Source organism: Mangifera indica, chromosome 10 (assembly GCF_011075055.1).
Source record: "Mangifera indica cultivar Alphonso chromosome 10, CATAS_Mindica_2.1, whole genome shotgun sequence".
Taxonomy (NCBI): Eukaryota; Viridiplantae; Streptophyta; class Magnoliopsida; order Sapindales; family Anacardiaceae; genus Mangifera; species Mangifera indica.
In genome coordinates, this window is record NC_058146.1 from 2,910,143 (window position 1) to 2,962,545 (window position 52,403).

Here is a 52,403-nt window from a genome sequence, read left to right on the forward strand (position 1 = left end):
CGATCATAGGTAAGTATTTAGTGTTTCTATAGTTAAAGGGTAGAAACTTGAGAAAACATCAAACCTTGGGTGGGAAATAGTCGTTTGGCCTTTAAATAATTGTGGCCTCTTTTTGCTTCCGCAGTTCCACTGAACAAAATTTTCCACTCAATTATTTGGATTTTGGCCTGAGACAAGTGGTTGATGGCTGGAGGCGTCGGCCGTGGAAGATTATAGGAGGGAAGAAAAAACTAAAAATAATATAATTATAATTATTAAAGATAATTCGGTAAATTAAACTTTGTTTGAATCTGATCAACCAAATGGTGAAGGTATATATGCAATAATTTATACCAAAACCAAATAAAATTTACCCATAAAAGTGCATGATAGATGGTAAATGGCAGAAAATCGTCATTTAAAAGTTTATACAAATCAAATCAAATCGAATCGAATATCCATTTATTTGACTTTAATAAACACTGATTTAAATTAAGTTTGATGAACCAAAATTAAGAGTGATTTAAATTCAATTCGAGTTAAAAATTATTCAGTTTGAGTTTGATTTAAATTTATAATTCGAATCTATGGCTAAAATTTATAATTCAAAATCGTAACTCATTAACAAAATAATATTATTTTATTAAATAATAAATAAAATAATATTATTTTAATAAATAATTTGAATAAAGTTACGAGTTAAATTTAAATTAAATCAAACTATTATTCATATTATGAGTCTAACTAAATTGATCTCTCTTTTAACTTGAATAAATTTTAAATAAGACAATCTTGCGAGGTTATATAAAATACGGTTAAGATTATAGTAATACAGAATTTGACATAAATTTCATGGTTGTCAATTCAATAATCCAATGAATTTGGACAAAAAATTAATTAGTTTAGACGCCAATCATGTGGTTTGATCAAATAATTAGACACGCACGTTTTTTTAATTTATCATTTAAAAACGATGTCGGTGATGTGACTTGTTTGTGATGGTCACTTGAATCAACGGTTGGGATTTTTTTATTTTTTAAAAACAGAATTTATTAACAATTTCTTAACGAATATAATCTCGCAGATATTTATCAGATACGGACTGACCTATGATTATACAGTACACTTACGTGACGTGAACAAACATCCTAACCCCGGAATTCGAATCCAAACACATATACGAACAAGACCCGAACTCAAAGGACGAACGTCTTCTTCAACATCATCGTGTCTGTCTCATGTTATCTTAAATCATTGACGAACTCAATCTCTTTCCTCTTCGTTGTTGTCCACGCTCTTGATGGAAGTTCAATCTTCCATCACGAGCACTTCGAACACTAATTTTGTCGCCTCAAGGAGACAGCCCTAATTCCCCAATTTGAAAACCCGGAAGCCCGAATTAAGAGTGAAAGAAAGGAGGAAAAGGACGTTCTAGATGTTTTCTAGGTGGCGGTTTGCCAAAACAGTGGAGGAGATGGCGTCGAATTGGGCCCTGAAGAGGCTTTGCAAATTCTTTTTGAAGAAGAAACTGGGAAAATTTATTTCAGGGGATATTGATCTTGACCAGCTTGATGTTCAGCTTAGTGATGGCTCAATTAAGCTCAATGATCTCGCGCTTAATGTTGATTTTCTTAATAAGAAGGTGAGGCTTCTTTGGTTTGTTTAACCTAAGTGTGTTATGTATAACGTCTCTGGTAGCTTTCAAAAAAAGCGTTGAATTATGTAATATTGATCCTGGTGGGATACGAATTTAATGTGAAACATTAGGTTTAGTTCTTAATTGTGGTTAAATTACTGCCTTGAAAGGTTGATTGCTGAAAAATTATTTTTTTCTTATGTTTATATTAGTTTTATTTATTTACTTTTTTTTTTCTTCTTTATGCTTTCAGTTTGGTGCTGTGAATCCGTTAATAATAAAAGAAGGGTCTATCGGCTTGTTGGTAGTTAAAATGCCCTGGAATGATAAAGGTTGTCAGGTTGAGGTTGATGAACTTGAGATAGTGCTTGCTCCCTGTCCGGATAAATATGAATTTGGGGCTGGAGATGAAAGTTGTAGTACTAGTCAAGATGGTAGTCATATTATGCATTGGGATTCGGGAAAGTTTGGGCATGATATGCGGGAGAATATTTCCAAACCTTCTTCTGGCGATGTTCATGAAGGTGTTAAGATAATCGCCAAGATGGTTAAGTGGTTTCTTACAAGCTTCAATGTTAGGATAAAGAATTTGATTGTTGCATATGATCCGTGTTTAGAGAGGGATGAAAACATGGTAGGGTCCAATGCTACTTTGGTTTTTCGAATATCAGAAATAGAATGTGGAACTTGTATTGCTGAAGATGCCAGCTTGAATAGTGATTCAAATGCTGAGAACTTTCTTGGAATTAGTCATCTTATAAACTTTGTAAAATTTCAAGGAGCAGTTCTTGAACTTCTTTGTATGGACAATGTTGAACAACAAACAGGTTCTTCAAGTACATCAGGCATGGCCTTTACTGATGTAGTTTCTTATTCTTCAAGAACACCTATCATGACATGGAAAAGAGGTGGATTTTCAGGGAATATAAAATTGAGTATACCATGGAAGAATGGTTCATTAGACATTCGCAAGGTGGATGTAGATGTTTCTATTGATCCCATAGAATTAAAATTTCAGCCAAGCACAATTAAATGGTTCTTAGTTTCATGGGAAACCTATAAGAAGTTTGATAAGGACTGGAGCTCTCATATGAGTCACAAGTCATCAGACTCAGTCTACTTTAATGCAAGTTCTCATTTCTGCTCATCACAAAGCATTTCTTCTCTTGTTGCCGCTGATAAGATGATACCGAATCATGGTATCTATTCCACCAATTCATCCTCTTTGAATGGACAAGATTCTGTTACTGAAACTATTCTACCTGGCTCACGTCTTATACTGGATTGGGTGCCTCATCCTGTCAACAAAATCCAGAAAGATGGTATTGGAGAAGTTGATTTAGGGGCAAGGTTGGTATTTCTCTCTGTACTAATAACATTATACTGAAGTTGATTTGAGAGGAAGTAACTTGTGATACTGCTATAAGAGACATCTATAGTTTGATTAGTTAGTTTGTAATGTTGCAGATTTTGTACCATACAAAAGTATTACAGATTCTGTATCATTCCATATCTAACTAAATCATTTATCCAAATACGATTTCCAATAATCCTAAGCACTACACTTTGTAAATGGAAATCAAGCTTCCATAGCTGTTAAGTTCTATGTGCATATTCATTTATCCATTATGCATTACTTGTTTACCATACATTTTGGTCTCAATTAATGCTAATACTTCTACTATGTTTGTGCTCTGGCTTTGTGCAGTGTGAACCAATTTTTTGAATGCTTTGATGGAATGAGAAATTCTCAATCAGCTTTAGGAGGCAGTGGGATGTGGAACTGGACTTGCTCTGTGTTCACTGCTATAACTGCTGCATCAAATCTTGCTTCTGGGACTTTGCAGATTCCTTCTGGTATGTATTTTTTTTTTCCATTTTTCTATTATTAAAGGTCTGATAAATGTATGCGTGACAGTTTCTTTCTCTAATTTGTATATACATTTGCTGTGTGATAAACTTGTCAATTTTCTCTAAGATGTATGAAACTATAATTTATTCCCTTATATTTATGTACAGAACAACAGCATGTCCAAACCAATCTTAAAGCAGTTTTTGCTGGAATTTCTTTTGCATTCTCCTTTTATGATGAAGATGAGAAGCATTCATATGGTGCAAAAGGTGATCAGATAAATGTTGAGTCACAGATTCATTATCTGGGTGCAGAATGCAAAGACATTTCTCTTGTTGTGCAGGTAATAATAGTGCTTTCGGTATTCTCTCCCATTATATATTTCATAGTGTTTCCCTTACACATGATGGGTTTTGCTCTTTTCCTTCTATGCTTACATTAAACTTAAATAAGTTAACAGGTTTGTCCTCAAGAAACAAGGTTTGATGGAACAGTGAAGAAAATAGAGGTTGCCGACTACTTAAGGGAGGATATCAAATATATTGACAGTCAAACTGTTTCAGTTCAACATCTGCAAACCGAAGTTCTAGGTGCTCTACCTACATTTGCCCCATATGCCAAAGTTAATGATATGGATGAATCTATTGGGATGATTGCTGCGGACTTTCTATTTGGGAATAAAGATGTAGTTAAAGTCTCATTGCTTAGGACTTCAGGTATCACTCATTGCCAATGCACTACGAGTACAAACCCATCACATGCCAGTTTAGTGGGTTCAACATTATTTTCGTTGAAATTGCCTCCTTTCATTTTTTGGGTGAACTTCCATTTGATAAATGTTTTATGGGATCTTTATAGCGAAGTTGTTAGCTCTATTGAGATGAGTAACAGAAAGGATAGGTTGTATGAGGTGGTTGATGAGAAACATAGGTCTTCTCATGGGGATGTGAAAGAAGGCTCTTGTCCTCCTGTCACTACCCTGTCTTCAACAGAAAGTTTTCGCGGGAATATATCAGTCCTTGATGCTAGGGTAATACTGTGCTTTCCTTTCAATGGCGGCAAAGAGATTGGAGGCTACTGTTCCTGGAATCAGTTTATTGCTCTTGATTTTTCTTTGCCATCAACTTTTAACAAGGGATTAGTTCAATACCCTAGTGCAAATTCAGGGGGGACCTCTCAGAAAAGATTTTCTTCAACAGCCATACGTTCTTTGAACTTGAATATTGGCAATCTTGATATTTACATGGTTAGTTGTAGCTGTAAAGACAATGTTGGATTTAACTCCTCCAGTACCCTGAGGACAAAAATGATTGCTCAGAACATTTTATCTGTCTGCAAGGGAACCAGGTGCCTTTCTGTCATCAGCATGGTTTGGCAAGATGGTCCAGTGACTGGTCATTGGATAGCAGAGAGAGCCAAGTTCTTAGCTACTTTTGAGCAACACAGGAGCAGAAATAAATTCAGGGGAAATGGTTGCGAGTTTGCAACTGTAAATACTCTGAAAGATCTGGAAGATGTATATTCTCAAACCCGACAAGAGATAGTCTTGAGCTCTACCTTTTTCTTGCATGTTAGTGTATCTCCAGTTACTATCAATCTTGACAGATCTCAATACAGTGGCTTACATGAGCTCTTAAACCAGATAATTAGTGGGTTATCATGTGTGGCCCATGACAAAATTGGTAGCACTGAAGAATCTTCTGCTTGCCAAACATCAGTAGATGTGGAGTGTGATTCTGTAGAATTTTTTATTAGACCAGATATTAAGGATAATGTAAAAGGCTCTGTTCAAAGTGAACTTCCTGGATCTTGGAATTCTTTAAAACTGAGAATTCAGAAGTTCAATATGCTTTCAGTTTCAAATATTGGAGGCATTAAGGATGCTAGTTTTTTTTGGTTGGCCCATAGTGAAGGTTCGTTGTGGGGTTCTGTGACTGGAGTGCCAAGTCAAGATCTTCTTCTAATCTCATGTAATGATTCTTCAATGAAGCGTGGTGATGGAGGAGGTTCAAATGCACTATCTTCTAGGTTAGCTGGTTCTGATATTATATACTTGCTAGACGCAGAGGCCTCCCGGGGCTTTACATCTGTTACTGTCAGAGGCAGCACAATTGTGGCAGTTGGTGGTCGCTTAGATTGGTTGGATGCAATAATTTCATTTTTTAGTTTGCCGTCTCTTGAAATTGAAGAAGCAGGTGAAAATAGTTTGCAAAAGGAGGATTTAACTGCTCCTTCCAAAGCTTCTTTTGTTCTTAATCTGATTGATGTAGGTTTGAGTTATGAGCCCTACTTTGTAAATTTGATGGTTGACAGTAAAGCTCTTGATTCTAAGTCGTGTTCTACAAAATTTAATGAAGAACCAAACATCCAATATGTTGCTTGTTTGTTAGCTGCTTCATCATTTGTTCTTTCGAACACAACTGTGGTGAATTCCATGGATAATGACTACAGAATTAGAGTGCAAGATCTAGGTCTTCTCCTTTGTGAAGTGTCAGAACCTGAGAAACTTGGTGGCACTTACAGTACACAGTATCTTCACGAGATTGGTTATGTTAAAGTTGCCCAAGAAGCCCTCCTTGAAGCAGTTTTAAGAACTAACAGCCACAACAGCCTTCTCTGGGAGTTGGAATGTTCAAAATCTCACATTAAGGTGGATACTTGCCATGACACCACTTCTGGTCTGATACAGTTAGCTGCTCAACTTCAACAACTTTTTGCCCCTGATATGGAGGAGTCTTTTGTACATTTGCAAAATCGGTACAATGGCGTGCAACAGGCAAAAGAGGGAAATGATTTCACCGATGAGAATAGGATATTAAATAGTGATTGTGCACTGCCGACTTCTCAAATGAATATTTTATCTGCAGATGCAAAAACTAAATCTGGTTTGGCAGGTTTGATGGATGAGATATCTGAAGATGCATTTGATTTAAATGGGAATCAGACCTGCCAATTTGATTGTACTGGGTCACAATTTCCTATAATACTTGATGACGCTCTCCTTGGAGAGGTGCATAGCTTAAGTGTTGAAACACCAGAGAACATCTCCTCTGATCTGCCTATTAATGGATCAACTTTAGGATTAGAAAGTGGTCAAACCTCTTCTCTGCAAACTGGTCACGTCCCTGAATTTATAGAAAGTTACTGTTTGGTTGACTTATGCTCCCTGTCAGAATTATCTTTAGGCAGACAGTCATCACCTCAGAATTTCAAATGCAGACCCAGAAATGTGAGGGATGAAGATCTTGGGAAAGGAAATTGTGGTTGGTATGATGATTCCCATTTTAGAATTGTGGAAAATCACTTGTCAGAAGCAAGTGTGCAAACTACTGTGAAGCAAAGTTTAGAAGGCAAGCTTTCAGCTTTTGAATCTGCAGGATCTGATGATTTTGGGAAGGCCTTGGGACGTGTGCTTTTTAAGAACATTAATATCTCATGGAGACTTTATGCCGGTTCTGACTGGCATGAATCTAGAAAAAAAGGCGAGGACACCACAAGTACGCTTGGAAGGGATATGACTGTATGTTTAGAGCTTATGTTGTCTGGGATGCAATTTCAATATGACATTTTCCCAGTTGGTGGAATGTCTGTGTCAAAACTTTCTCTTTCAATCCAAGATTTCCATCTGTATGACAAGAGCAAAGATGCACCTTGGAAGCTGGTAATGTTGAATTCATTGTGTTACTTTAGATTGAGCTATTGGCCTTTTCTATTTTTTATGAAAAAAATCTTAAAAGTTTTCCTCCTTGATTTGGAAGGTGTTGGGATATTATGAATCAAAAGATCATCCTCGAGAATTTGCTTCAAAAGCATTCAGGCTGGACTTAGAAGCTGTCAGGCCGAATCCTCTAACTCCACTTGAAGAGTACAGGTTTATTTGCTGCTTTAGCTGTAATTCATATAGGAAGTCTTTTTAAGTGACGACAATTATTTGACTGGAAAATTTATTTTTAGAATTCTCTTTACTTTAACTAATGTATACTTGTTCTGGAAAAAAGAAGTGAAAAGGGAACTTAGAATTTTACATTATATTGTATGTTTTATTGCATATTTTCTCAATCACAAGTTGATTCTGACGCTTTGGGCAATATCATGCAAATTAGGACCTAGCTAATTGGGTCAGTGGGTGCTTAAGTTGGAAAGCCCTAGTTAGGCTGAATGGAACAGTGGGAACTTTAAAAAATGAGCAGTCTGTCATCTATCAGGTGGTTTTCTACATAATATTATGATGAAATATAGTGATTTCCAATTTTTAAGTTCAGTAATGAACTCTAGTTCTTTTGATTCATCTTTATCTTTCTCTAGTCATTCTTTGTGAGTAAATATGAAAATTTTGTAAAGGTCCAGTGTCTGTATAAAGTGCGTACTAATTTAATACGTATACATGTTACAATTGCTATTTCCTTTGAAAGAAGAATTGCTTTTTACGTTTTGCACCATAATTACTTTGTGAGTAAAGATGAAAATCTATGTTTTTCCTACAGGACATAATTACTTTACTGTTCTCTTATCCTCTTCTGTATGCCCCATATGTGTGACTAACTGACTATTACTCTCCTTAAATTCCTGTGGGATTTTGAAGTCCTATCACTGATGAATCACGTAGATATATATGTTTTCTTTTCTTTTCCCTTCTTAAAGAGATTATCTGATGCTGAATCTGTGACGTATCCTTTCAGATTGCGCGTTGCTATCCTTCCAATGTTGTTGCATCTTCATCAACGCCAGCTTGATTTTCTCATTGATTTTTTTCAAGCAAAAAGTGGATCGATTGAGAAGTCCGCAGCTTGTCATAAGGATTCATGTGATTCAAGTTTGTTGGCCACAAAGAGGAGAAATCTTGCTGGGCAGACAATTGTAGATGAAGCATTGCTTCCTTATTTTCAGGCAAGTGGTGTTGAACTCATTTGTTTTACATGTCATAATTTATTCCAGGTATTCTGCAGTTTTATTGGCCTTTGAGGTCATGACTAGTGTCTAGGTTTTGATTACAGACAATCTGAATGTTGATTCTCTCTCTATTTATTTTTTTCAGAAATTTGATATATGGCCTATACTAGTTAGAGTTGATTACAGTCCTTGCCGGGTGGATCTAGCAGCACTAAGTGGTGGAAAGTATGTAGAACTTGTGAATCTTGTACCCTGGAAGGTAATTTTTCACTCTCTTTATCTTACCTGTTATGTGGTTTGGTTATTGTCTTTTTGTGTTTCAAGAGATGCTTTCTTAGATATGTTAACAAGTTTTGTTATATTGTGCTTATATAAATTCTGGTGCAGGGGGTTGAGCTGCAGCTTAAGCATGTTCACGCAGTTGGCATCTACGGTTGGGGAAGTGTGTGTGAGACAATTCTAGGGGAGTGGTTGGAAGAAATATCCCAAAATCAGGTTTAGTTATATTTATGTTGCCTTTCATAATTTTAAGATTTTATTTTGCCCCTGCATATTTTATATAATTAATTAATCTTTCTTTTCCATTGTAGATTCATAAATTGTTGCGAGGTCTGCCCCCTGTTCGGTCATTGGTTGCTGTTGGTTCTGGTGCTGCAAAACTGGTTTCATTGCCTGTTGAGAACTACAGGAAAGATAAGAGGGTACTCAAAGGAATACAAAGAGGTGACTGCTTATGAAAGCTCATTCATTTAAATTTTTCAATAGGTTTTTAATTTTTTTTTTAATTCATATGCCCAATATGCGCCATCGATAACAGCAGACTAATTTTATTTTCAGGTACTATTGCATTTCTTAGAAGTATATCACTTGAAGCTGTAGGACTGGGGGTTCATTTGGCAGCTGGGGCTCATGACATTTTGCTTCAAGCTGAATGTATTCTTACAAACATTCCTCCTTCTGTATCATTGCCTGCACAGGACAAGACAAAGACAAATGTAAGATGTAATCAGCCAAAAGATGCCCACCAAGGAATCCAGCAGGTGAATGTTTCAATTGGCTTTGAGACTTAGATTGTTGTTTTGTTCTAACACACTTCAAATGGTATTGAGGAATTCATTGTATGATGTTTGATGAAGATGAAACAAATTGGTTACTTGTTTCATGATATTGTTATGATTGTAGGTAGTGCACAATAAACTGCAGCATTATAATAGGTTTTCCTTTTAGGTTTTCAAGATGCTAATTTCGGTAATCTATTATTGAATCTAATAAAGGAAAAAGTGTTAATTTTTTTTTTTATATTTGATAGGCCTATGAGAGTTTCAGCGATGGCCTGGGGAGATCTGCTTCTGCTTTAATTCAACAACCATTGAAAAAGTACCAGCGAGGAGCCAGTGCTGGATCTGCTTTGGCAACTGCTGTACGGGGAGTTCCTGCGGCTGCTCTAGCTCCAGCTTCTGCTTGTGCAGGTGCTGTACACTATGCTCTTCTTGGCCTCAGGAATAGGTACATTTCTTATTTTACTTTCAATTTAGATCATTATTTGCAGCTATAATAACATACAAACTTGGAATTGAAAAATAATCTTTCTTAATCATTTTTGTATTGCAGCCTTGATCCTGAGCACAAAAAGGAATCGATGGAAAAATATTTGGGTCCTACTCAGCCAAGGGAACAGAATTGATGGTGCATTCGATAATCAGGATAACATCAATCTCATCGCTCTACAATTCTTTGCACCCTCTGTGTGATCTTAATGTTGTGTTATCCATCGCATGCCTGATCAAACATCTCCCAATTTCCCATCAGCTAATGGTAATTATTGGAGAGATTTCTGTCCAAGTGTGGTAGACTCTCCATTAAGCACGTAAGTTGATCCTCTTAGAAATTTTGCTATTTATAGGCTTCTGAAGAGTAAACTATGTTTCTGCTCTCTACCCTATGAAGCGAAAGTGACTTTAGTGGTAACCTGATAACCAAGGCTTACATGTGTGTACCTATAACTTCAAATGTTGGAAAAATATTGATTGCCAGACTGGGTTTCTTTCTTCTGGCTCACTTGACTTTTTATCAGTGCCAGAAACTTATTTTGCTTGCCTTTTTTCAGGAAGCTGATAATGCTTAATCTATTTCTTGTTGTAGGTGTACAGAGAATGAGTGAGAACCATCGATAGATTCTTTTCCGGTCGACATAAGTGAGGATGCAATTTTTGTACAAAATGTAAATACATCTGCTGCTGCTGCTTATAAAATTTATACCAGATAGGCTTGTTATATGATTATAGTACAATTGTATAGCTAGTTGTAAAGTTTTATTCTTTTAAAGCCTTAGTAACGATGTAACTGTATTATCGGTTTCCTGTGTATAGCTTACAATCTCAATTTTCTATATGAAATGTTTGATTATTTGTATCATATCCAACATGAATGATTCAACTGGTTCAAAATTTATCAGAGACAACTGTAGCATCGGATAAACTCCATTGTTAGTGCAGTAATCCTCCTTCGGTATGCGGTTTCAGGGGATGTCATATTTTTTTTATTACTGCAAATTCAGCAACTTGTCGTAGATCTTGCAGGCGCTTCCCATTGTATTGACTGCAAGCTCTGCCATTCCTGAGCATTCTGAGGAATATTTGGGATGCAGCAGAAGCCCAGCAGCCACTTGTACAGAAAATGTAATGTTTGTAGCAAGCCTGTAGTTTGTGGCTCTGGGGAATATCATCAGATATCTGGTCCGTATACTTCATTTATTATTTTTCTTGTTTCTAATTTTTTTTAAAAATAAAATATAGCCAACCAATCGTAGCCTTTTACTGGTTATTCGATCTGAACCCGGTCCAATCCACTACCATCGGGCTTAACACGCTGTAAGCAGCTCAAAAACAAAATTCGAATCCATCTCTTATCGCCATTTTAGGGTTTTTTAAGGGTTTTGGTTCGTTAATTTTAATTTTCACTGAAAATATACCCAGAAAATGGCGTCTCTCATGGCGATACGGAGCACACGCAGCCAGAGGCTTTCTCAGTTTAAGGTACGCCATCAGTCTTTTAACTCCCCTTGTCTAAACGATCTTCTGAATATCGTCGACAAAACCCTAACTCTAAAAATAGCAAAACCTTTAAGTACGTCTGCTGCCCCAAATGAGTACTCATCACCACATTCACAATCACCATTGCCTGATTCTAGGATTTTTCACGACCATAGGAATGGTGATAATAGTCATTGGGCCACGCATCAAGGCCAAAATCAGCGGAATTTTAGTAATAATCAGTTCAATTATCCAAACAGGGGATACCCTAATCAGGGACAGAGATATCCTAATCAAGGACATGGATATCCTCAACAGCCTCAGCAACATGATGCTAATCAGAATCCGTATCAAGACCCTAATAATCAGAATTATCAGCAAACCAGACCCACAGATCAGTGGAACAGACAAAGCTCTAGTCACGTGAATATTCATAACCAGAATTATCAGCAACCCAGAAGCCCTAATGAGTGGAACAATCAACAAAATCAGGGTTACCCACAAGCTAGAAGCCCTAACCAGTGGGTCCCACAAGGTCAACAGAGTAACTCGAATCAGGCTCATGTTAGCAGTCTAGTGCCATCACCGGCTCCAGCTCCTTCGATTGTTGATTTGGCACAGTTGTGTCAGGAAGGTAAGGTTAAAGATGCTATTGAGTTGATGGATAAAGGTGTTAAAGCTGATGCTAGTTGTTTTTATGCTTTGTTTGAGTTGTGTGGAAATGCAAAGTCATTTGAGAACGGGAAAAAGGTTCATGATTACTTCTTACAATCGACATGGAGGGGAGATTTGGCCTTGAATAATAAGGTGATTGGAATGTATGGAAAGTGTGCGAGTATGATCGATGCCCGGAGGGTGTTTGATCACATGCCAGATAGGAATATGGATTCGTGGCATCTGATGATAAATGGGTATGCAGATAATGGCTTGGGAGATGAGGGTTTGCAGTTGTTCGAGCAGATGAGGAAGCTAGGGTTGAAACCAAATGAACAAACATTTCTTGCTGTTTTCTCAGCTTGTGGTAGTGCGGATGCTATTGAAGAAGGTTTTATACATTTCGAGTCTATGAAGAATGAGTTTGGGATAAATCCTGGGATTGAACATTACATAGGGCTGATTGGGGTTCTTGGAAAATCTGGGCATCTTTACGAAGCTCAACAATTCATCGAGGAGAAACTGCCTTTTGAACCCACAGCAGAGATTTGGGATGCTTTGAGAAATTATGCTCGAATTCATGGAGATATCGATTTAGAAGACCAGGCGGAGGAGTTAATGGTTTATCTTGATCCATCCAAGGCAATCACTAATAAGATCCCTACCCCTCCACCTAAGAAGTATACTTCAATTAGCATGCTTGATGGGCAGAATAGAATTCTGGAGTTCCGAAACCCAACTCTTTACAAGGATGATGAAAAATTGAAGGCATTGAAGCAAATGAAGGAAGCAAGTTATGTACCTGATACAAGATATGTACTTCATGACATCGATCAGGAGGCTAAAGAGCAGGCTTTGCTCTACCATAGTGAACGATTGGCAATAGCATATGGTCTTATCAGTACTCCGGCCAGGACACCTCTTAGGATCATTAAGAATCTTCGTGTTTGTGGTGACTGTCATAATGCCATCAAGATCATGTCCAAGATAGTTGGGAGGGAATTGATTGTTAGGGACAATAAACGTTTCCACCATTTCAAAGATGGCAAGTGCTCTTGCGGGGATTACTGGTGAAAGTTGCTACTTCAACAATACATATCAAGTCTGTTAAACTGATATTTGAAGTTTAATATATAAAGTATTCAGTTTGCCAAGCTATAGGAATTACTGAGGAAGGAAGGTTGCTAGTTGCTGGAAATGAACTATTCACTGCCATATAATATACTTTCTGTTTGGTCTGTTGCTGAATTGATTATGATTTATGAAAATTCCAGTAACAATTCACATGTCCGTCAACTACCATCTATGCTGTATATGTTTACCATTATTTTTGGAGGGTTGGAAGTCATGAATGGAACTTTTAGGATCATAGTTCGTTTCCTAATCCTGGACTTGTGTTTGCATCCGCCACAAGTGAAATTACATTGCTACAACTACTGATTCTATGCTAGATACCTATTGCAGGATCAACTCATCATAAGTATGTTTCCTGTAATTGTATTTTTGTCATTCTGTGTTCAGAACTTCAGAATCATAGATCAAGTTGAATGTGTTTAATGGCCTTAAATAGTATAAACGAATTACCGTTGATGATTATTTTCATTCAAATGTATGTTGTCTTTTTCAACGAACCATAATGTGTAAATGGGGGCTATACTTACACCTCCATTCACACACTGCGGTTCATGGAAATAGACAATATAAACATTTCCCTCCGAGACCCAGCCGCGGCCAGTCGGACACTAGCTTGGGAAACATTCGCATGCTTCTATGTTGCTTATTTTCTCAGGGTAATTCAGAGAAAAGTATGCAAGTTTAAGCAGACTTTTGCAAGTATTGCAATATTGATTGCTTGGTTAAATTATTATAAAATCCTACCCTTTTTTCGGTCAACTTCTTGACATATAATTTATTTCTAGGCAGTCTTGTGCCCAAATTTCTCACCCAAAAAGGGGAAATATGGAAAAGCGAGTCTTTAAGTCATCAAGTCAAGATGTCAAATTTAAATGACCTTGTTATTTATTTACGGGAAAGGAAGTTGAAGATTGACTGCCAAAATAATATGCATCAGCTTACACAATGCCCATCATTTTTTGTAATTGCTGTTTTGCTTGAAGTCTCCTTTAAATTTCCCTGATTTCTTCTGAACTTATCTTCCCGTCACTGTTCATATCAAAAACACGGGAAATGCACTCTGTTTCTCCACTATTCTAACCCCTCCTTAGTGTATTTCTTAAGACTCTTTAAAATCAATGTACCCATGCCTATCCTGATCAACCACTAGGAAGATTTTTGGTACTTCTGCAATTATGTTTCCCTGCCCAGGAGCTTCAGAATGGCCTTGTACTCCATCTGGTATATTTTCACATCTTCGTTGGAATCAAAATTTTCGAGCACATTTTTCATCTCATTTCTATTTGGCATGAATGTGGGTAACAAGCCAGAGTTTTGCCTGTCTTGAGAAGAGAATAACCAAAGATGATTTCTAAACTTGCTCTTCAAAATCTCATAAAGGAAATCGAGAAAGCTCACATTTGACATGTCTACTTGTGTTTCCTCAGCAAGACAAAAATCTGTGTGAAGGGTACAATAAGATGTACCAGGTCTTTTGAATTGTAGAATGACAGAAGGCACGCATGCATTTATATGCTTTGTAGCGTCAGGAAGAAGAAAATTGGAGGTTATCTTTTGTTCCACAGATAACAAATTCTGAAAAGATTCCCAAGGGAAAAATAGAATACATAAAGAACAAACATGGATGCAGAAAAGAATTTTAAGCAAAGAATACACTCTTTGGTGAGGTTACAAGATGTTACTTGCCTGTGTTTTCTTATTCTCCAGTTTAGGAGCCTAATTTTCAAGCCTATAAATGTAGAACTAAGTTGTAAAACAATAATATTGAGAGAGAGGTGGTGGAAAAATTACAACTCCTCTGTTCTAATGAATCATATTCCCGAGTTAAAGTTGAGAGTGAAGTTTAGGTCAAGGCGGTTTTCCATTATCTAGATCCTCCATTACTTCAATGTTCTTGCGTGCTGTTATCTTCTGCACGTATCCTGCGATGATGATAACAACAATGAGAATAGATTCAAGGTAATTTGAACCATAAAAAGCAATGGGAAAAGAAAGTAAAGGTTGAATAATCTAAAATTTACATATTTGCTCGCATAGAATTTGATATTTCATCTATGAAAATGAAGAATCAAACACTTAAATAAGTGTACAGAGTCCGCAAACGTATTCAAAGGAAGTTAATGGTATTAACAATAGCATCATGGATGACAAACACACACAGTTGAAGACAGAATTTACACGAAAGGCACAAAGAATAACAACAAGGGAATCCAGAGACCGGACAATAATCATCCAATTAAGTATCCCAAAGACCCTATAAATAAAGCTATATATAAGATAAATTCAATTTCTAATAGAACCTCCACATTATCAAATATGCTCATATCTCTCTGCACCATACAACAGGAAAAGAAAGTGCATTCCAACACCTCCAAAGATGCAAAAAGTTATGAATATAATATTCACAAACTAAAAGTTACAATCTAAATGATCTCATCTCTAAAGGAAAATCGAATTCATATTGGCATATCCGACAAGTTGAAACATCTAGAAGGTTCCCAAAACAGACCATCAAAAAGATCCATTTCAACCATTAAACTCCCATAAACAATTTAGTAAGACAATGCTGATATCAAACTTTCCAACTGCCCATTAACCTTAAGACTATAACTTTAATAAACATCTGCAGCAGAAGCAGCCAAAGCAAATTAAGTATCAATTGCAATATTCTCAAGCATTTCTATGAACAAAATTCATAATAGAGACTGAACCCTGAATGGGACATCAACTTCGATCCTAGACTTCAAGGAATTCCAAGATTCAGCTTAGCAGGCAAAGATAATAATCAGCCATATTGGAGACAAAAAATTTCAAAAAAGGCATTCTCTACTCAAGTTCAATGGGAATGAAATCATATAAAGTGTAATGATTATCTTATACATTTGACATAGTGAAACAACCCAACAAGAGCACTTCACAGAATATTAAACGTTAACAAAACTTCCATGCCCAGTAACTCAACAGTGATGGGCTTCAACTCAGCATTCATGAACCTTACCTAGATGGTTTAGCTTTTGTTTTCCAAGTTCTTTCAATTCAATTATTCAAAATACGTAAAAATAAAATCACAAGTTTTCATTTAGCTCAATCAAATCATGAGTTCCATATGAATCTCAGTATTCAGCATGTTCTAAAATAAATTTCAAGGATTACCACTAAATTTCTAGGCATTAATTTGTCTACAAAGACAAGCCAACACATCATTAACCATCCCTTAATTTCTAGTCAAAGATAAAAAATGTTTTCAATTTGATAAAGGGTTTCTTTAGAATACAAGCTTCTTGACATTTTGGAACACTTCCAATGATTAGAACAAAAATGAACAACCACTTCATTCGCTATTCTGCCTCAAGTGTATTGAATTGGTAAATTTGCATGAATTAGTAACTAAATTCTCTGGATGGGAAAATTTTGAAGGCATAAAAATCAGCAAGATTGCCAACAAAATGAGTTTTATAAGGTGCACGGCAAAAGGGACACGTAGAACTGAGGCAGTGCCCAATAACTCACTGCAGCGGTGATCTTCAAAAACTAAGATTATCTGACAACATTGTGCTCCAAGCCAAAAGGAAAGGCAGGTGAGCATAACGTTTTCAAAACCTGAACCATATTCCCATATTCATTCACAGAATTCTCTCGTCAAGACTAAGAAGCTAAGTATTGGAGATGGAAAACTATTTGTTCATGTACTTAAACATGTTTAAATGTAATGAAATATCTGGTGAGAAAACCACTTTAACACAAAACTAAGCTGTAATGGAGCATGCTACATCAACATCACCCTTAGAAAAAACTAAAATGACCTTTCAGCGGGGCAAAGGTTAGTATATTGACTATCTGTCCATATATGCACTAGATCATATCATTTGGGAATAAGGAAACACATCACTTCGTAAAAAAAAAAATACAATTAAACAGGACAAAAATGAGTCTTCTTGCAAGAATTGGATGATATGTACAAGAAAAATACTTGCTCACCCATTTTTGTACATTAAAATGTAGATAGACTAAGACTAACAGCCTACCCATTATAGTTTGTATTTCAGAATGTGGATAAAACAAGTCAAGTTATAATATGGTGCATATTTATATGAGGAATTATCAAACAAAATTACCATAAAAAATAAGAAAAAAGTCTTTAATTGAATTCATAATAAGAGTGCATGAAATAGACAAAAGACATTCTTCGGCATTTCTTAGCAAATAAAGGTAGAACTTCTGGTAGCTTTCATATAGCTAGCAAACACAGACAGACAAGGGTGAGATGTTAACTGGTTTCCCATAGAATAATAGGGAGAATTTCCCCTTATGGACCATGATAATCATGTTGGGTTTTTCTGTAACATTATCTTTTACTTTTACCAGCGGATAAAGTTATCTCCTTAACATTCAGTATCAATTAAGAAGATATAATAAATAATAAAGGTGGTTTGAAAGAAAACTCTTATGAGGATCCATATGGCTAAAAGATTGATTGGAGAAAACTACTCAATTTCTTATTTTATTACACTCAATTGAAATTCAAGGGTGTTTCCAGTGATGAAAAGGAAGAAAAATACCAATTCCAAGGCAAGGTACACATTTGCAGACAGTCTCTTTCCCTCTTTTATTATAGTAGCTGACATATCCTGACCCTTGACAACTTCGACACTTTCCAGTCCATTCATAGACGACTTCCTTACAATCCTACATATGCAGAAATAAATCAAAACAGAAGTCCAATAATGACAATCAAGACACTCACAACGGTGGCAAAATCATTATAAGTGATATACGGCATCAAATGCCCATGTATTCTAGATTATGCTGGCCCAACATGTTACAAGCAGTCCACACTGAAATCCTGGCCTTGTACTGGGTATTAGCTCAGCTGAGCCAACAAAATCATTGTCTTAGGCTGATTAGGTTGAATTGTTTCAATTGATGTGCAACCCTAATCAATAATACAAAACAGTCACCCGGATAAACACTTTTTCCAGCCAATTTTTGCTTTACTGATTATTTATTCCCAAGTAGCACGAAAACTTACAATGAGATGTGTTTCCGCGTTTTGAAAATGTTTCCGTTTCTGAAACTCTTCAAAACTTGTAGGAAACATTTCGGATTATTTTAAAATTTTTAAAAAATTTTGAAACACATTTCTTTTAAAAGAAAGATCATGAAATCGATTATACACATATCTTTTGCATTTTCAAACCGAAAATATCTTTAAATCTCATATTGAATTCATTGCCTCTCTATTTTTAGATGTGTTACTCATCTCTTCCCCGACATATCATAAAAATTGGTGTATATTGTTATTTTTTCTTAAATATTTACATGTGTTTGCTCAAGAACAATTTATAATAGGTTCTATGATTATATTTTATAGTATTTTTTCCCTTCATTCTTTTTTTATTATTTATTTATATATTATACAAGTTTATGTATTTTTGTTATAAAAAATTTAGTATTTATAAAAAAAACTTTTATATTTTTTATATTTATAAGTTTTCCTACGTTTTCGTTTCCTATATTTTTTAAAAAATGCGTTTCCACGTTTCTTTGTTTCCGTTTCCGTGCTACATAGATTTATTCTATGACTTTTCTATAGGCATCTGTAGATCAAACTGAGTGCTCAAAGTGGCAGTATGCCTGCACTAATATGGCCGGAAACTGGAAGTAAAGTTGTAACTGCCAATAAGAATGTCATTTGTTACAATCATTACTCCCTCCAATGCTGTTAGATTTCGCATATGAATTATATGAATCCTGCATTGGATGAATAGGCTCACACTTCATCAACTCAAGTCTTTGGGTTCAAGATGGAGACCAGTTAAACTTATTTCAGCCAAATTGTTCCCAAATTTCAACGTGTAGAAGAAATCTCAAAAGTAATCAAGATAGTATAATTTCCCTTGAGTAATAATTCCTGAAATTCAACTCCTAACAGCCAATAGTTTAAGTTAAACATCAGAAAATCTAAGTCCAATAATTTCCTCTCCATTTTCTTGGGAATCAAACATATTATCAGTTACTTTAATCAACCATTAAACCCCCCAAAACAAAAGCTTTATAACTTCTCATCTCCTAAAAGATCAACACAAGTTATTCACCAAAAGTAACTCAACACAAAGCTAAAGAACACAAGCGCTCATACACAGAACAAAATAATCATAGTTGAAAAGAAAATAAATAAATAATCAATAAAGACCTGAACTTCTGGGTCACAGTGCAAGCGCTGCTCAATCTCCTGAGGAGAAACAGGAGAAGAATCTGGATAAGTCATGGGAAGAGGAAGGGGATCACTGTCATCAGTCAAGTAACTCTCTCCATTTCTCGACCATTTCTTCTCCTTGGCATTCACTTTAACGCCGCCGTTTCCAATGCCAGCACCATTAACGGGTCCATCGGACGACTCCTGACCGATTCGGATGCTGATATCAGCAGCCAAGGGGAAGTGGGGCCACCTGAGGAAAGTAGGGCCGTGACCGGAGGGAAGATCGGAGGCGGCGAAACAACGAAAAGAAGTGGGAGTTGAAGAGAAAGAGAGAGAGAGAGAGGAAGTGGGGGTAATTGGGAACATTGAATTGAAACACTTGTTAGAATCAGAACAGTCTTTGTGATGGCTGTCCAAGGCTTTGGAGTGTGAAGCATGGATGTCCGTTTTTACTATCTAGATTTGGAAGGGACCCACCATCCCATTTCGTTTTAGTCCCAAATCACATGTAGAAATATCCCGGGCCTCGACTTTGGTGGGGGGTGGGTGTGTGTGGTTGTATTATATTGTAAAATAGGCAAAGTTTGGAGCGGAAAATGATAAACAAGAAGTGGGCTTTTCTGCTGAGAATTTGTGCTTCCATCATTCTATTTGGAAAATGAAATGACCGCCAACGAAATTCTCTTTCTCTAATCACTTCATGAAGACTCATCAAACACCAAAATTTAGTGGACAATGGACACAAAGAGCTTTCCTAGAAAGTATCCGCTTTAGCAATGAAGTGATTTCTCGTGTTGGTGTGTCGATGACTTGTTCTTCGTTTGCTGCACGCGATTGGAGGTAGTGACACTGAAGCCACAATAACATGCAGATTTCCCACCCCGAAACCAAGCAAGTAATTGCTACTGGAAATAGAGTGCAAATGTAGTATTTGGTACTGGGAAATGACACAGGTGGCCACATGATTTCAATTTACTTTCTTGGCTGGCCAGTCGTAATTGATGATGTGAATGCTTTCACTGGAAGCATGTTCCAAAAATCTTCTGAGCTCAAATTGTGGCGGCTATCTACAATATGATGGTTGTACTCAAATAGATGCCACGGTCGGTCTAATTTATCATCTGGAAATCTAGGTTCATATGTTTCCATAATCAAGAATTTGCAAAAGAAAGACAATTCACATCACATTACAGGAAACTGAAAATAAGTTGAATATTTAATGATGAAACAAGAAGTTTCCTCATCCAATCGTGTATCCAGTTTTATCACCAAAACTACTCCTTTCAACAGTAAATCATTGGCATTATACAGAATGATCAAGGGGTTGCACTTCATTTGCTGATATAAACGATGCAAAGAAGTGTTTTCAGTCCTATCAAGGCAAATACTAAGGTTTACAAATGTCCTGCAGCAGCCACAAAAATCTCATAGTAGGAGGCTTAGACCCTGGGCATAATCTTTAGTGGTATTAACAGTGCACCATTTAATCGCCATCGATAATCTGCTCAACCGCAGTTGGCTGCTCCCTGCCATCATACTCTCCATAATAGTGCATAGTTTTTACTAAATATTTCTCCCCTTTAGTCACAGGAAAGAATCGCAATGTGGATAACATTGACAGTAAATCTGGAGTTTTTACAGTCGTAGCATCGTCAACATAGATGAAATCTGTATCCGGGACAAATTTCTGTACCCTTAACATACGTTCGTATGCACGTTAAGGTGAAGCCTGGATTTTGGTGGCAGTGCATATAAGAGAGAGTTTTTGGTGTTAACTAATATAAATAGAAAAATCATTCAATTCTATCAGGAAGCTTAAATCGTTTGAGAAATGAAGGCATACTATTTTTATTTTCTTTGAAAGAAATGCATGCAAATAAGCAAGTGTGTGATTTTACCTTTAGGTGGTTTAATTTGAAGTGAATGGACACAGAAAGGGAAGGTAACAAGCCATAAAAGGAAGATGGCGAAAGACATTATTGAAGGTAAAAAATGAACTTTCTGAAAAGGAAGGAAATGAGAAACTTTCTCTAAGAAAACATTAAGTTTTACTTTAGATTGTCATTTAATTTAACTCAGTCTGAACTTAACTTAAGAGAAATGGAATATGAGCTTATCAAATTTTCCTCAAAATTGTTTGAATTTATCTCATTTAAAAAAGGTCAAACTTGAATTAACCCGTACCGAATTCACTCCAGTTTTGAGTTAGATTTGGTATTAATCTATTTAATTTCTTGTATGAGCCGCGCATCTTAGGGCATGCTGTAACCCAATTGAACCGGGTTTTTTAAATTTGAAAACCTAACTTACCTTCAAATTTTACCTCGCATAGCAGAAGACATTTGCTAACTTTCTGTGGCGGCCAGCCATGAAGGTGTTCAACATCAGTAATGGAAACACTCTCTATGTTGCACTTTTCACTGAAGTCATCAACTCCAAGTACTCCCTCTTTCTCTTAACTTAAAATCTTGGAAAGAAAGGAAAGGAATTTGATCATTTTACTTAACTCTTTTTTAAGAAGAAAAATTACCCATAAGCTCATTACGCTCTTTTATGTTTGTTCGAATAATGGGTTGTACGTGTTTAAGCTTATACTTTTTACAAGTTTCCACTTTGACAATTTACATGCGCAAGGATTCTGCATATCTGTGTGTTTTGGTCTTGTTGTAACTGTAGTTGTAATTGCTGTCTTTGTTATGATGGTAAAGTTCGTGTGGGTTTGGTGAAGTTGGAACGAATTTGGGACCTTTGTAAGCATAAGACCACCCATTTATGATCTGTTGACATTAGTAGACTTAGAAGCTGTTTTCTGTGGAATGTTTTGTTTTTGTAAAGGATATGTGCCTGCTAAAGGTTATCATGGGGCTTAAATAAACGTTATGAGCGAAATTTGGGTTGAACTTTTGTGTGGACTGAAAGTTTTGATATGATGATTATTATCATGCAGGGAACTGTTAGATTCTATGCAAGCTGGGACACTGGAACCTGAAGTGGCATTTCTCAATGCATTGCTTGTATGTTTCTCTATAAGAAATGGACCTTATCTTTTGCCCTCATTCAACTTTTTGTCATTCGCTTTGTTGGTGTTTCTCCGATGTTATCTTTTTACAGATCCTACATGTTTTCCCCCTTCTAGCAGCTGCACATAAGACACTTATTGCCAAGGCGCGGAATCTTTGACAACACGCACTCTTCACTCTGAGATAGTTTACAGTTACTCAGGATCTAAGCATGTAATTTTCTTTCACTATTTTATGGCTGTCCTCCATTGATTTAAGTTTTGTCTTGTTCTAACTACTGCTAGCTTCAATTCTGAGTAGATTACAGAATCCTTGAAAAGATGTGGCATCTCTGACAGCTCAACATATGTCCTCGCCGCACATCTCAATGCTTCCCCAGATGAGGTAAGGTTGCATCACGAATGTTATGATTAATGTGTCCTAAGACATCTGCCATTCTGTTTTAGTAATAGTTTGGCATCCCATCAGATGAAAGCTGTGGAGAAACTTGTCAATGGGAAGGAAATTGGTTTGGAAGAACTGGAAGGGAAAGCAGATCAAGCCCAGATAAAAAAGGTCTATAAGTGTCATGATCTTGATAGTGTTCAACTTTATTTTACTCTTTTCTCTCAATGTAGAACAATATCTGAATCTGTTTTCAGCACTACAAAATAACTGGCCCAGAGCTGGAGATATCTTCATTTGTAGATGCTATCACATGCCGGATTGCTGGTTTAGGATTTAGGGTTTAGGGTTTAGGGTCGTGATGCCTTATGAGAAAGGAGAGTTATCCTTCCATTTCCACGTTTTTCTTTCCTTGTTATGCCTGTTATTGGTTTGCCCTTTCTCCATCATCAATCCTATAACTTTTTAAGTCATAATTCTGGGGTTCTGATGTTGGCATTTTTATGGTATTGCTGGTGGAGGGTTATCAAGAGAAGAAACCTGAGTCAAGATGTGTGAATTATTATCAGGTTATTCATAGCTTAAAATCAGAAACAATGTGTATGTAATTTTGATTCGGCTGTATCCTTGGGCTTCGATGTAGGCTTCTTAGAAAATGTTAAGACGGAGAATTGGATACTTAACGGCGTGTAACGGTATTCCGGGATGGAATCATTTAAGATGCTGATCCAAACACAGAAAGGGGAGCGGAATATTTTGCAAAAATTCATTTTCTTCATTAGAAGCAAACGCTGGGCCATAAATGAACGCTGACTGGTGATAGCCGGTGGCCTAAAAATAACTCTCTTGTAGTACCTTATATTTGCGTCCAATCCGAGCACACCATAATCTTTTTGAGGATGAAAGTTTGACCTATTTACATGCTGGTATAGGTATATTTAAAATTTTAAGAAAAAAATCCTGATTAGAAAATTGAATGTGGGCTTACCCAAGGAGGTATTATTGATGTATTGAAAACCCCTTATGGGGCGTTTGGTTCAGGGAATATTTTATTACTAAAAATAAAATATTACCACTAGGATAGATTACTTGAAAGATTACTGAGTATAAATTATGACTATGTTTAGTTATAATATCATTTATAAATGATTACTATGTTTGGTTAGTAGTAATGAATGAATACCAAATATATAATTGACCAAAATACCCTTGAAAAGATTATTGAGTATAAATTAATATTCTGTTTAGTTAGATTAACATTTGTAATATTTGAAAATATTTTTTCTTGTGCATATACTCAAACATTTCTCATATTAATACATATAATTTTTTTTTTATTGAATTAAATCTCACAGGTCTCTAAATATTATACAAAATAAATAAATAACTAACATCTAATAAGAATTTTTCTTGCATTTTGTAAATAGATTTTTAAATAATATATATAATTGCATATCACAATTAAAATGACAATTATATAATGAAATCTTAAGATAAATTTGAAATTTGAATGAATTATGAAATTTTACTAACAAAACCAGGCATCACAAAATTTAAATTGAAGCAACAATTTATATAATAAAATCTTATGGTAAACACAAACTGAAATTCTACAAAACACAAAGTTTACAAATTTGTAATGTGTCCAAACTGAAGTCTATCTGTCCTATATAATTAATCTATCCATCCAAGAAATACATGAAACCACCATGTAATGTGTTCCAAACTGAAATCTTACTAACAAAATGAAATCTGAAAGAATTAGACATTTTTTATATATATGTCTTACTTACCAATAGAATCACTAATCACAAATTGAAATTATGTTAAACACAAAGTTTACAATGATCCAAAACCAAGAACATATTAATTAGTTTACATGTCACTCCATAACAAATATTACTAACTAACATCAACACAATAAAAGAAAGTATTACAATTAACAAATAAAAAATTAGCAATATAAGGAAATTTCATGCACTAAACCATATCCCATTAAGCTACAAATATAGATATCTTTCATACATACCATTCCTGAAATTACAAATATCATGTAATTCCTTAAAGTAAGAGCTGAAAATGTTACTGTCATTACTAATACATTACATTAGGCATACTAACCCTTCTAATATAGATATAAAGTGGTCCTAAACCCAAGAGCTGAAAATGTTACTGTCATTACTAATACATTACATTAGGCATACTAACCCTTCTAATATAGATATAAAGTGGTCCTAAACCCATTTTGCCTTAATCAAAAAACACAGCAAAAGATCATGGGTATTACCTAACCTTACACAACACAGTTTCAGCTATTTACATGTCAAAAACTATCATAATATTTGCCTCCTTAATGAACATGGTTTCCATCATATGCAATTACAAAAGCAAAATAGTGACCAAAAGCTGTCTATGTCGGAGAGATAAACGAGCCATAACTGCTAAACATAAGCAATAAAAAAATAACTATTCAATTAGTCATTTAACACATGAAAATGGAAATTGAGAATAAACACAATAATGTAAATAAAAAAAAATAAAGACAATAAAAATAAGAAGTCCTTAACAATAAATAAACAATTATCATTAGTGCATGTCCACAATTAAAAAAATTATTAATTGATTTACTCTAATACATTAATAACATAATCAAATGCATAATTTGATTATGGGGCAGAGCAATAAACATATTATTAACCAATTTTGTCATTAAATTATATAAACTTTCAATTTGTTAATTTCTAATGAAATTAGAAAAAGAAAAGAAGAAGCCAAAAAAGGTTGCTCTCTTCTGAAAAAATGGAAGGAAAACTAAAGGCACAAAGGAAATCCATTGATAATCATGCATGAAAATCAATACCGTTATCATTGCAATATCATCTTTTTATTTTCCAAGTAAAGTATATTAAAAAGAAAGAAAGACCAAAAAATCTAAAGGCACCGATTCTGGAACATTTATAATCATGCATGAAAATCATCACCGAAGGCACCAATTTTTTTTCCAAAAGGCTGGACATTTTGTAGCTGAAAGGGGCAAGGACAACAAGGCAACAAGGTTGGAACCATTTCCAGCAGGACGAAAAATCAGAAAGCACCAATTTTGAAACTTTTATGTAGCCAATTATGACAGCTACACAATAGGCTGAACACAACTTTATATGACACCGAAATGCAGGAGGCAGAGGAGCAATTGCAAATCCCAGGCTCCAGAGCATAGTAGTTTCTGGGCAGGGGCACTCTGTTGAGACAAATTTGTTGAAATCTAGCAACAAATCTTTACATATGCCTATTCTTAATTTTGACAATATATTTTCATGTTCTTAGGATGATGTTTTCAAGGTTTCTGGACTCAACCTGGTTGGAACTTCTATGTGGAACCTTTTCTCAATGGGTGAGAAAATATTGAAATAAATTCTAAAGATTTTTTTATTCTCAGCAAGTGGCAGCTTAAAGGAGTTTAGAAAAGCTTCTTAAAGCAGGAGATCAAGGGTTTCTATACGAAAGCACAAAAGTTCAAATTCGAAAGCAAAGAAAAAGGAGATTAAAAACAAATTTATAATACATAAAGAAGATGATAAGAGAGAGGAATTACCAAAATTGTTGCTGCAACTTGAAGGGAGATGATTTGTCGAGTAGAAACCCTAGCTATGGAGAAGGCATACACCACTAGCTGTCAAACACGATGAAATGGACTTGCATTAGGGTTTGTGAGGCATTATATAAAGGTAGTTTAGTGTAAATTGAAGGGTAATTTTGTCTCAAATAAAAAAGTTTTCAGGGCAAATTTGGTACTTGACATAATGTTATTTTAATTGATAAGAAGGGCATTTATGTCCTAAAATTATTATAAGTGAAGGTAAATTGGTAAGAAAAAATAGATTACCTTGGTAATCTTAAAATACCTAAGGTTGAGATGGTAATCAAATTACCGCTTATATTACTTGTCACGTCAGCTTAGTAATAAAACATTACTGAAATCTTTTATTACCTTTGCAACCAAACAAAGTAATCTGAAGGAATAAAAGATAGATTATTGAAGTAATGTTTTATTCTGGTAACCAAACACCCCCTTAGGGTAATTTTAAGTTGATGATAATAGGTACTTTAAAGTTGATAGAGTCAAGTTTCTCTTTACAAGATTACCTTAAAAATTCTTGAAAAGTTTGTGCAGGCTTTTATAATCTTTTATTTTATTCTATAGTTTTAATTAATATGTATTGTTAACTAAAATTGTTAAAATTCATTGAAAATTTTACCTTCCTGTTAGAATGAAAGAATTAAGTATTAAGGCTTCACAAATAGTTGGGGTTTCTGGGCTATTATCTAAACCTGAACTGTAAAGGAAAACTCAGGGGTTAATTGAGAACTGAAAATTGATGAGTAATCCACCACAAACCGTCAATAGCCGGTGACTAAACCTTCTACAAATTACCTGCACGTCCGAAACAGTTTCTGAAACATTCTTCCGGGAAAAGCGGAAGTAGAAGCTCACAACATTTTATTTTGAAATTTTGAAAACATGTAACTTTTTGTTTTTTTCAAGTTCAATCGAATAAAAAACTGGAACAATCAACTATGGGTACCTCTCAAAGTCGCGAGGATTACATCTCTGACTCCGAATATGAAGGAGAGTCAGAAGAATCATCTCAATACGACGACGCTCAAGAAACTAGCTCTTCTTCACCAAGAGGTACGAAAACTGTCCTAAATTCTCTTGACGAAGTTGATGCCAGACTCAAATCGCTTAAACTGAAATACCCGAGTCCCCTAAACTCTAATCTTAAAAACCCTGTTAAGCTTTATCTCCATATCGGTGGCAACACCCCCAAAGCCAAGTGGACCGTCTCTGACAAACTTACTTCTTATAGTTTTATTAAGACTATGAAATTCCATGGAGGAAACGCCTCTGATGATGATGAAGAGATTGATAGTGGAGATGGGTTTTGGGTTTTGAAAGTTGGATCAAAAGTTAGGGCTAAGGTTTCGACAGAAATGCAATTGAAAATTTTTGGAGATCAAAGGAGAGTTGATTTTGTTGATAAAGGTGTCTGGGCGTTGAAGTTTACTAGTGACTTGGAGTATAGGAAGTTTGTTACTGAGTTTCAAGACTGCTTATTTGAGAATGTGTATGGGCTTAAAGCCACTGAAGAGAATAAGAGGAAAATTTATGGGAAGGAATTTCTTGGGTGGGTGATGCCTGAGAAGGCTGATGATTCGATGTGGGAGGATGCTGATGATGGTCTGGGGAAAACACCTGTATATGCGACACCTGTGAAGGAACATCGAGATGCTCTGGAGGAGTTTGAGGAGTTAGCAAATGGAGGCGTGCAGAGTTTGGCATTAGGTGCATTGGATAACAGTTTCTTGGTTAATGATTTGGGTGTGCAGGTTTATAGAAATTTTAATCATGGAATTCATAATAAAGGTGCTAGTGTGAGATTTGACAGTGGAAGTTTGAGAATTGGTTCAAACTTGACTCCTAAGAAGGCTTTGTTAATGAGAGGGGAGACAAATATGATGTTAATGAGTCCACTGAAAGAAGGGAAACCTCATGCCTCAGCTATTAAACAGCTTGATATAGAGACTGGGAAGATTGTGACGGAATGGAAGTTTGAGAAGGATGGGGCTGACATAACGATGAGAGATATTACTAATGATACAAAAAGTTCACAGTTGGATCCATCGGAGTCTACATTTCTTGGGCTTGATGATAATAGATTGTGCCAATGGGATATGAGAGACAGGGGTGGAATTGTGCAGAATGTTGTGAAGGGTGATTCACCAGTGTTGCATTGGACTCAGGGGCATCAGTTTTCAAGGGGCACAAATTTTCAATGCTTTGCAAGTACGGGTGATGGATCAATCGTCATAGGTTCACTTGATGGGAAGATAAGGTTGTACTCCAAAACATCAATGAGGCAGGCGAAGACTGCATTTCCAGGGCTTGGCTCACCCATTACTCATGTGGATGTTACTTATGATGGGAAGTGGATCTTAGGCACCACTGATACATATCTGATTATAATTTGCACTCTATTTACGGATAAAGATGGAAAGACAAAAACTGGTTTTAACGGGCGTATGGGAAACAAAATACCAGCTCCAAGATTGTTGAAGTTGACTCCTTTGGATTCACATCTAGCTGGGAATGATAACAGGTTTCATGGTGGTCATTTCTCTTGGGTAAATTTTATCGATTCTTGGATGTATTGCTTAAACTTTATCTTTGTGGTTGTGTCGTATTTATTTTGATCTTCACTAAACTTTTGGCATGCTTGGTAAATTTTATCCTCCATCAACAGTATAGTATCATTTTGGCATGATTATTGAAGTATGATTGTAATATAGCTGAACGAATTGTTTATTAAATTGAATTGTTTGAATAGGAAAAATATACGTATTACTTAGTTACCTTTTATAGTTTGAAATGTATGTGTCCCTGGCAATCGGGGCAGCCGATACATTGTTATGTTTGTTGCATATTTAGGAATTTCTGTTACTTTCTTTTGCTAAAATGATCCCTCTCTCTTTTCCATTAATAAAATCTGGCTTATGTGTGGGTTTCTTATTTGAAGTGATGCTCGTGGGATGCTATATGACAATGTTGTGATTAACACTGTCGGTGAAATCTGTGTTTGCTGAAACTGTCATTGTAACTATCCAATAAACTTGATGTTGTATGGACACTTTAGAGGATGTCTATTGTTGACCATTTTTATAACATAACTGTTATCCTCCTCATGCATGATACTTGTTTAACTTTGTTGCTAATTGAAGAGAATTCATTGATAGAAAGTCTTGAGCTGCTTATAGGTTCTCAGTTGAACTTTTTGTTTGGTTTTCCTTTGCACTTGTTTCTCTTTGTAGTCTCCATAATTAACGTATATAACACGTACTGTATGCCTAAACATGTCTCACCTTTATTGAATATTTTGCCTTTCAGGTTACTGAGAACGGTAAACAAGAACGCCACTTAGTAGCAACAGTGGGCAAATTCAGTGTGATATGGGACTTCCAGCAGGTGAAGAACAGTGCTCATGAGTGCTACAGGAATCAGCAAGGTCTTAAGAGCTGCTATTGCTATAAGATTGTGTTGAAAGATGAATCAATTGTGGAAAGTCGGTTCATGCATGACAAGTTTGCTGTTAGTGACTCCCCAGAAGCTCCACTGGTGGTGGCAACACCTATGAAAGTTAGTTCTATCAGCCTTTCTGGCAAGGGCAAGCGATGACTTTGAAAACTGTCATCTTTACAACAGAGCATTGGCATTTGTCGTTTAGGAAGTAGGACTGCTTCTGCTGTTTCATTTCCGCTTGTTTATGAAGTGCATTTGAGTTTGTTCATCCTGCCAGTGTTGGCTTTCTCCCTTCTGCTTGTATATTCTGTGAAGTTTTTTCATTCATCTTGTTGTAAACACGATTAAATGGCAAGGCTTTTCTAAGTAAATGTGTTTAGTCTGCTGCATTATATGCTTTGCAGAGGCATGGTTTAAGCTTTGGCAGCCAGCCAGCCAGCCAATATAGGATCCCAAGTGAATTATGTACAAGAACTGCCTAATGTTTGTGCCCCAGAAAGACAAAATATCATTGCTTCTTCTATTTCTCCTCTCCACCGCAAAAAGAATTAATTGAAAACTGGTACTAATAAACATTTCGCCCAACTTATCCCATTCAATTGATCACATAGCTAATTCTACAAAATACTCATTTAGTAATCTCTTCCTGGGCCTAATGCCATCGCTCACAATAAAAATCTTTAATCTTTCACCTAATCATCACCTTCAGAATCTGCATTTGGTTGCACAGAAGGGTTAACAAGCATTCAGCATATTTGTTGTCACTATGAAACTTCATTGTCAAAGAAAAATGGCAAACTTAAAGGAAGAAAATGAGGTTAAAGCAAATTCTCCATATTTATGATTCAACCCTCCATAGACAAGAAAATCAAGACCATGGATTATATACAGAGAGACATCCAGGACATAAAAATAAAACACCCAAGAACGGAAAAAGTAAACCAATTAGCATTGCTTAGCAGGACTTACCAGATGTTATATCTTCTCCAACCCTTATCGAAGAAAAGCATCCCAACGGCACCCCATTCTGTTATTGCAGCGTTAAACCCTTCAACCGTTTAGTCCCATTTTCACTCAGATTTTCAACAAATTTTCACTAAAAAATGTGAAATCCTGTCTTAATCCAGATAAGTGTGTTTTTCATTTGTTTATTGTTTTCATCATTGACTTACGTGAATTTAAAGTAGAATTTGTGGGAAATTTCTATTCAATCCTAACAATTTTCTTCACTACAACAAAACGATTCATTCCCTCAACAGGAATTCATTTCAATCTGCTCCGCTTGGTTGAGATTTGTAATATGAACCAGAGGAATTATAGATAAAGCTTTTGCTTCAGGGAGGAGGAAGGCTGAGGCAAACCCACAAGATGATGTTCAAGGAGTACGTAATTCAGTTGGAGTTGTAAAAGGGCATGTGTTCTAGTTTTCAGGATCTGTGCATTGAAAGCTCATTGCAAACTCATTCGAGTTAAATTTGTCTTTTTGTTCAAATAAACTTGATTCAAATCTAATCTTAACTTTTAAGTAGACTCGATTCTAGTTCATTTGTCCTCAAATCAAGAGCATAATTTCTCGTAATATTATTCATTGTAATATTATTCATTGTTGACATTTGTACTTTTTAAGACCACCTGATGTTGACCCTTGAGATTATGGCATCCATTCCCTCGATCATGCCTTTATTCAGTCCTTAATCAAAATCGAACTTACAAAAATTACATCTGGGAAAATGAAAGTTTCCCAATAGTCCTTCATTATTACACTGCTAGTTGAATTAAAGCTACAATTACAATAGTAGAGTTTAGTTAGAAAACTGAAAATAAATCTCATTTGGAAGAGGTTGATGAGTTTGATTCTTTCCAAAATCTGGCTGGAAGCCCTTGTTGAGGAACTGGGAAAGGGACATACTGAATCCCACTTTGAGAACTCACCACTTCCCACCTGCAACAACAAAGAACAGCCATGGGGCTCCAATTTTTGTGCCATTAGTTGATTGAATCACCCAGTAATTTTACCTGAAGTTGATGAAAAGATGGTGGATTAAAATGAGCATTTCCAGTTTGGCAAGTTCATTGCCAGGGCAGGCGTGCGCTCCATTGCCAAAAGGCATGAAACTACTCGGCTTTGGGGCTACCTGCAATTGCCCACAAATCACAAAAGTTTGTAACTTTTAACCACCAATATTACTCATGCTTGCATGCCAACAACCATAACCATCAAACAATGATGTGACACATGCTAGGTTTATGTGCTTATATCACATGGTTTGGAGATGTTAAGGTGGACTCAACTGTTATAGCATATTTATCTTGATAATAGACTAGACTATTGGACTAGAAATATTATAATTAATGCACCTTTACCTCAAATCTTGATGGGTCAAATTTTTTAGGGTTTGAAAAGAATTCTGGATTGTGATGGATGTTCCTGAACAGTGGCATAACTTTCCAACCCTTTGGGATGAGGTACCCTGTGCATTAATAAACATCAAGCTCTTAAAATTGGACCCTCTTGATAAAAAAGGTAAAACAATTGATAATCTTCTTGATGAAGTTGAAGTCCTCACCTTTGTATTCTACATCAACTACTGCTTCCCTGAATGTAAAAGATATTATGCTTGCCATCCTCAGACTTTCCAATATCAACTGAAAGTTTAAAAATAAACACAGTTGAGCCACCGTTAATATCACTTTTCCATTATATTGAAGTAACTTACTCTATATGTGAGTGGCATATTCTTGGTATCTTCCCTTGTTAAAGATTTCTTTCCTCCTGCAGTATTTGATTTGTATATTGCCTTTTGCTCTGCCTGTAAATTTCAGTCAGCCATTTAACAATAAAATTCTGTGCATGTTATTCATCTGATGGTTTAATGGATTCTTAATTATCTTTATTACCTTCACATCTTCCATAAGTTTTTGGTTATCCTGAAGGTACTTAAGAATCCATGTTAAAACACTAGCTGTAGTATCCTGAGCTGCAAATAGTACTCCAATGATGTTATCAGCAATTTGATCCTCTGTTAGAACTTGGCCCTTTCCATCTTTGAAGCTCAAAAGATGACCCAAAAGATCCTTCTCTAACATACTTTTCTCCTTTCTTTCACTGATTATCTCACTCACAATCTTACTCAGCCTCTTCCTTGCCTTCAATTAAACAGTAATTCATGAAAATGACTAACCTCATACGTTAAACATGCAAGAATACTTGTTTATAAAACAATTGAAGTTCTTAAAAATTACCAAGAGAGCTTTGCGATAAGCAGTTCCTGGAATGTTTGTGGGAAAAGAATTGTAGCCTTTGTTCACCGTATTATAGTTCTTCTTCAGGTTCTCTCTATGGCTGCCATCCAAATGACCAAAGATGGACAGAATCCCAACATCAAAAGAGAACTGCCAAGGATCAAATCAAACCCACATGTTAGCAACAAGTTTTCAATAAAAAATAAATTTTGAGCAACCCCACCAATTATATATTAAATTAATTCAACTAGATAAACCAAAACAAGCTTTAAGTAATTAATACCTTCTTCATCTCGTTGTAAGTGTTGATGATTTGTCCATTGTTATCAGCTGCCCATGAGTTCAAGCTAGAAATGGCTATGGCTTCTATATCAGGAATCAGTTTCTTAATGGTTTCAGGGGCTAATGAAGTTTGAACAAGCTTCCTCAGGTGAGTGTGGTAGCGTCCCTGCTGAAAGAATAGAGCTGAAGGGCCGATCATCTTCTCTTTGCCTCTCGGATAAGTTGGCTTGAACAAGTGAGCATGTGTCACAAGCACAAATTTTGCGGCTTCAGGACTTGCTAACATAACAGTAGGGTAGCCAAGTATGCTTGATTTAAATATCTTGCCATATCTGAAATAAGTACATGCAGAAAAGAAAACATGAAAACAAATGGATAGATATTCAGCTTGAATCATATATGAAGAACCTTATATATGAAGAACCTTTTTTCTTTTGTGGCGAAGAAGACATTTGGGTCCTGGGAATACATTTGGAGAGTTTCCCCAATGTAAGGCCATCCCATTGAGCCTGGAGGAAGCTCGGGGGCTTGTTTAGCTTCTCTTCTTCTCTTCCTCAGGAAGGTATAATACGAGAGAAGAGTTGAGAGAAAGAGGAAAATGCAAATGATAACGGCAACAGTCTCCATGTCCAAATGTAGCAGCTAGCACTAGTTGCAATGAAGTAATGAAAACTAGACACAATATCTATATATATATATAAAAGCTAGCAATATTTAGATATGGATATCAAGAGAATGATACAGTGAAGGAGAGTGATACGAACCTTAGGAGAATCACATCTCAAAAGCTAGTTATTGAGATGGGAGAACCCAAAGTCATATAAACGTCACACTAATGTGGGATTCAAATCTCATACTTTGTACTTGGGATTCTAACCACCACACTCCGTAGCCCCAGCGCCCACACGGATTGACTATACGCTAGCTCCCTGCTAGTCCCAGGTAAACACTGTAATGTCGGCGTCATCACCTGCACCACACGATTGTAACTGGGAGACATGGGGATGACTCTGATACCAAATTATACGAACCTTAAGAGAACCACATCTCAAAAGCTAGCTATTGAGATGTTTGAGATGGGAGAGTCCAAAGTCATATAAACTCCACACTAGTTGCTCATTCTTTTTAATATGGGATATAAATCTTATACCTTGTACTTAAAATCCTAACAAAGAGTGATAAAGGGCTTACGATGTTTACATAGAGCCCAAAAAAAGCAGAAGAGAATACAGAGAGATGTGATTTTGAAGGAAGATTTGCCATTTGTGATGCAGAAGTTGCGCTTAATTTTCTTTTGAAGTTTTTAGTCCTATGTCCACCTCACATGTTATCTACTACTAAGATGTAAAGCAATTAGTCAATTCCAGAACCCCCTTTCTGCCATTGCTGTTCCTGAAGCATGCTTCCTTTTCTCTTTAAAGTGTATAGAAATGAATGCTTCCTGTCGTACGTACATTCTGTCATGTACTTCAAATTTATATCTAAGTATTGGTTGCTTGTCACATTTTGAACATTATTGTCTGCCATTTTACACAGAAAATCATAAGCTACTTGCCATTCCTTTCTGCTAAATGACTTGGATTTACATTTTGCATAGCCAAAATGTGAAATGTCTTGGTTAACAATACTGCATTGGATACCTATGAGGGTAGCTATAATGAACCATCACTGTATAGTTTGCCTTGGAAATTTGAAACTTTTAACTTCTACATTCAGTTTTAGCTTGTGAAATGGCAAATCTGTCAACCCCAATTCAATCTTTTGCAGGTCGATATATTGTGTAAGAAATTTAGAATCAGCATGGGCCAACAACAAGCACCCAGATCATTACATTTTCTCCCTTCTTCTTGATTCTTCATTGAGAACATTGATTTGGACCTTTTATATAAGCTATACCTTGTACAGGTCCAGCAGGTGAGATTGAATCTTTCAATAGATCTTCACGAGAGATGCGTTTAAGAAATGCCACTGCTGTACGCCACTGACCCATCCCTCTCCCTCTCCCTCTTCCTCTTCCTCTTCCTCTCTCTCTCTCTTCCTTAATTCAACACTACATTCTTTCTGAAACCCTAAAATTCTTTTCTGTCAGAACAAACATAACCAGAAGAAAATATATCCATCAGCTTTTACTAATGCAAGTGAATATTTTTGACTTAGAAACACTTCATTTGTGGGCTTGTGGGGTGTAATATCTAGTAGTCACCATCAAGAACCATTCCTCTTACACGCCTCCATAGACGCAGCCAATCCAGTCCTCTCGTGCTACCTCAAGCAACCACCATGTTTAAGGCCGAAGGACGTATTCCGACCCAGCCACCCAATCCCAAATTAACTTTTCCATTAAAATTCACAAGGGTAAAAATTCCGTTTAATTAATAATATTTAAAAAATTAAATATTTATTATATTTTTTCTTTAAATTTTATTTTTATTTATCATTTTCATGTTCGGCTGGCAGTTGACCGTCTCCCTCTGTCACGGATAACCATCAATACCAGTTAGAGCTAATACCAGTTACAACTAATAACCGGAAAATCAACTTTTCCCAAAAATATCGCCTACTTTTTGTGACAAAGATGGGTGCAAAAGGTGCATCTTTATAAAATGCCGATTAGACATCTAATCAATCTACACATTGAATAAATGTTTAATTAGATAAGGATGTCCTTCCAGATCCCCTTCCAGATCCCGATAATGATAAGCAGGTCTCCCACGCGCATATTTCCCTATATATATGGCATTCCAGCCCTTTCCATATCCCATCAAAAACAACGGCATATTTCTATTAATCATATAATTTAGAAACTTTTTCAAACTGTCTTCCTACATAATCAATGCTGAAATGGACCTATATGATTCACTTGCAAGTTCTGTTGCAAAAGTAGTCTTGACTTGTAAGAATATTGATGGGGATTTTTGCAAAAGTTTCAAATTTTTATTTGATAAAATTTTGTTCTACATGGACTCCAAAGTATCACCACGAATGCTGGCTTGGTTGGGTTATGAGGAGTCAATCCAAATAAGATCAGATTAACAAACGGATTGCCATAAACACAACCCGAATTAGAATTCGTTTAAAAAATACTTACTTTTCTTGTGATCTCACTTTTCAGCTAAAGAATATGCCCACCTATTGAGGAGAACTTCGTTGTTAAGCGCATGAACAGCAATTTTTGTATCATGATTTCAGTACTCTCATAGTCTTTATGCATTAAGGTTGAGCTGAACTTTGCACTCAAGCTGTAAATCTGCCGATCCCATAACACCTGGGAAAATTGGCACTCTTTACTTAGCCAATCATCCTAGAAAAATAACAAATAAATGAAATTCTACGCTTTAGGTCTAAAGGAGAAAATGAAAAAACCAACTTAGTTATCATTCACAAAATTCTCCAATTGAAACAAAAACTGCCTTGTTATTACGACAGCAAGCAAATTGGCAGTCTTTATTTAGTCAATAATCCTAAAAAAACACAACAAATAATTGAATATCTGTCTAACTAGATCAAATGAGAGAATTGAAGAACCAGCTTAATTATCAGTCATATAAATGTCCAGTTGAAAAAAAAGTTGCTAGCTTATTACAACAGCTAGCAAATTGGCACTCTCTATTTGGCCAATCACAAAAAAAAGGAACCCTAATTGAAGTTCTCTATCTGGGCCAAAGGAAAAGGATAAAAGAATAAAAGTTAACAACTATCTATCATTCATGTAAACACCCAGTTGGCGCAAAAATGGTCTTCTCTAACAGCATAAAAAGATTAAATAAAATAGATAGTTTGTCCAATAAGAACTTAAAGGGGGATAAGCAAAAGTAAGGATTATTAAGAAATAGATAACATTGGAGCATACAATCTACAAGAGGGAAAACCTTCCACCAGATTCAAAGTTAGTCAAATTTACCCTAGTACTGCCACCTGAATTCTGATGGCATAAGTGATAGTCTTGGTGCTGCCCCGAACTTCCAGCAAATTCAGCAGAGAAAGTCATAATCTCTGTCATAGAATCCCTCATCACAAAGCACACTGTGGTCCAGGGGACCAAAAGATGTTGTCAGTCTGGAGGTTAGCTACAGATGTAAAACAACACATCCATGAGAATCAGCCATGTTGTCAAACAATGATTCTTTCTCTGTAATCTTAATCTTCTGCTAGCTGCCATCTTGTAGAACCATCAACTGAAAAAACAAGAAAAATAATTTTTTTAGAGAGCAGAAAAATGAATAAGCTGACACAATAAAAAATAAAATGAAAAAAGTCCAGCAGATTGAAGTCCCTAACCTGGTGAGCATGGGCTGATAGTTGTTGGGATATATACATCCCCCGTGTTTTTTCTTGTGATCACTGTTCTTGCAACTCTGTGGAACAAGGTGAACTAGCATAAACCTACCTAGCTATAATAAATGCAAAATTCATTTCATATTGTCTATGTTTCTTTAAGAAATTCAAATAAAAGTGTATAAAAACAAAGTCAAATTTTTTCTTTCACCACAAGCTCAATCAAATTACCTCTCTGAAAATACAGTCTTTACAACTTGATGTTGCATTTTCCTCTGATATACTCCCGACAGCACTTTTAAAACATATGTTTGACAAATTGGGAACCTTCACTTGGACCCCCAGCTTTAGTTCTATGGAATATATACATCCAATCCATGTCACCAATAGTCTCCACAAGAACAAATTCCATCTTTGAAGTGATGAAAACGATTTGAGTCCCTGACGATTATCTCCCTCTCAGTAATTTGTGATATGAATTTCGACGCATTGTGACAATCGCCACAAACACGTAAGTTCTTGAATATTCGGATGGAGGTTTTAGGAGGGGTGCTTATGATTCCAAATGCGATTGCTAGTCTCTCGCTATGACTTGTGAGGATGTGTTCCTTCTCATCGTCTTCAACATCTTGTAATACAAAAGTGTAATCTGGAACATAACCGAAGCTCTTCATTTTTGCAGTTAAATTCCTCAACTCACAATATATTTCTTCACATCTTGGATGAGTTCGATTCCCAGTATAGAACACATCAACCTTACTGTTCACTTCTATAGAACTCCACCCAGGTGTCTTCTTCAGTCCTTTGACTCTAGCCAGTGATCTCACTCTATCAACTCCTTCCCATTTCCCAACATTTGCATAAATATTTGACATCAGAACATAGTAGCCAACATCTTCCGAATCAACTTCAAATAAACGATCTGAAACAAATGAACCCAACTCAATGTTTCCATGTATCCGGCAGGCACCAAGTAGAGCACCCCACACAGAAGCATCAGGGTGTAGAGGCATACTTTTGATAAAATCATATGCCTTTTCTAGTTTCCCAGCCCGACCAAACAAATCAACCATGCAGCCATAATGCTTCAAATGAGGCCTGATCCCATACTCTTCCTGCATCATGCTGAAATATGATTGACCCTCACTAACCAAACCTGAATGACTACATGCTGATAACAACGATACGAAGGTTATATCATTTGGTTTCACTCCCTCGTCCAGCATTTCTCCGAATAGATTTATTGCCTTCTCACCATGCCCATGTACTGCATGACAGGATATTATGGCATTCCAGGAAACTGGACTCCCTCTTGGAATTTGATAGAATAAAGATATAGCATCATCCAATCTCCCACATTTTCCATACAAGACAATAAGGCAAGTTGCCACAGAGACATCCATGTATAGGCAATTCTTAATCACCTTGCCATGAATTTTCATCCCCTGTTGCACGGCTCCTACATGGGAATAAGCTAGTAGCAGGCTCACCCAAGTGCCTTGGTTTGGAATTATCCCATTGCACTCTTCCATCCTCTGGTAGACTTCAATTGCCTCACTTGCAAGACCATTTTGAGCATAGCCAGTGATCAAAGTGTTCCATGAGATCACATCCTTTACAGGCAGTCCTTCAAAAACTGAACATGCAGACTCTATGACACCCAACTTGGTGTACATGTCCACAATTGCATTTCCGATTACAACATCATCCGCAAGCCAACCTCTCCTCATTGTAAATCCATGTATTGACAAACTATTCTTATGATCATTCATCTGAGCAACAATGGAAGCCAAGCTCACTAATGTCAACAAGTCGGGCTCAGTTCCAGCTCTTTGCATCTTGTTAAAGAATCCACATGCAGTAATCGGATCATTATTTTGCTCATATGCAGAAATTATTGAGTTCCATGAAACAGTATTTCTCACCATCATATTGTCAAAAACTTTACGTGCCTGCTCCAAGTCACCATATTTTGCGTACATGTTGATCAAAGCATTGGACACAAACAAATTAAATTCCAACCCATGTTTTATAACATATAAATGAATCAACATCCCAGTTACAATATCACCTGATTGTGCACAAACAGAAAGAATACTTGCAACAGTAACTGAATCCATGTTAACTGCTTCCAATCTCATTTTGTCCAACAAATCTAGAGCTTCTGTAGCATTCCCACTTTGGCAATAACTAGAAATCATTGCATTCCAAGAACCCCTGTCTCGGACAGGCATATCATCAAATAATTTATGTGCAACATCTGATAGGCCAAATTGGGCATACATATGTAACAAGGAAGCAGCCACAAAGACATCCCATTCAAAACCTAGCTTTAAAACTGAGCAATGTATCTTCTTCACTTCAACAAGATCTCTACAGGCTTTCAGCACAGGAGGAAAAGTATAAAAATCAGGTCGAATACCAGGGGTCAGCAAAAAATGGAAGAAACAATCTAAAGCTTCGCTGAAATGGCCACATCGAACATATGCAGAAACCATGGAATTCCATGTGAAAACATTCTTATTCGAGATCTGATCAAAAGTGAGGCAAGAGAATGAGACGTCACCAAGGTTGGCATAATGATTGACAAGCTTAGTGGAGATAAAGATGTTCTGGATCTTCCCCGACACCACAAGAAACGCATGCAGGCACTTAAGAAGATGCGATTTGGTGCACGATTCAAATAAAACACCCAAGTCAATCTCTGCGTTGTCATTTTTAGTGTTATCTGATGTAAGTAGTGGAGAATTTGCAGCTACTGAAAACAATGGGCTACAAGATTTAGCTAATGGTAAGAATCTGGAAAAGCACCCACTTTTGAAGATCGGTGCCAATCTGAGTACAAAATATAAAGCAAATTAACAGTAAGCGCGTGGAGGATTATAACTACATAAATATTGATGTGTACTGCACCGTCAAACTTTCTTATCTGAAAATCTCTTCGCTTTAACAGTAATGAATTAACACACAAACTCCATTAATGATTATCAATGAAATGAAAATCAGTTTGTCTTCAATACCAAGTGCTTCACAACAGTACCTATTAAAGCTTACATGAACCATGCTCAATATCAAAACTGGAAAGACATCAAGCTGTAATAATTTTTTAGCATTTCATATATACGCAATAAAATTACTATGAAGGTTTGTGATAAAATACAACAAAATAAGAGGGAAACTATATTTTAAATTTTTACCTTGTTCCCGTTAATATATAGAATACCCAGTCAAATCAACTAAAAGGATATTCAAATAAGCAAAAAAAAAAAAATGGAAACTCCAAAAGCCAAAGCATTAGTATACATTCTTTCATTTTCCCGAACATTTCCAGCAACCAAACAGATCTAAAAGAAAATACAAGAAACAAACAGAGAAATGGGATGGTTTTGTACCTGAACATACATGTAGATTGCACTGAAATGTATAAAGCAAAAATTCGAATTGCCTTAACAGATGGCTTGTTTGATAGTCTAGCCTACAGATTGAGCCAAGGTTTTACACTTTTAGTGCGAGGGTTTAGTTACAGGGGTCGACATTTTTTTTTTAAAGGAAACATTTCGATTGCCTGAACCTTTTTATGACCCGAACAAATTGGGCTTTATTTGGGCCCTTATTGGGTCGCTCAAATGCAGCATATTATTAATGGTATTTTTTATTTTAATTTATATTACTATTTCAATTTAGTATGCATAATAGTATATTATTTTTTATTTTATCGAAATCATGACATTAGAATATGCTGATGAAATTTCAACAAATTTATTTATATTCAATAACGATTTATAAATTAATTACAGGGATGCCAACAGAAAAGGCAGAGAAGGCATCTCAATCCTCGTTTATATTTTCACCGAGAATACCAATCTTCATCCTCATTATTATTTCTATAAAAAACAATCTCTTCCCTATCTCTTCTTTGTTTTTGTCCTTGTGGAAAAAAATCATTTTCATGTATTATCTAAATATAATATAAATATATTAAATAATAAAATTAATTAAAATCAATCAATTATTTCAAATATTATTTATTAACCACCTTAATACATATAACAAAAATATAAATAAGTTTGAAAAACATAAATAATTAAAATAATAATGATATATTAGTATTTTAAATAAAAATATTAATATAAAAAAGTAGATATAGGAATAGGATCGGGTGAGGCTAAGACGGGATATATGTATTCTTATCTCTAACCTATCATTTATTATAGAGATGTTTTCTATCTTCGTCTCTTTTTTTATTTTATTTATAATTTTCTCTTTATTAGGATTAAAAACTCTAAATTTAGATTAAAATTATCATCTCTAATTAATTTACACATAAATTAATGAAAATTTAATGTTGATTTTTATACACATGTAGTTAGAATTATTTTATTTTTCATCTTAATAATGAATATGATTGATGATTTTTTTAGTAAATTCTATAAAAGGACAACTAAAAAAAAAAAAGTTCCTTCCATTCTCAAATTACAAATAAGGATGTTATATTTATGAAATATTATAGGAATATTTTCAAGTTTAATAATAATAATTCCCTTTAATATAATTAAAAAAACACTTGTTATATTAATAATAACATTAATTTTCGTACTATCGAGATTTTAAAGTTAAGATATATGGTAAAAAAAAATTAGTAAATATTTATTACCTCATCATATTATTATAAAATTCGAATAATATATTAGTTACACATTAAGAAGGTGTAAGTTTTAAACTATTTAAACATAATTTAGATAATTTATTTTTTATTATTTATATTTTTTATTTGATTAATGAGATATTAAAGATTTGGTTCGATAACAAATAATATAAAAAATATTTTATAATAATTATATTAAAAAATATTTAAATAGAATAATATTTTAACATTTTTTTATTATCTCTCATAAATATATGATAATTATTTATATCTATCAATTTTTCTAAAAAATATTGATAATTTATATTTAGCAATCTTTTTAAAAATTTAATTTTATAATTATTTTTTATTTTTTAATAAAAGATTATTTGAACCAAATACACCCTAATGGTATTATTGTTGAAATCTCAAATAAAACTTTGTTATTTAATTAAACTCTAAGGGGTCGTTTGGTTTGTTGAAATAAAATATTACTTTGATAATTTATCTTTTATTATTAGTATCATTTTATTTAGTTTATGAGTAATAAAATATTTTGATAATATTTTATTATCAATAGTGATATGACAGATAATATATAGAGTAATGTGACTTCTATCTTATATATTAAAATATTATCAAAATACTCATAATTTTATTATAATTACCTCCTTACTTAAAACTTTTTAGGACAGAAATATTTTTATTTTTAATTATACATTTTTTAGGATAAAAATATATCTATTTTTAATTAACATAATAAATAACAAAAAATATATTTTAAAATAATTATATCTAAAAATATTTAAGTAAAATAATATTTTAATATTTTTTATTGTCTCTAACTGAACACAATAATTATTTATATTTACTTATTTTTATCAAATTTTATTAAATATAATAATGATAATCATTTATGTTCAATAATCCATAATTTATCTTTAAAATGATTTTTTAATTTTAATAATAAAATATTTTTTAAATCAAACGCCGTTCAAGGGTTCTAGAAAACTCTCTACTTTATGCTAAGTATATTGGATTTGAATAATTAAAGTTGCAAAAAACACAAAAACAAAAACATGCTTCCAAATCTAAAAGTAACTCTACTTTTATGTCTATTAAATAAAGTTAGTGGGTGTCCGATGAAATTATTATTATTATTTTTAAAGCCATTGATTTTATTGGACTAACAAGCACTGTCCCCTTATCTTCACTTTTCAAAGTATCAAGAATTTCTTAATTTTTTAAAAATATTTCTAGAGAAAAATTACTTCTTTTCATATGAAAACGCTAAATAAAATTTTCATTAAATTTATAGAGATATAAAAAAGAAAAAGAAAATTGGTAACGAGAGTGTGGTAAGAAAGTAATTAGGAGTGGACACGTGTTAATGGGGTGAGTTTAGTGGAGAGGGAATAATGCCATGCCGTGGACCCACCCATTCCTCTACCCATTATCGACAATCAAACCAAGGGAGGCGAATCATAGTCCTCCACGTGGTTCATGATCCCCGCTAATCACTGCCTGAATCTTAGTAAATTAAAAAAGGTAAACAAGATCGCTTATCCTGATTGGCCAATATCATCCCTATAATATCTTGTCTTTCTTTATTATTATTATTAAATTAAATTATAATTAATATTATGTGTATAATTTTATATATAAATAATAATATATTATTATATAATTAGATAGTTAAAAATTAAATATAAAATAATATTAAATTATATGATGACACATTATTATTTTTATATAAAATTATACATATAATTTTATTGTTAATTTATTATGATATTTATTTTGAAAAACAATCATGTGAAAACATTTTAATATGATTTAGCTTCAGCCAAGACGCAGACAATAATGAATAGATCAAAACTGTGAGTAAAAAACAGTAACAATCACAAAAAATATCAGCTTTAACAAAAATGACAATGAAAAGACCAAAATTTTGACAAGGAAAACAACAACAAAGACTAATTAGGTTAGTGGAGGTAATTGGTTGGAACACTGAATGGGTGGGTTGGACAAAGTTACTTGTAACAAAGAGGTGAGAGATCGTGGGTGACGGGGGGAGGATAACTTGTTGGGTTGGGAGTGTAGGATGAGTTATCCGGTAAGGGGACAGTAATTGTGGTGGGGGCCAACAAAACGTGCAATGAAGATGTGAGAGATGATAGGTGTGAGAGATTAGATGAATTATAAGGTTATGAGCATAAAATGGTATGCATGGATTAAAAGTTAGTAGTAGTAATGATCAAGGTTTTCAAAATCGGACCGGAATAAAAACCGTTTTAGGTACTGGTTTCGGTCAGACCGGTTGAACCGGTCGATTGGACCGGAATTACAATTTAGTCATAAAATTTACATGTGTACAAACAATTTTTATTCATAACATGCAATATTATTCAATTTCAATTCAAGTTTTATCACTTTATATTGCTTCAGTTCCCTCACTGTACAAACAAAATTCACAACATGCAGTTTCAATTCAATTCAAGTTTTCACAGCCTTAAGCAATTGATCCACCAAAGAGTTTACAAGGCCTTACAAAACACCAACTTCCCATCGTTGCCTGAGAAGTCGCCGATCACAATAGCAACGGAAATCGTCGTCGTCAGCCAACGTCTGAGCCTGGAAAGTCGTTGTGAAACTTGCAAATATAGCCGTGAAATTGCTGCCTTGTAAGCCTGCAAACAAACACCCCTCGGCGGTAGCGTGGTCGTCGGTAACCGTATTTAAACCGTCGTGGGCAAGGAACAGGAAATTCGTCGGAGAAATTTTTCGGCTGTAGCAATTGAGGACTGCGTCTGTGTGCACTGCAAGGAAGAGAAAAACAGTGTTTTATTTTATATGCAGCTTGAACCGGTATCCGCATGAACTGGGTTGGACCGCGGTTCAGCTGAGAACCGGTGGTTCAACCGCGGTCCAATCCGATTTCTATTCCAAAACGGCTTTGCCTTCAACAGAACCCGACTACAGTGCCGGTTCACGGACCAACCGGTTCGATCGGTCGGTCCGGTCCGGTTTTTAAAACTTTGGTAATGATGGTGAGGCTCGATGAGAACATTCCAAAAGAAATGGAAAAAAGTGAAAAAGGAAGAAGAATATGTTGATTTTAAGTTGATAACTCAAATAATATTATAGAACTTTTTTAATTTGGGATGATGGTATAATTTTGAAAACTAAAATAATTAAGAATGATGTAATAATTTGATTTCTTTTCAATCATTCAGTTAATGGAGTTAGATTTTATATATAATTGTGATTTTTTCATTAAGTGGATGAAAAAGTGGAAATGACTAATCACTCCATTATATCGTAAATCTTAAGGGGATTTGCAATTGGACATATAATTGTGTTTTCAACTTGTAAATGTTCACGAGAGGGTTTCAATACTGGATATACGAGTAAAACACAAGCATAAAATAAGGTTAGATTCGAGCGTGCTTGAACAAGAGTTGCGTTAAGCTTGCCTCAAATCTATGATAACTAGCTCGATATATTTTGAAAAAAGTTGTAAATTATCGATATAATAAATAGTATTATTGATAATATAAATATTATCATCTGTAGGATAAATAGTATTATAAAAATAGAATTCGAATCAAACTATTGAGTTAAAGTTCTAACTCGAATTTAGTTTGAATCAAATGAAACACCAAATTGAGTGAAACTAATACAATTCATAACTAGAAGCACACCCTTACTTTAACCTTTCATGGAATCGAAAACACTTCAACTGACATTTGATTTATTAAAATTTCTTATATAGCATTGAATATTGAAATAATGTTACGAAAACAAATTGTGCAAATGAGTTAATTTCATACGTCTCATAAGATCGTTAATGTGAAATTCACTTATAAGTCATAACCCAGGATTTTAATCATTCTAATTGATATATATTATGAGGTAAGACTTAACGATGAATAAATACTTATAATTTTATAAATAATATTATATGTATAAATAACGATATATCATTATATAATTTAATATAATTAAAAATTAAAGATAAAATAATATATAATTATATAATGATATATCATTATTTGTATATAAAATTATGTGTAAATATTTAAAATATATAAAGATCTGAATATAAATAGAGTACATAAAGTCAATAATATTTTAAATATGAACCATGTGAAATGAGTCAATGCAATTAAGTGGAACACAGGTGGATGTGATATGAGGCCACTATTAAACGGAGTCGTTTTCTATAGGTACGACTAATCCCCGGAAGAGGATATCAACAAGAAAATGGGAAAATCGAATTGAGTGGTGTGAGTTTGATCATGACAAAAAGAGGAAAAGATAAAACGAGCTCCACGTTTGCGTTTTCATTCTTGTCTGTTTGTTTGTTTTTACGTTATGTTGCATCCATCATCATCATTGTACTGTATCTTCAGCACTATCATGCATGTTTCCTTGACTCAACAGGGTCGTTTTAGGAATTTTGGCCTTTTCTCCAGGAACCATTTAAAAATATTGTGCATGCTTTCATTCCCAATTAGTGGTATATATAATTTGGTTAAAATTATAAAATTATAAAATTAGACAAATTTATTCAAAAATTACAATTTTATTTGATTTATTAAATGATTTAATTTTTATTGGTAAATTAAAAAAATAATTTATGGTCTTGATTATTGTTTATATCATTTTCAAATCTAACTATATCATACATCATATTTTTTAAATATATATAAAACCATATTTTATGAAAAGTTTTAATAAGCAATTAGATGTATAATTTATTTATTTTTATATATTTATTTAATATACTAAATAACTATAATTTAATTATTATTTATTATATATATCTTAGTTAATCAAATTAGATTATTATTCATTATATACAAATATAATTAAAAGTGAATTATTCTTAATTGATTCAAGTCGTAATTCAAATTGGATTAAATAGTTTAATTTGATTTGATTTAAAATCTAAATTGATTTGATTTATTTTGAAATTTTCCCAAAGTTGTTTTTTAAGTTTGTATTAAAAATTTTTAAATTGTATTAAATCATACTGTATTCACCCCTATTCTTAATTTGTTGCATTGACAAGGATAATTTTGTAATTTTAAATTTTAGATTAGAATAAAAAAATTTGAAGTTGCAAGATCTCATCAGTTAGCGGAAAGTATAAAACTCTATCTCTACAACCTACCGCACAGAATCTCTCTCCTCTCAATCCCCATTCATCACGACACCCGGCTATCTCCATCCAATGACAAAACGTCACCATTGAGCATCCAATCATTTCTGTCGGAAATTCCGAATCAACGGTCCAAATTCAGCCACATATCGGCGCTCTATTGGCTAAATTTCACATCACAAATTCAACCCTCCCCGAATTGGCATACGTTGCGCGATCTCCTTGGCCCTCAAAGATGATAAATTAATTTTAAATAAATAAAATATTAAGAAATTCAATTGCTAAGGCCCTTAAATTGCGACTCGTGTCGATGCTCAGTAGACACTTGTCGACTCTGGGCAGCTGAAGCTGAGAGAAAGACGACACACACACACACAACACTCTCTCTCTAGTCACTGTATTTCTAACAAATATTTCAAAAAAAAAAAAAAAGGTAAAATTTAATTGCTTTATTATTTATTTATTTTCCTTTCCTTCGCTTTGTTTCTCTCTCTGTCTGTATTTTGTTCTTTTCTGGGTTTATTTTCTTTTCTTGAAAGTGTAATTTAGCTAAGAATAATTTTTGTCTTCTTATTTTAATTTTGATTGAAAAATAAAATTGAGGAGAATTTAAGAGTTATTGGTATGAATTAGACAAAGAGACCGTACAATTTTTAATGAATGAAAATGCTTTGATTGGTTTCAGTTATGAACTGAGTTAATGGATTTTTTTTTATTGGTTTGTTAGGGTTTATTTGGATTTGAATAGAGATGTGCTGTTAACAGAAGGAGGTTGAAACTTAAAAGTGTTTTGATTGAATAGTGAAGTATGTTGATTGGTATAAGGGTTTCTAATTTGTATTTGGATCGAAATTTGAGTAAGTTGCTTGAGAAAAGGAGTTCTGATTGGTCTGATTCAGATCAATTTGGAAGGTTGTGCAGGATGGCTTCTTTTTTCTTTGCTGTTGATTGGGAGCTTTGTAGTACACTTTGGATAAAGATTACTAGAAATGGATACTTTTCAAGCATGTTGTGTTTTTTTCTTTTTCCTTGGTTGCAATTATTTGAAGTTATGTAGTCTCGCACTGTTTTTTTCCTTTTAAGCTGCTTACTTTTTAAAATTCATCTCATGGCTTCATCAATTCTGGGTTATGTAAAAGTTTCATCTAAAAAATAGAGTAAACGTGAAAATAATTGATATAATTTACTCTCTGTTTACTTTATTTGGAGGATTTTTTAGGTCTTTAGTTGAAGGAAGTGGAGTGAAATATTTACATATTCCACAGTTCACTTCTGTTATATGGAATATTAAGACCTTTTTGAGCGGAGTCAAGTGTTTCCTCTGCTTTAAACAAGAATGGGATCTTACATGAACTTCAAAAACTCTGCTGATGCCTCACATGGTGGGATAAAACCACAAGGGAATTTCCCATTGGCTCGGCAACCTTCAGTTTACTCATTGACCTTTGAAGAGTTTCAAAACACTTGGGGTGGGCTTGGAAAGGATTTTGGGTCTATGAACATGGATGAGCTTCTGAAGAACATTTGGACGGCTGAAGAGAGTCAAGCTATGACTTCTTCAGCTGTTGCTGGTGTAGAAGGAAGTATGCCTAGTGGGAATTTGCAAAGACAAGGATCGTTAACTTTGCCTCGAACATTGAGTCAAAAGACTGTCGATGAAGTTTGGAAAGATTTGATGAAAGAAACTGGTGGTGGTGCTAGGTATGCGAGTGGTGGTGATGGCAGCAATGCATCAAATGTGCCGCAAAGGCAACCAACTCTGGGGGAGATGACATTGGAGGAGTTTTTGGTGAGAGCCGGAGTAGTGCGAGAGGATACTCAACAGATTCTTGCAAGACCAGATAATGTTGGACTTTTTGCAAATAATGCCAATATCGGTTTAGCTCTTGGGTTTCAGCAGCCAAGTAGAGACAATGGGCTGCTGGGTAATCGTGTAATAGAGAACAACAATTCAGTTTCTGGCCAGCTTCGTGGTTTAGCACCGAATGTACGTGGAGTCATATCCTCACAGCAACCACAGCAGCTGCAACAACATCATTATCAACCTCCACAGCAGCAGTCGCTCTTTCCCAAGCAAGCAACCGTGGCCTTTGCGTCTCCAGTGAATTTAATGAACACAACACAGCTTACCGGAACTTCTCCAGGAGCGAGGGGTCCTGTTTTCAGATCTGCGAACCCCTCTATGACTAACAATTTAGTTCAGTCTTGTGCGCTGCAGAGTGCTTGTGGACTGAAGAGTGGAGGATTGGGCGTGGCTGGTTTAGGTACTGGGGGTGTCACAGTTGCAACGGGGTCTCCTGCTAGTCAGGTCTCTCCAGATGTGATTACAAAGAGTTCTGCTGAGTCTTTGTCACCAGTTCCTTATGTGATTGGCCGGGGCAGAAGAAGCACTGCCCTGGAGAAAGTAGTTGAGAGGAGGCACAGAAGAATGATAAAGAACAGAGAGTCAGCTGCTAGATCAAGGGCTCGCAAGCAGGTGAGTATGGTGAATGGTCTGCTATTTTTTTTTTCCGCTTCTAGATACTCTTCCTTTTCTGTTGTTCATTCTTATTCTGAGTTGATGTTTAAATTCAGACTCTCTCTCAAGAACACAATTTTCATAAAACTCTCACTTGCCACGTGATGTATTTCCTAAATGGTGTCGAGGAATTATGTCATTTATAGAGTCAAATTTTTTTCGTTGTACATTGCCTCTAGGTGTAGTGGTCTCAATCTGACAGAGAAAAAGTTATAGATATGCCTAACAGAGTTACGAAGTTGTAGATTTTGTGCATCCCCCTTAGTTCAAACTATCGATTTTATTGAAGAAGGGTTAATCTGTGTATCAATAGAAATTACAAATCATTGCTGTTCTGAATTTTTGTTGTGTCTTCTTAAGAAGATGCTGCTATCTGCACATTTCATGTCTGGTGTGTCTAGTAGCTATCATATTGTTGACATTGTTAGTTTAAATTGCTCCAAGCAATGGAGGAAACTTTGTGAAAAGTGTAGAAGGGAAATGTACAATTTGGGAAAGAAAAGGTGGAAAACTCTCATGAATTCATATATTAACTCCTTTAATAACACGTTTGTGAAACCCTAAATTATCCAGTGCAAAAGTTGTAGGTCCGGTCATTATATCCTACAGTTTATCCATCCAATCAATTCGGGCAAGGTTCCTTAGTTGCCGACCCCCGCACCCCAAAAAAAAAAAAAAAAACCCTCTTCTAATAACACTTCCATTTTATGCATAATTAGCCTTGGGCCTACACTTACAATCAGGGAAGGTGGTTTACTGTATTATTCTTATCAGAAAAACTTTAGATCAAACTACCATTTGTTACTAAAGGAAATCCGATGACTTAGTGACTGGTTCTGCTTGCTAGTATCTAAATAATCGTTTTTGAACTAAAACATCAAGCTGAGAAATATTTTGAAACACTAATTGTGCAATCTTAGAGTCGTTTGAAGAGTTTTCTCACTTAGGAACAATTGAATAAATTATAAAGTTATTTGCTATAATGTTGTTTATTAAAAAACTTATACACACTTAAACTTGACTGTCTTATTACGGTGTTGGGCAGGCCTATACATTGGAACTGGAAGCAGAAGTTGCTGAACTTAAGGAAGCAAACAAAGAGTTGCAGAAGAAACAGGTATGCTATCTTTACCGGGGTCGAAATCTTTTTCTTTCACTTGGAAAATATGGGTTATGGCAAAGTCCTTAATTTAACGCTGGTTGTTGCAGGCGGAAATATTGACAGTGCAGAAAGATGAGGTATATTTTTGCTTACTTCTCCATTGATCTCTTATACTTTCAATAACCAGATGCACATGTCATGTTGGTGTTGTTAACCACTTAGCATACCATTTAACTGTTAATAAGAAACTGTGAACATTTAGTAGCTACTTTGCCCTACTTCACTGAGTTTCTCCCAAAAAATAAGGACTCTGTATCGAACATCTTTTTCCATCTCTCTAATTAGCCCTCAAGTCAGCAAGTAATGATCTTGATTGACTCAACCATAAAGTTTGAGCCAAATAGTGTTGCTTCATAAACTTCCGAGGGAAAAGACTATATCTGAGGAGGTAAAAGAAGTTGGGTATCTTTCTTCTTATTTTGTTTGTCTGTTTTGGCAGCTTTTGGAGAAAATGAAAATGCACTACGGAGGTAGGAGGCAATACCTGAGGAGGACACTGACAGGTCCTTGGTAAGAGTTGATGAACTGGACTGCCTATGATAAGAAGTGTTTGAATTCCACAATCTATATTATTGACATGGTACGAGGATTGGGGGTATGCATCTGTGAGCTATATCTCATCTCATGGAGGGTAGGAAGTTTGGTAGCTGTATGTATAAGCAGAGTGTTGTAAATTATACCACTTGTATTTATGAAACTTCTGCTGTGTCTAATTTGATAGCAAGGGGATAGCAGAATAGTGAAGCAAAATGTATGCTCCAGTGTGTTACTCCTATCTAGCTGCAGACTTTTAGTTTCTAACCTTCATTAAACTGGGTTTATGTATTGGATCTCTGATTAAGTATTTTATGACTAAGCTTAGGTCATGTGAGATTTGTGAATGGCTGTCAAAGTCTTTAATTCTTCATTTATTTCTTCATCCAACCTACAAAATCTGTGGACACTAGATGCATATCTGGGATGTTCTTGAATCATCTACATACCTTCCTGGACCACAGGATTTTATTATACTTTGTGTTTTCATATTGCTATTGTCAGCTTTAAAAATTCTGGCGGGTGGATGCATATCTAGGGAACTCTTTTATTTATGATTCTTTTCTCCATGGCTCCTTGGTGCCTATCTTATCAAAGTGCTTACTACTGTTTATTCTAGCATGTCCTAAGGGGATGTTGACCCTTGGTGCATGCATATGCAAGGTGATCCTCTCAAGTTTGAGTTAAACTTCTTGGTGCATCTTCCATCTACCCTTGAAAATGACATCATTGGCTGAAGAGGA

At 35.0% G+C, this 52,403-nt stretch overlaps 8 protein-coding genes across 10 annotated transcripts; 5 read left to right on the top strand and 3 right to left on the bottom strand.

Moving 5' to 3' along the window:
- The first annotated feature begins 1,159 nt into the window (after positions 1-1,159).
- LOC123227663 (autophagy-related protein 2-like) lies at positions 1,160-10,772 on the top strand. The gene is made up of 14 exons (XM_044652759.1): positions 1,160-1,621; positions 1,869-2,965; positions 3,324-3,472; positions 3,635-3,810; positions 3,928-7,128; positions 7,226-7,338; positions 8,147-8,354; positions 8,503-8,616; positions 8,745-8,852; positions 8,948-9,080; positions 9,195-9,397; positions 9,667-9,863; positions 9,969-10,224; positions 10,500-10,772. The coding sequence occupies exons 1-13, from the start codon at positions 1,415-1,417 to the stop codon at positions 10,039-10,041; spliced, it is 5,979 nt and encodes a 1,992-aa protein (XP_044508694.1). The 5' UTR covers positions 1,160-1,414; the 3' UTR covers positions 10,042-10,224; positions 10,500-10,772.
- A 447-nt stretch (positions 10,773-11,219) lies between these two features.
- LOC123227665 (pentatricopeptide repeat-containing protein At2g15690, mitochondrial-like) lies at positions 11,220-13,427 on the top strand. Its single transcript, XM_044652760.1, has one exon. The coding sequence runs from the start codon at positions 11,336-11,338 to the stop codon at positions 13,115-13,117; it is 1,782 nt and encodes a 593-aa protein (XP_044508695.1). The 5' UTR covers positions 11,220-11,335; the 3' UTR covers positions 13,118-13,427.
- Positions 13,428-14,802: 1,375 nt separating this feature from the next.
- Positions 14,803-19,922, bottom strand: LOC123227666 (protein disulfide-isomerase SCO2). The gene is made up of 3 exons (XM_044652761.1): positions 19,371-19,922; positions 17,737-17,863; positions 14,803-15,099 (listed from the first exon to the last, which is right to left on the bottom strand). The coding sequence occupies exons 1-3, from the start codon at positions 19,740-19,742 to the stop codon at positions 15,026-15,028; spliced, it is 573 nt and encodes a 190-aa protein (XP_044508696.1). The 5' UTR covers positions 19,743-19,922; the 3' UTR covers positions 14,803-15,025.
- A 1,751-nt stretch (positions 19,923-21,673) lies between these two features.
- LOC123228217 (EKC/KEOPS complex subunit TPRKB-like) lies at positions 21,674-23,910 on the top strand. Its single transcript, XM_044653529.1, is given in 7 exon segments — positions 21,674-21,815; positions 22,324-22,390; positions 22,488-22,545; positions 22,548-22,609; positions 22,697-22,780; positions 22,865-22,951; positions 23,038-23,910. Coding segments are annotated over 7 exon segments (519 nt in total). The 5' UTR covers positions 21,674-21,744; the 3' UTR covers positions 23,128-23,910.
- Positions 23,911-27,227: 3,317 nt separating this feature from the next.
- LOC123227355 (protein CYPRO4-like) lies at positions 27,228-30,378 on the top strand. Of its 2 annotated transcripts, none has more exons than XM_044652128.1 (2): positions 27,228-28,938; positions 29,724-29,889. In XM_044652128.1, the coding sequence occupies exons 1-2, from the start codon at positions 27,356-27,358 to the stop codon at positions 29,755-29,757; spliced, it is 1,617 nt and encodes a 538-aa protein (XP_044508063.1). In that variant the 5' UTR covers positions 27,228-27,355; the 3' UTR covers positions 29,758-29,889. The 2 variants fall into 2 exon arrangements, with proteins under 2 accessions (XP_044508063.1, XP_044508062.1); XM_044652127.1 differs by having other exon boundaries at positions 27,229-28,963; positions 29,724-30,378.
- Positions 30,379-31,514: 1,136 nt separating this feature from the next.
- On the bottom strand, positions 31,515-36,177 carry LOC123227356 (abscisic acid 8'-hydroxylase 4-like). Its single transcript, XM_044652129.1, has 9 exons — positions 33,805-36,177; positions 33,382-33,712; positions 33,099-33,248; positions 32,754-33,002; positions 32,573-32,665; positions 32,423-32,501; positions 32,220-32,326; positions 31,872-31,990; positions 31,515-31,797 (listed from the first exon to the last, which is right to left on the bottom strand). Exons 1-9 carry the CDS (start codon positions 34,005-34,007, stop codon positions 31,683-31,685), a joined length of 1,446 nt encoding a protein of 481 aa, XP_044508064.1. The 5' UTR covers positions 34,008-36,177; the 3' UTR covers positions 31,515-31,682.
- Positions 36,178-36,292: 115 nt separating this feature from the next.
- LOC123227354 (pentatricopeptide repeat-containing protein At4g33990-like) lies at positions 36,293-41,184 on the bottom strand. 2 transcript variants are annotated; one of them, XM_044652124.1, is made up of 5 exons: positions 41,048-41,184; positions 37,887-40,490; positions 37,659-37,735; positions 37,282-37,555; positions 36,293-36,645 (listed from the first exon to the last, which is right to left on the bottom strand). In XM_044652124.1, exons 1-2 carry the CDS (start codon positions 41,053-41,055, stop codon positions 38,036-38,038), a joined length of 2,463 nt encoding a protein of 820 aa, XP_044508059.1. In that variant the 5' UTR covers positions 41,056-41,184; the 3' UTR covers positions 36,293-36,645; positions 37,282-37,555; positions 37,659-37,735; positions 37,887-38,035. The 2 variants fall into 2 exon arrangements, with proteins under 2 accessions (XP_044508059.1, XP_044508061.1); XM_044652126.1 differs by having other exon boundaries at positions 36,293-36,681.
- Positions 41,185-47,750: 6,566 nt separating this feature from the next.
- On the top strand, positions 47,751-52,007 carry LOC123228071 (bZIP transcription factor 46-like). The gene is made up of 5 exons (XM_044653272.1): positions 47,751-47,879; positions 48,666-49,922; positions 51,010-51,081; positions 51,174-51,203; positions 51,566-52,007. The coding sequence occupies exons 2-5, from the start codon at positions 48,783-48,785 to the stop codon at positions 51,638-51,640; spliced, it is 1,317 nt and encodes a 438-aa protein (XP_044509207.1). The 5' UTR covers positions 47,751-47,879; positions 48,666-48,782; the 3' UTR covers positions 51,641-52,007.
- Positions 52,008-52,403: the final 396 nt, after the last annotated feature.

Bases quoted from the DNA above. Each gene is read 5' to 3' on its own strand.
- LOC123227663 (XM_044652759.1), top strand. From the start codon at position 1,415: ATGTTTTCTAGGTGGCGGTTTGCCAAAACAGTGGAGGAGATGGCGTCG. The intron at 3,811-3,927 runs GTAATAATAGTG...ATAAGTTAACAG, and splicing joins ACATTTCTCTTGTTGTGCAG to GTTTGTCCTCAAGAAACAAG. The intron at 9,081-9,194 runs GTGACTGCTTAT...TTTTATTTTCAG, and splicing joins ACTCAAAGGAATACAAAGAG to GTACTATTGCATTTCTTAGA.
- LOC123227665 (XM_044652760.1), top strand. From the start codon at position 11,336: ATGGCGTCTCTCATGGCGATACGGAGCACACGCAGCCAGAGGCTTTCT.
- LOC123227666 (XM_044652761.1), bottom strand. From the start codon at position 19,742: ATGTTCCCAATTACCCCCACTTCCTCTCTCTCTCTCTCTTTCTCTTCA. The intron at 17,864-19,370 runs GTCTTTATTGAT...CTGCATATGTAG, and splicing joins ACTGTGACCCAGAAGTTCAG to GATTGTAAGGAAGTCGTCTA. The intron at 15,100-17,736 runs GTATTTTTCTTC...TCATCATCGCAG, and splicing joins TGTACCTTGCCTTGGAATTG to GATACGTGCAGAAGATAACA.
- LOC123227355 (XM_044652127.1), top strand. From the start codon at position 27,356: ATGGGTACCTCTCAAAGTCGCGAGGATTACATCTCTGACTCCGAATAT. The intron at 28,964-29,723 runs GTAAATTTTATC...TTTGCCTTTCAG, and splicing joins ATGGTGGTCATTTCTCTTGG to GTTACTGAGAACGGTAAACA.
- LOC123227356 (XM_044652129.1), bottom strand. From the start codon at position 34,007: ATGGAGACTGTTGCCGTTATCATTTGCATTTTCCTCTTTCTCTCAACT. The intron at 33,249-33,381 runs GTATTAATTACT...GATCCTTGGCAG, and splicing joins CTTACAACGAGATGAAGAAG to TTCTCTTTTGATGTTGGGAT. The intron at 31,991-32,219 runs GTAAAGGTGCAT...GGGCAATTGCAG, and splicing joins TTGACCCATCAAGATTTGAG to GTAGCCCCAAAGCCGAGTAG.
- LOC123228071 (XM_044653272.1), top strand. From the start codon at position 48,783: ATGGGATCTTACATGAACTTCAAAAACTCTGCTGATGCCTCACATGGT. The intron at 49,923-51,009 runs GTGAGTATGGTG...GGTGTTGGGCAG, and splicing joins GATCAAGGGCTCGCAAGCAG to GCCTATACATTGGAACTGGA. The intron at 51,204-51,565 runs GTATATTTTTGC...CTGTTTTGGCAG, and splicing joins TGACAGTGCAGAAAGATGAG to CTTTTGGAGAAAATGAAAAT.